Below are 72089 nucleotides of genomic sequence, written 5' to 3'. Positions count from 1 at the left end.
TCATACTTCATGATGAATATTTCCAAACAGAAAAACCCTTTAATTCCAAAAAAAATATTTCGGCCCAAATAGGCACAGACTTCTTTTAAACCTTTGACCTTCCTTAGGATATTCAACACTATGTTGGTCGTAGATGTATCTTAGAGGGTCTCAAAGTTTAAGATGCTTGTGTTTGAGGAGATAATGATCCACATTTTATAATCACCAAGGGAAGGGGTCTTGTAGAAGGGTTGGCCGACCATCAAATGGAGGGAAGATTTGAAATTTAATTTTGTTTTGGAGGGATTTTAAATTTTGAAATCACTGAGCCAAATCTCTCATTTTAACTTAGGCTACAATTAACTTTGAAAATTAAAACCCCTTAATAAATTATTTGGTTTCACCCTTTTAATGAATATCCTTTATATTCTCATGATATGAGCCATAATCTTAGCCAATTATACATTGCCACATCATCACCTTTTGGGTACTTCAACCACAAGAAAGGGAGTTTTATTATTGATTAATCATATATCCCAAACCGTTAGGACCCTCGTGACATGCCACATACCATCAGAATCAGTATGATGAGGAGAATCCAATAAAGGTGGTCTTGTGAGAAAATATGTTGACCTCCATCCTCAAAATCTTCAATAAGTGTGAGGCTTCTAGGGCTTTTTTCCAATGCTTGTAATCCATGATGTATATTAAGAGTGTTCGAGATCTAATGTTGGCATCAATGATAACACCATTCAACAACATTGCCCCAATTTTGTAGAAATATTTTATTTGGAGAGAAGTAAATATGAATCATGGTTGGTTTGATTTTCCGCTATGACTAAAAGGAAAAGTAATGAGATTGTAAAAGGTTTCCTATTAGATATAGATGGCAATGTTATTGCAAGCCTAATCATAATAGCACTTGGACCATATTAGGTTTTATTGGAATGGATTTGTTTCATGCACATCATGCTTTCCTATATTGTCATATCAGATTTTCACTTGTCTTCATGAAGGAAAGTAGATATAGTGAAATTCGTTCCCAACCCCATTTTTATAAAGATAGATTGCATTCTTATAGTTGAAGAGATGTTTGAGGAAAGGGTGCTACTTTTACGTATCCCATGTGAAAGAGCCAAGAAAATTCTCAAGCCCAAATCTCAAGGAATTTTCGGTGTTATCGAGTATGAAAATGTATTTTGGGGAATACCAAGTTTATCACGTTATTTAACTATTGATTTTATGGTTGCAGTTGCTTCAATATGTAATACTCCAATTAAAGGCATAAGTACACTTGAATTAAAGGCATTGTAAATGCAATTAGAATTGATGGTGGGGTTTTGTCACAATGGTGGAAAAAAAAACCCTTAAGTTCGATCAATGGTGAGTTGAGCCAAAAACATATGGTGATGAGATTAAACAAAACATAAGTCCTATATCCATCTACATACTTGAAACCCTAATTTAGTTAAGCAATATAGGATAAAGCAAACTATTTACTCACAATTAACAAGGGAAATGAAAGAATGTAAATAAATTCATTACCACAATGACAAGGCCATATGATAGCACTAGCTATATGAGTTTGTTGAAGTTGAATGGGCTTCAAACCACTCCTTGGGACAATTCATTAGTTTCTTTGATGTCCTCATGATTCCTTGCTTCATTGGTAAACAAGTTACATAGGTTAGAAAGGTACATCAAGAGGAATAGGTCCTCAAGGTTCTAGTGACATTTTGGTAGCATAACCTTACTTGTGAGGATGGACGTATTAAGTGACCTCGTGTACTCTATTTATAGTAGTGTAGTGGATAAACCCCCTTGTCATGGTCTTCCTTTTAATGGTTGAAGATGACTAAAACAAGGTTAAAAATAACAATTAGGATTTAAGATGGTCCACATGTAATTATCATCCCATTATACCAATTGAAATGCATTGATGGGGATTGGAAACTTATTGAAAATTTGGGCTTTTAAGTGGAAATGAAACTTTTGGAGGTAATATTTACAATGTCAAAACAAATTTTTGGTGTTATATATCTATGCTAACCAATTTTGCTCAATTTCAAGTTTTGACTAGCGTGATTTCAACATGCTTAAGTTCATATGATGGTGGAAAGAGGTTGGAAATGATGGTTATGCATGTCAATATTGAAGTATTTTTATGACTATTGAAAATGGTAGAAGTGAGCAATTTTCATGTGATAATAGATTGTTCCATGTTGTGTGAGGTTAGGAACAAATAATAGACCAAAATGCATCATAGTTTCTTTACCCAAGTATAGGAAGCATCAAAAAGTGAGTACAATGTCCAGGGAATGAGGGATGCCCATGAAAGTGTGAAAGAGAACCACTTGTCAACAACAAAACCAAAAAGGTGATGTGTGTACAAGATCTCAATAGGGACAAGGTGACATACCCATGCTCGTCGAGATATCTACAAATAATGATACAATGGTATGTCATGCATAAATAGGTTTGAATAATGAGACAAAAGTAGTGTCATCGTAGAATACAAAATGTGGTTATGGTGAATAAGCTCTATAGTACAATGCAATGATATGAGTAGTCATGTATATACACCATGAACTAAAGGGCTAAGACAAACATAGATGTATAATAAACACTACAACTAAGAGAAATATAGAGGAATTGATGCCCCCTTATGGTGGGGGGGGACAAAAAAAGGAGATTTGATAAACAAGAAAGGGGCTCCTAATATTTGAAGTGAGATATCAATAGGTAAGCTCAAATTGATGGATCTAAGAACTGCTAAATAGAGCTTGTCAAATCTAAGGAATTTCAATTGAGTAATCATTGAAATCAACATACAAATCTCAATGGTGAAAAAATGAGTTGGATTCGAGCACATGATACCATAAAAAGAGAGAAATAAGGACTCTCTTAGCTTGGTCTAAGGTAACCTTTCAATGAGGAAAATGGGACTAAGGTACATCATGGAGTAATTCTAACCCTAGAATCAAGGTGTTTCTGTCGATAGAGAAAAGTCCATAAATACTTAGGAATAATGAGAACTCTTAAAGACTGCATCCAAAGTAGGAAAAATGGAGTTATATCTTTGGAAACAACTATTATGGTTGCAATATGTGAGGATCTACTTGAAGGGGACTCCCTCTTGAGTGTTGGTACAACTCACACATGTCTAGGAATCATGTGTAATTAATTGGAATACTTAAACATATAATTTATGAATCTCAACGGTGTAATAATGAGTCAGGGTTGAGCACATGAGAAACAACCAAGTTATAGATCAATGAGGATTATCCTTGCTTGGTTTGAGGTAACTTGTTGATGAAGAAAATAGGCCCATAGTACAATATCCTCTAAACCAAACCCTTATATTACATGTGCTAAAGTTGATATGGCAAGGCCCACTAGAGTCGAGAGGCAAAGGGATCCTTGAAAACGAGCACAAGGTAGAAGTACAAGATAATTGATAGAGATTGACATCAAGGGATAATGGAAAGGCAGAGAGATATGGATTCATGAATTTTCTTGTTCATGACAAAAAGATAAGGTTGACTAGGCAGCGACTAACAACATTCCATGGGGATTAGTCAACTACTAGGAAAAAAGTTGTTTGTGACAAACCTGTGAAAAGGGGGATAATTGAAGATCAAAACATAATAACACTAGATGTAAAAAGCTCATGGGTACAATGATAAAATGTAGCATGACTCGAGAATAATTGAACAAACTCCATGGGACATAAGGGAGACTCACTATAAATTCTATGAACAATGGCCACAAAGGGTTGCTACCACAAATGAAACATGTGCCATAAAAGCACAAAACCCTCTTGGTATCTCCAAAGGGGTGTCGGGAGGTTATGAAAGATCATTGTGAAAAGACAAAATTCCAACAAAAGAGTTTTAAAATTGTGTTAAGAGACATGAAATCCAATAATAATCTTAAGGGGGAAACTAGGTGGACAAATAAGGGGGCTCCGAGAATATATATACTCCATTAAGCAACTAGATAATTGTAATGTTGGAGATGAAAATTGTGTGTTGTAATATTTTTGGGGTTTGATGAATGAAAACTTAAAAATAAAGAATTGTCACATTACTAATGAAGTGGAGGGCTTACAACATGTGATAATCCAACAAATGAGATATCAACCAATAGTGCGAGAGTTCATAGGGTAAAATTGTCAACATGTCGAATAAAGGTATTCCATGCATGCTTAACTATACAATATCCCAATTCGAAGGAGGGTGGAGCACTAGGGGTGCCAAAATGAAACAAGGGTTACTAAATGTTCATTATCAAGTAAATGGAAAATCCAAGAAATGGATGGGTTAATTCATCTACTCGAACAAGAGTGGTCCTATGGGCAAGTCCATGGGGAATTCATGGCAAATATGACATACTCAAAGGAGTTTTGCTAAGCTATATGCTAAGTGACAAAAAATTACTTAAAGAAGGATACATATTACAAACAGATGGGGGATTACATGGTGAATTCTTGCACATAATTTTACCAATACCAAAGCATGAAGGCTCTTATGAAAACAAAATTACTGCATAAAAATTCAAACTAAAAAATTACTTACCTTAATGCTTCAAGGGAGAAAAATTTTCAAATAGAGTATCAAAGTAAAAAACTCTAAGAATTCCCTTTTGGAGGCTCGGAATTATGAATCCAACAATGTAGACAAGATGTCAATTGGAGTTCATATGAGATTACATGAAAAAAAATAATAAAAAAATAGGTCTTTTTTATAAATAAGGAAGAATCCCCAAATTCAAAAGCGTTTACGCATGCTAAAGTTGGAGAGGTGTGTGAAGCCCTAAATATTTGTGTGCTCATTATGGAAAAATCAACCAATGAAATTGAATTACGTGAGTTCAAAGTTAGTGGTTTGAACCTCGTACTTTTTTGGATTATTCTAATCTAACCCTAAGGGAACCCAAACAAATTTTTATGGTTAATGCAAGAAATAGGTGTGGTTTTGTGCTAGGAGTGTAGGAATTGGCATAAGAAGCTAAATTGGTCCAATGTAGGATGTCAAGGCTTTAATTACACTACACCATTGCAAGCTTTTGGCTTAATATCTACACTGAGAGCATAGTTGTTGGGATCAAAGGTTGTAGTGGCTAAGAAAAAAGCAAGTGGGTGAAATATATCTGACAACATTTGATTTTGTGTAGGCATGGAAAGTTTTATGGTGCCCTAACATGAATGAGAATTTTAAGACATCCAAAATGCTATTAGTTGAAACCAAATTGTACAAAGTACATTAGTTATTGATATGGATTAATAAAATATATTGAGAATCCATTGATGAGAGCAAGGGAGGGGATCCTCTCTTGAATTAACAATTATTAGGATATGGAGATGGGATTATTCATGGTTTAGGGAGATTTAACAAAGTTGACACTCTAAGATATCTATTTTCTCATTGGAGTGCCTATGATGGGTGTAGTCAAAAAGACTCAAATAGTTCTTCCTTGTGTGAGGACGTTAGAAACATTGGTGGAGGTACGTGGTAGTTAGAATGCTAGGGTAAAGGTTGGCATATCATCTGGAGAAATTGGAGATACGATTTGTCACAACAATAATGGTTTGCATAGTTGAGACTAATGCTCCTCACACGATATCAAGGGATTCAAACTAGATGGATATTTTATTAATTGAAAAACATTCCACACTTATCTCCCTTTTTTATGTATTTCAACAATGGTGTAAGAGATAGGTCTATCCCTTTCGATTCCTTAGATATGACTCTAAGGTAACTGAGGGCTTCTCCTACTTGCAATAGTACATATATCTAGGTGTTGCTCTACTCTTGCATTTGTGTTTCCTTTGACAATCATATACCTCTATTCCATGTATTCTCAACTATGTATTCCTATGTGGAATCATTGTCGCTTGACTTCTCAACCCCGTGTAATATGAGCGTGATTCAAACAATCTTTTTCATTCATCCTATTCACCTACTCGGATTAGAAGAATTCAAAAGTTTTTTTCCACATGAAATTATGATTTGAAAGGAAACTCTTTGCCTCCCACCGCACGAAACCTATTGTAGGCATGGCGAAAGAGAGACTCGAGTGCTAAGGTCTCCAAAGAATCATCGCAACAATCTTTTCTCTGAGAAATTCAGATACAAAGTTCATAATATCTCATATATTGAACCCTTACGAAATGTATTATTGGCCATAAAAATAGTGGAGAAGATCTTAATTTTGCACTAAAATGTGTTTTGTGTGGGCCTTCATAGAACCTAGCCAAAAGCACTCATCTAGTCATTATTTATTCTATATTTTTAGGATGGTTGGCTTGGTAAATTAGGGTTTCTTATCTCAACCAAACAAATGTCTGAATTTGAAGGAAGGCATAATGAGCTCTCCAGAAAGCAGTAAGTGGTTATCGTACTTTAATGAACCACTATTGTAAAAATTATGTATGGGTTAACCAACCAAACCATTCTTCTAGTTTTCTCAAAGCATCAATGATCAGATTGATGTAAGTTCTTTATACGATAAGCTCTTTGGTTGAAAGGTTGCTCTCTATTTGCAACCTAGGTGATTGTTTGGCTAGATGTCTGAGTATAGTATATGGAAAAAGCATAAGCATTGTTCCTTACTCTACAAAATCCAATAGAAAATGTTTCATCAAGAAAAACCAACAAGTTGTGTTTTGTCAAAGAGATATTGAAGAATTGAGGCTCAACCCATGTTTTTTTAGTGTTGCACTAATTGTCAGGATTACAAATTTCAAAAACATTGTTGCAACTGAACATAAACATCAAACATGTTAGTTAAGTAAAGAAGAGGAACCTATGGAAGCCAAACATTACTTACAATGTGGCTATGGATATGAATCAAGTCCACCAATCCACTTTGTTGTCAAAACTGACCCATGGACCCTAGGGGTGATAGGGTAATTGTGTTTATGATTTGTTTGTAAACTGGAGTAATCTACCATTTAAATATGCAAGCTCTCAAGCATCAGTGATGAGCAAAAATATTGCTTGATTGACATGTTTCATATGAGATATATCCATTTCTTGATGTTGAACAATGCCAATAGAACCAATTCGAGTGGCATCTCACATATTATTTCAACCCTAGTATCAATAATAATCATAACTTGCAAATAGTTTTTTGTAAGTTTATGTGTACCTTTTTCAAATTGAGTTGAATCCCATTATAAAATAGTGCACTTTTGATAAAAGTTAACACTCTCCATTTGTTGAGTTTTCCAACATTGTCATCGAGTTGGTCACATGGAAGATCAATGTTTTGATCTGCATTCTCGAGTATTGGCATATCTTGTAGTGGAAATATTTTCATCTTCTCACCTTGGCTCTTCCACGAGGGAATAATATCAATGATTGATAGTCAAACTTCAAGTTTTGAAGTCACATAAATTGAGCAAGAATAAAGGGTCATGAACCACAACAAGAGATATATCCTCAAAACCATGAGTGTGATTCAATTTTTGGTCTTCCTGAAACCACCATTCAGTAGAAGGCTTACAGCTTCTACTAGATGTTAGTTTGCAATAATCTTAAAATCACCATTAGTGAGCACTTCCAATCAGTAGAAGATGTCATCTTCTAGGAAAATTTGGAAATGTTTTAGGAACTGTTGATACTTAGAGCCATGTTTCACGTTTTTTTGTCATCTTCAAATCGTCATTTACAAGCACTTCTAATTAGCAAAAGAGATCAACTTCTATCCAAATTAGGAAATGTTTTGGGAAATACTAAGCCTTAGAGTCGAGTTCCAAAGTTAGTGGTTAGCCTCAAACCACCATTTAGTAGAAAACTTCGGCTTATGTTGGCCATTGGATTTATGATCATCACAAAACCACCAAATTCAAAGAACAATTTAGTGATTGGTAGTTTTTTCAATCTCACCACTTGGACTCACAAGAACCCATTTGTATTAAGGGAAGGTTAGACACCTAATTTGTTAGGGTTATGGTGAGGAATAAGAACCATCACCGAGAATCCAAGATACCTTGGAAGATCAATCCAACAATCAAGAACGTTGTATTTATATTTTATTAATGAAAAAATTGTCCATGATTATCTCCATTTTTTGTGTATTTCAATAGATATTATTGATAGCAAATGTGGAAGCTTGATGATGCTAATATTTTATATCTTTCAAGAAGCATGAGTTACATGCGAACTTATGGATATTTATCAAAAAATGAAATATTGATTTGAGACTACAAGTTTTATAAACTTGCTTGTTAACAGTTAAATTTGTTGCAATCTTGCTAAAAATTGTTCCTAGCTAAGCTTAGATGACAAATCGAATATGTAAATGTAAAATTTGGAGGAGAATGTAATGCCCCGTAATAATAATAATAATAATAATAATAATATTAATATTAATAATATTAATATTAATATTAATATTAATATATAAGTAATATAAATTAATAAATATAATATAATAATAATAATATGCAGTGGGTGTTTTCTCTCTTGCAGATGCAAGTTCTAAAGTTGAATGGGTATGGGGGACAAATGCTTGGAAATATACTCAAGATCTTGGATTAGCGGGTCCAAGTGTTGAGGAGTGGTCAAATTTGTTAGGGTTCTAGTCATTGTAATGATCGAACTTTCAAACGAAGATGAGGACCATCTCATATGGACCAAAAGTCCCTCAACAAGGGTTTCCAAAACCAAGCTCGATTATCGAGGAGGATGAAGAGGAGTTCTGAAAACCCTCGTAACGACCAGGATTTCACCCTAGCTAGTTGATTTACGCCTAGATTGAGTGGTTTTTTGCAGATCTTCTCGGCATCTAGAATAATGGCAAAACTTGGTGACTTTGCGATGAAGGCAACTCTTATTGCTAGTAGGCAGGTTGGAAAGGAAGGTTCATCCTCTATCTCTTATAGCTCCATTTTGAAGTTAGGTTCTACCCTCTCGGCAGTTTAATAAATCCCTTCTCTTGATATGGATCCAGAAAAGGAAGATTTCAGCTCTAAAAAAAAATTCTTAGAGCAAGGATTGGTTTGTTGGTTCAATGGTTTTTGGTCGCAACTAACGGATTTGCATAAATGGATATCTTAATCTTGGAAGCCTCATATATTAGATGACTTGAATATTTACCCCATGGCTCAGGGGTTTTTTCGCAGTTGTCTTTGACAACATTGAGGATAAAGAGGTTATTTGCATAACTGGTATGTGGTTTTGGGGCAGTGCTAGTTTAATCATTCAACCACAGTCTCCCACATTCGATCCAGTTACGGTTTCTATCTCCATGACTCCAGTTTGGGTAATACTTATGAATCTACCATTGCATTTCTGGAACATTCAAACATTAACATCTATTGGGAACACTCTTGGAAAATTTTGTTGCCATTGTCCAAATACTGAGTATTATTATAAAACAACCTATGCTGCATTTGTGTGGAGATGGATTTCAGTAAGGGCTTTCCTACTGAAATAAATTTGAAGGCCCCAAACTATGTTTGGACTCATAATTTAGATTTTGAAAATGTTGCTTTTAGGTGCAAAGTGCGTTACGAAACAGGGCACGTGTTTAAAACTACCCCAAGCGGCACGACAATAAAGATTGAAGAGAATACCATAGATCAAATTGGTGGGAAGGAGCAAAGGGTGATCACTATATGGTATATAAAGAGGAAGAGCTTCAAGAATCGAAAGACTCATAAAATAAATCCGAAGAAGGCTTTGTTAAACTAAACGTAGTGGGGACTAATCAAAGGAAGAAAGAATCAAAAAACATATTTGAAGTTTGTGTTGACAAAGAAGATGCTTCAGAGACGAATCAGGGAGAAATACAAGAGAATCCTCCAGACTTGGGAAAAGAGGAAGAGAAGCTAAATTGTGTGGAAAATGGGCTCGTGCATGAAGAAATCAGGAAGAAATTTGGAGAGGTAGACCAAGCAGATGAAGAAGATCTCAAGAACCAAAACCAGAATGTTCAACCAAAATCAACAGAAAATATTGAATGGATACAAATCGAGAATAAAGGGAAAAATGTTTCACCAAGAAAAACCAAAATAACGGTAAATTTATGTTTTGTCAGTTCCATAGGAAGGAAAATAAGAAGATTTTTTTGGAAATCTTGGATAAAAGAATATGTAGATGAAGAAATTGATGTAACAAATTCTCGCTGCAAACCAGATTTTCTATAATATAAACTCCATAGCAGATCCTTTAAAAAATAATAATAAATAAATAAAAGATAATAATAGTAAATAGATAATAAATAATGAAGAAAATATAATAATAGTCAATAAATTAAATAATGAATTGAAGTTATAAATAAATATACAAATATATAGTAAGAATGAGTAAAGTTAACAAAATGTAAAAAGAAATAAAATAAGAAAAAGTTAAATTAAGAGAAATATTGAATTAAGTAAAACTTAAAATAAAGAAATAAAAGTTTGCACGGTGACACATGAATTGTGTGCATGCGGATCCATTTTCGATCCATTTCTATATATGGAACCATTTGTTCTATATAATGGACGAGAAGGGGGGTGAGAAACATTATTTATTCTTTTGGTGAAGAGTGTTGGGAGGCAAAGGAAACATTAGTACTAGTACGTTGATTAAGGGATTCGGGGGTGGTTAACCATAAAAAGCTTACGTGGAGTTGAACTTACAGTTGGGTGGAGAGTCGTTCCCAAAAATTTTGTTGCAGTTAGCGGGATTCAAATAGCGTTCAACTCCGAAATCACAAGTAAGGAATATCGTCGCTACAGGGAAGTCGTCCCCGCTCATGTTTTCTAAAATTATACATTAATTAGTTGAATAGTTGATGTGTTAATTATTAATTGATATAATTGATATAATTAGTTGTATATTTTAATTGTGAGTTGTTACATATAGTATCAAGTGGATTTCAACTTTATGTAACCTCTAAATAAAAATATGAGAAAAATAATTAATTAAATTTATCAATAATTTTATTTATAATGAAATTAAAATCGATCAATTTCAAATTGACACATATATTTTGATAAAAATATTATTGGTTAATAATTCATTTCATAATATATCATATAAAATAAAATAAAATCTTTTCACAAAAGTTATGATAAATACTTATATTAAATCTTTCTAAATTCCTTTATGAATAGTAAAATTTAGAATACACCTATTAACCTTGACTCGTATACATAATTGCTCGTATACTTGAGTTATGTTGCATTACTTTTTTATGATTTGGCAATTCATATTCCTTGCAGTGGAATTAAATCCTTAAACCCATCTCCTTGTGTTAATGATATTGAGTCATCCATGTACATGGCTAGCCTTATGCGATGTGGCCTTAACTCTTAAGAGACCCTATGCGTCAAAATAGCATTGTAGCAAATATTAATGGAAGGTTTATTTACTAACTGAATATATATATATATAATTTTGAAGTTGAGTTACTTATGGTTATTATATTTAAGAATATATTTATGTAAATTACTTTTTCAATTATTATTAGTTATCTTTCAGTGATTTTCTATTTCTTTAGCTAATATAGTTGCACTATTAAATTAGGCTTTAAACAAACTAAATTGAAATGATTTCATATTATAATGGTATTGGGGTGTGTTACTTAAATTAATTTTTATTAACAATTATTATTTACATATTTAATAAGGGTTTCAAAGATGATTAGAATGACAATTATATTTTCTCTAGGAAAAGGATAGGATTGCATAATTTGGCTTAGATAGATACCTATCATATATGGAAATTCTTAAAAAAAAAAAAGAGATCTAAAACATTTGAATCAAGGCTTATTGTTGATATACTATGGTACTATGTATGACATTATGGTTTCAATTATTTGTTATGTCAACATAGGACTGTTGAAGTATAATGTTGAGATAAGGGTTCATGATATGTTGGTATGTGATAATTGGGCATAGTTTTGATGAGAGGATAATGATGCACATGCAGTTCTTATTTATTTATTTTGTTATGATAATGAGGTTGTATGTTCATAATGGATATGATATGCATAATGTGGCATAGAGATTATGATGTTATGATATGAGGTTATATTGACATATGGTTAGTTTATTATGTGATGTCTTCATACATCTTTGATGTAAATATTTTGATGTTATAACTTATGATGGTGTTTCATAAGGTGAAGCATGTGGTAATTGCATGCATATTTTATGACATGCATAAGCATGTGGTTTTTTATTATCCAAAATGTTGTGATTAACAATGACGTTATGTTCTCATGATGATATGCAAGACTTGGCATGTGGATTATTTGCTATGACACTATGATGTTATAACTAATGCATTTGTTTCATGGAGAGATGTGGTAATTGGCATGAAATCCACGAATGGGCCGACAACGCTTGTTTATTTGATGATCTCATGGGAGCCCATACTTGCGAGGGAGAATATGTAACACCATATGGGTGGGGGACAGATTCAATCAACACTACATATGCCAGTGGTTCATTTGTCTTGTATAGCTCTTTATGGATAGCTCTTAAGGGGCTATGGGACCATCTTAAGGAGGTTGAGTGCCTGATATTGGATCAGGATGTCGAAGCCTAGTGGGGGTGTAAGGACTTCGATGTCTGGGGTTTTGCACCTTGGTCAGTGTGGAGGGAGTGGGTCGGCCTTTCGAAATGCCTAGAGTACTACTGCATGGAGTACTGGACCATGTGCCTGCCTTGGGGCAGATGAGGTTCGAGCCTTGGCGCCAACCTTAGGGCCAACCTTGGGCTATGGTATAGACCGATGCGGCTTTATGTCTGGTTCTAAAATTTGGAAAAAAGGACAGACATTCCTTGGGATTTCCCAAGTGATGTGATAACTTTTGATGCATGTTGATTATTCTAGTTCAGTAGAGGGCGTAGGGCAAACGTGAAGTAATAAATAATTAAATAAAATAAAATAAAAAGTTAAATGATTCAACTTGACTTCGGGACAAAGTTCCTTAAAGAGGGGGAGTATGTAATGCCCCGTAATAATAATAATATTAATAAATAAAATGAAATAATATTAATATATAAGTAAATAAAATAATAAATAAAAGATAATAATAGTAAATAAAGAATAAAGAAAATATAATATTAATAAATAAGTAAATAATAATGAAGAAAATATAATAACAGTAAATAATAAATTAAAGTTAGAGACAGAGAGGGGTTATCAAAAAGTAAAAAGAAAAATAATAAGAAAGAGTTAAATTAAGAGAAATATTGAATTAAGTAAAACTTAAAACAAAGAAATAAAAGTTTGCATGTTGACACATAGATTGTGTGCATGCAGATCCCTTTACAATCTCTTTCCATTTTTGGAACTATTTGTTTTATTTAATTTACGAGAAAAGGGGTGAGAAATGTTATTCATTCTTCTAGTGAAGAGTGTTGAGAGGCAAAGGAAACATTCGTAGTAGCACGTTGATTGAGGGCTTGGGGGTGACTAGCTATAGAAAGCTTATGTGTAGTTGAGTCTACGGTTGGGTGGAGAGTCATCCCCAAAAAATTTTTGCGGTTAGCGGGATTCAAATAACGTTCAACTCTGAAATCACAAGTAAGTAATATCGTCGCTATATGTAAGTCATCTTCACTCATATTTTCCAAAATTCTATGCTCATTAGTTGAATGGTTAGTGTCTTAATTATTAATCTTATAATTGATATAATTAGTTGTATATTTTAATTGTGGGTTGTTATAGAGAATGCTTGCAAGGTGGTGGGATGGGGAATAAGAGAACAACATTAGGATGATGTCATAGAGAGAGGGAAGGTGTGATAAGAATTTATGAGAGAAATTAAGTTTATTAACAAATTTCTTTGCGAGTTTGTGGATTATGTGTGCCAAGGTTGTTTTTTGGGCATTGAATCACTATTGGCGACTAAATGTGTGGCTTCTTAAGGGATCTAAAGACTATGGCTTGAAAATTTATCAAAAGTGTTCTCATATATAAAGAAGTAAACAAATCATTCTATTAAAAAAATGAAAAAAAAAAAAACAAACGAAACACCTGCATGGCAATTGGTGCCCGATGTCAACCCTTGAATAACATTGTGTGTGTGAGACTAAAAAAAGCATTCTATTAAAAAGAATGAAAAAAAAACAAACAAAACACCTACATGGCAATGATTCCAACCTTCCAATAACATTGTCAACAGGCATGGCATGCAAAAGCAACATGGCTTATTGTGTGGAGGGTGATCCAAGTGTTTTTTTTTTTTTTTTTTAGGTTTTGGTTTTTTTTTGGAGGGTAGGGGGGTGGGGGGGTTGTTTTTACATTTTAACATTATAATATGATTTTTTTTAATTTGATTGTTTCTTTTTTCTTTTTTCTTTTTTTTTCCCCACGATGGGTGTTGGATCCTACATCTTGTCACGATCATAATGAGGACGATTGGAATCAATGGCCACCTGGCCCCTAAGCGCTCTCTTCAATGCACTAGCATAGCTTGTTAAATTCTCATGTGAGGGGAAATTTAACGCATCTCAGATGGAAGTACGCCTTAGCTCGTTTGGCTCGTTGGGTAATGATTTAAGCTTATTATTATATGGGTGGGTTATGTGTGCGTATAGCAGGGGGTGGCATCATGAGGAGGTGGCGACCTTCTTTAGATGCTCCTTCATTCTTGGTAAGCAGTATTGAATTTCTCTCGTTGTTGTTAGTTATGCCTACCCCTAGCAGCCATGCTTATGGTTCTCATAGTCGTCATGCATCCCTTAGTTGGTCTGGCTCTCAGAGTTTATTGGTTCTCATAGAGATGGAAAATTTGCATTTACCATCATCTCTCGATGGGTTCACATCTTCCTCCAGTGTGGATGTGCTATCTTTGGGGTTTCATTTGGCCCGAACGGTTAACCCTAATGGTTGATCTCTCTTGTAGAGTATTCTGCTCCCTTCAATCCACAGACTACTATAATCAAGATTTCAACTCAAACTCGCCTATGGATGGCAGCCTCTAAAGGTTGGTTTGTGAGTATTCTTAGTGTTGATCAGTTTGTGTGTCAGCCTTAATGCCTTATTCAAAATCCTTCTTTTCCCAATAGTTGTTTGGTTCGCTCTATGATGGTTATAGGCACTATTTTAACTGCATATTGTGCTTGGAGGCTAGATGTTACAATTTTCAAGTGTTGGTATAAAGACTTAGGCAAGCGGGTCTATGCAAGTTGTGGCTCCAGAGTTTATGGTCAATTTTCAAAGCTTCCAGCCATAGCAAAGAATCTCAAGCACTTTGGTTGGTATTTGTATGCTTCTCAGCATTCGCAGATCCAAGTAACTCGTAGCTTGTCAAAGGGAACACCCAGAGTACCCAATTATCATTCCAAGACATAGCATGGTGGCTCTTTGAGCTAAATTTTCTAAACAATTTCTTTTTTCATAACAGCTCATGAAAGCTCCTTATTTTAGTATGTATGGCTCAATAGGAAAAGGCCTCTCAGTAGTCTTTGTAAATTTGGGCACCACTTTCTTTTTGTCAATGACTTGGTTAAGTAGGGCCTATGTAACTTAAAGATTCTAAATATGTGTTATTGGGTTGGTTTCCCTTCAGGTAAGACAGTAGCACATAGCACTCTATCTTGTAATACCTCACTCAATTAATGAAAGGTCGAACCTTTACACAAAAAAAAAAAAATGTTTTTATTTTTTCTATATATATTTTTCATTTTGTGTCTTATTTGTTTTATTATTTTATACAAATTTTTGAATTATGATTTTTTAGGATTTTTTCGTTTTTTTTAATTTAATTTACTAGATTTTTTTATTTTTTTATTTTGTTTAATTACTTAAAAATATTGTTTTTTAATAATTTTTTATTTTTTTAATGTGAAAAAAAAAAGTGTTTTTTTATATTTAATTTATTTTTTCTTTAAAAAAATAAATTTCCTGGTTTTTTAATTATTATTATTTCTAAATCTACATTACATTATCATTTTTTAAAAGGGTATTTTTTATGGTTTTTTTTACACAAGTGATTATTTTATAAACAATAATTAAAAAAACGTTGCAATTTTAATGACCCATTGAAAAGGGGGTCAAGTTATGTTAGGCTAAGATTTAGAATGAGTTATAATTTTAACCTTTAAAAAAAAAAGTAAATTGCTCTTGTTAGAATCACCCTCTACTTTAAATGCTAGTTTTTAAGGCTTTTCATAGTCATGATATTTGTTCTTTAATGCCATGGTTGAATGATGTTGGAATTTTAATCCTAAAAAAGAAAGGGTGATGCTCCATCAGTGTTTTCACATTTCAAAGTGTTTTTTAGTCATGATATTTGGTTTATAATGCCATCGCTAAAAAATGTTGGAATTTTAACCTTAAAATGAAAAAAGGGTGTTGTTACATTGCCACTTTTGCAATTTGGAGTATTTTTCATGTTTTTTACACAAAAATATAGGTTTTTGGAGCTATAATTCTTATTTTAAGGTCATATCTCTCGTTAGATTGGTAACTTTTGTTTGTCTCAGAAACTATGGTGATTTTCGCCCTATTTCACTATGCAATTTAGAATCAACAAACTCATGGAAAAAATTAACGTGATCAAAATTAAGCCTCCCCTCCAAAGGTGACCTCCGATGAGTAGTTTGGTTTTCTTAGAGGTAGATTAATCCATGAAGTTATCAAATTATCACTGTAGGGGGTTCACATGATAAAAACTACTAGTAGACTCATTGTTGTTTTGAAGTTTGACCTATCAAAAGCTTATGATAGGGTCTCATGGACTTATCCATATTACGTTTGAACTTCCTATGGTGAATTGGATTATGGGATGTGTCATGTTTTCTTCTTTCTTAGTCTTAATAAATGTTGTGTATTCCTCCTTCTTCAAGCCATCCAAGGGACTTTGTTAAGGTTTACCACTCTCTCCATATTTGTTCCTCCTTGGTACAAAGAGACTTAGTAGATTGATTATAAAATCCCAACATACATGACTTAATCAAATGATTTCGACTGGCCATAATATGCATCTCACCCACTTATTATTTATGGATGATGTTATATTATATTTTTTATGTAATTTTCTAGAATGAGAATGCTTCAAGCTTGTAATTAAAACCTTTTGTGGTGTTACAGTGAAGGTGGTTAATTTGGATAAATCTACTATATATGACTCTAATTTTGTGAAGGAAAATAGGCATCAAGTGATGGATATTTTTTGATACAGAGCCCATACACTTAATGAAGGTTTCAAATGGGGTTTAATATCAAACCAAACGACAATGGCATAGATGATTAGAAATGGTTACAGCCAAAGGTTGGAAATTGGATTAACTTGTAGTGCAATCGCTATCTCTCTTGTGGGGGACACCTTGTACTCATTATATTGGTTCTAAAGGTGATCCCAGTATGTTGGCACTTATTAGCACTTATTCCAAAATGTATATTGAAGGGAATATAAAAAAATCACCTTCAATTATCTATGGAAGGGATCGAAAGTATATTTAGGGTTCATATAGGGATGGTCTTAGATTGTTAATTGATGTTATCTCGATTTGCTTGGTGGAATGTTATTAACCTCCACTCACAAGTTCAAATACTTGGTAGCGACATAATGAACTTGGACTCCTTAATAAATATTGTTGTAATGCCTTTGAGCTTGAGAAAAGAACTCTTAAGTCAATATAAGTTTGGGTTGGCCCGGTATGAGAAACCTCACTCTTGATTTCAAATTAGAAGGAAGGTCGATTTCTTTCCTTGGTTAAGAAAAAAAAGTTGGTCTTAGATTACACTCCATAAGGAACAATGAGGATGGGGTCTTAAAAAGTTGTCGACTTTTAGAGAGCTCTCGCCAGGAAATCCTTAAAAATTTTCCTCACTCAAGATAGTTTGTGGACAAAAATCCTTATTGCCAAATATATTGCACTTGGGACAATTTGGCATTAGGTTCGTACATGTCGAAAGACTACTACAAATGCATTCAACCAATGTAGAGTTATTCATAGGGTATTTCCAGTGGTAGGGAATGATATGGCATGGTTGATTCGAACTTAAAAAAGAACGCAACAAATAACAGATATAACCATAAATACAGAGATGCAGTGGAAATAACACTTCATTTCATTAATATCAAATACTGAAATATGCTTACAAACAGAAATGGAAATAAACTAGTTCAGGCAATGGTAACTTATCTCTGAGAATATATGTGGCAGCTACATGCCTCTGAACTATGTTACAATGAGGTTCAAGGGCCTATTTATTATTTAAAAACAAGGGAAAACCATTAACAACCAAAACCTTAACCCCGAGAGATGGAACACCAAGAGTTTGTGGACCCCGTTGGGGTTAGTTGGGCAGCCAAATTCTTGGGGTCGTAACTTGGTCATATTATCTTCGTTTAGTGCGTACGATACCTTGTTGGAAAGATCTCTTTGAGTACTACAGGATTTGTAGTACGCCCATACTTATGGCTATGAGCCTACTGTGAACCTCAAATAAACATCGTTTAGGGGGTCAAAATTGCTCCAGAATTTCAAGACCCGAAAAAACTACTAAAAATAGTAAATGTTGCAATAAACAAGGAAATGGATGAAACCAATTGGAGGTCTAGGTGGAATAGGTGGGTGGCCACCAATATCCACCTAGATCAGTCATCCCTCCTTAGAAAGAAATGGACCCCATTGTGTGTAGAGCCTCCATGAGGTGAAGAAATTTCTGTTGAACCTGGTCCCTTGTGAACCACTTGCCCTAGTCAAGGAGTTGGGCTGCTTTGACAAATCGATATAGGTAGATCCTCTATTGGTGAGTGTTCTTAGGTTGCCTGAGTAGCTGCAAATGGTATGGCCACATCAATGGGACATAATGGCTCAAATCTTAGCCCTACCTAAAAGGAGTTGTGGCTCATTGAGTTGTGGAGAGCTCTGTTGCAGTTGTGTTGGACATAGGGGAGGCTTTCATCCCATGTGTGTGGATTCCTTGAGTTGTACATTCAAAAAATGTGTATGATCATCTTGTTGATGACCTGTGTATGTCCATCATTTTGGGGATGTAAATTCATGGACTTAGTAAGTTTGGTATCCAACATCAACCAAAGTTTTGACCAAAATGCACTTAGGAATATGTTTTCTCGATCTAAGACAATGTACTCTGGGGTCCCAAAGTGTACCCACACTCTCTCAAGAGCTTAGCAGTGGCCTCTCTAATGATACTCTTCTTACATGCCACCATAATGACCATCTTAGAGAATCTATCGACGACCATGAAAACACAATCATTTATGCGCTTAGAAAAGGATGGCCTGACATGTAATCCATGGAGAATGATTCCCAAGGTCGACTAGGAGTAGGAAGAGGAGTATATATGCCTTTCTTCTTGATGGTTGGTTTGTAAATGGCGTGGATATCACAGGATTTAATGTATATCATGACGAAGGTTTGGCCAATAAAAATACTTCTGCAGTACTACCACTTTTTTCTCTACTCTAAAATGTCTAGCGACCTAATTGTAGTGCGCCTCCCAAATCATCTTGGCATGCTCTCTTGAAGGAACACAGATGTGTCCTAGGTGGCATAATAATGCATCCTTAAGGTGAAAGTTTGAAACTTTCTTACCTTGTAGGAGTGTCTAGTATGTGCTGCCAAATTCTGGATCGCCCTTGTAAATATGTAGCCACCCTGAAGTCTCATTCCCACATGAGTCAAGCACAATGATCAACGCCATGACTGGTGGTCGACTAAGGCAGTTTGCAACATTATTGTGCTTCCCTTGTTGTACTTAATGTTCAAATGGAATTGTTGCATGTATGTGGAACATTTCTGATGGTGATCATTCTGCAACTTCCCTTATGTTTGTATGAACTGCAGGGGTCGGTGGTTTGTGTGGATGATTGTTTCCTTCCCCAAAATGTAATTCTTCCATTGACGAAAAGCCTACACAATGGAATACATTTCTTTTTCGTAAGGGGAATAATTTCAGACTGTGTGTGAAAGTGTCTCACTATGGTAAGCCATTGGATGCCCATGTTGAGTAAGAATTGGACCCATAGCATAGTTGGAGGCATCTATCTCAATCTCAAATGGTTGTTGCAGGTCTGGTAACGTGAGCATTGGTGCAGAGCAGAGGTGTTTCTTCAACTCAAAAAACATATTTTTTTTGCTTTAGACCAAAATAACTTTTTCTTTCGCTCTACCCTTGGTGACTTGACTTAAAGGCCAAGTGATATGAGAGAACCTTAATATGAACCTGCAGTACAAATTGGCAAGGCCCAGAAAGTTGCAGAGCTTTGTTAGAGTTGTTGGGGTTGGCCAATACTGAATGACTTATATCTTGGCTAGGTCCACATGCACACCCTTCTCGTCAATGATGTACCCTAAATATTGAACCTAGGTCATGCCAAAAGTGCATTTCTCCAAATTGGCACACAGCTTGTGTTGTCGCAGGGTTTAAAGGACCTGTCAAATATGGTGGAGGTGCTCTTCCCAACTCTGGTTGAAGATCAAGGTGTCATCTAAATACACCACCACGGATGCATTGGTGAAGGGTCACAAGATTTGTCCATCAACCTTATGAAGGTTTTGGGGGTATTCGTCAACCCGAAAGGCATGACCAACCATTCGAAAAGGCCCTCCTTGGATTTGAAGGCGGCCTTCCACAAATCGAAGGGTTCGATAGGAACCTGGTGATAATTGGACTTCAATTCAATCATGCTGAAATATTTGTCCCCCTTGAGTTGGTCCAGAAGATCATTAATTTGTGGGATTGGGTACCTATTCCAGACAGTGATCTTGTTCAGCACCCGATAGTCAATACAGAGTCTCTAGGTCTCATCCTTCTTATGTACCAATACAATTGGGCTCCATAGGGTGATGAGATTGGCATGATGTGCCCTTTCTGCAACAGCTCCTAAAGCTGCCTCTTGATCTCATCATTCTACAGAATAGAGTGTCGATAGATCTTTCCATTGGGTAGTGGCACGCCCGAGGTCGTATCAATGGAGTGCTTGACTTGACATTGTAGAGGTACCCCCGTAGGTGAGGTAAAAATGTCCTTGTACTCCTCCACGACCTTGCCCATATGTTGTTTTTGTGCGGAGGAGCCCTATTTGGAACTCGTGGCCACAATCTTCTTCTTACGATGAGCGCGAATCATAAGGAAAACAAATTTTTTGGTCTGTGAAATGATCTTACTAGATTGCTTTGTAGAGATCAAAGAGATGGCGGTAGGTGGGGCTACCTCTGGTATCCTATACAACTTGTTGCCCAAAATAATAATCATAAAGCAAAGTCTAGACGCATATACAGCATGTCGCTTGCACAAGTATGGTTGTCCTAATAATACGTCACAAACTTCAAGAGGAGCAACATCACACAGTACCTCATCCTGAAGCACTTGATGTTGTAGGGAAGACGGACCTATTGGCTAACACGGAGATATTGTCCTTGGTGAAGCAAGTTGATGGTGTACGATTGTTGATGCGTTGTAGTTGGTAGACCCAGCCACTTCATGACCTCTATTGAAATGAGGTTCTTTTGGCTTACATTGTCGATAATGAACTCTAGCAAAGAACCCTTCAGCCACATCTGTGAGTGGAAGAGGTGTTCCCCCTCCTCTCGATCTTCAAGCTCATTCTTATAGATCTTGGTGGTGGCCACGGTGGCACTGGGCTATACGTCAATGATCTACTTCGCTTTGTCATTCCCCTTATTGAGGTTCTGACTGTGGCTTGGAACATGCGTCTGATTTGGAAGCCTTCAACTCGACCACCAGTGACTGCTTGGACTGACACTCACTTGCGTTGTGAGTGGAGCTCTTATGGAACTCAAAACATTTTCACGTGTCCTTCTTTGTCTTCAGGGTGTTGTTCTTTGCTTATGGCTTCGATAGGTTGTCCTGGGTCGCTCTGCCTTGGCTTTGTCCCTTGTTATGCGGTTGGGGGCACCTTTCCCTTGCTTTGGATTCGCATATCCAAAGTCTCACTTCTTTTGTTTAAACTTTTGCTCAATCTTGACAGTATATCGGTACGTCGTGTCTAACGAGGAGATGTCCAGGAACTCCATCTCATCCTAGATATATATGTGTAGACAGCCATCGTACTTGAGTACCAAATGTTGCTCACAATCCTTGATACATAACTTCGTGTGTAGGGTATAAAAAAAATTGGTAAACTCCACCATGTCTTGGTCCCTTCCCTATCTCAACGTGTTCCACTTTATGTATTTATCCTCATAGCTCCCGATAGGGTAGTATTTCTCCTTGATGGCATCCTAAAATGAATCCTAAGTGGGTGCGGTGGAAAATATTGAGGGTGTACTTTCATCCTTCTTCTCATAGTAGGTTTCCCACCAGCCCTTGATGTGGGGGCAGCTTTGAGAAGTGCAAAAGTAATATTTTCTCGGCTCGAAAAATCATGCACTAAAAAATATCCTTCTAGTAGATTTAACCATTCTTCTACGATGTTCACATCTTTCTAACCTTCAAAAATGGGGATTTCAAAGTTAACTTGTACCTTAAAGGGTGTGGTGCTTCCAAAGTGGCTGCTGGAAGATGTGCTGCATTTGGGCAGTCGATGAAGGATCTGGGCAAAGTTGTCTATCATCACATTCCTCTGTCACTCGAGGGCTTCTTCAAGCAATATTTTTAAAGGATCGCTTGCCCCCTCGTCTTTCTTCTCTTCTGCCATGAGAGGTCGTCGGGATTTGCGAGGCTGGTCTTGCAAAAGTTCGACTAGTTCGAGCCCTAACTCCTTATATCCCGACCTCGTTGGGGACATGCAAAGATAAATAGAGAAAGAGAATACTGCTCTGATACCACTGATCTGAACTTGAATAGGAACTCAACAAATCATATATATAACCATAAATACAGAGATGTACCAGAAATAACACTTCATTTCATTAATATCAAATATGGAAATATGCTTACAAACAGAAATGGAAATAAGCTAGCTCGAGTGATGGTAGCTTACCTCTAAGAAGAGATGTAGTGGCTACATGCCTCTCAAATGTGTTACAATGAGGCTCAAGGGCCTATTTATTATTGAACAACAAGCGAAAACCCTAAACAACCAAAACCCTAACCCTATGAGATGGAACGTCAAGAGTTTGTGGGCCCCGTTGGGGTTAGTTAGGCAGCCAACTTCTCAGGGTCGTAACTTGGTCATACTATCTTTGTTTGGTGCATACGATACCTTGTTTGAAAGATCTCTCCGAGTACTACAGGATTTTCAAAAATCCTTGCCAATGGCAATGAGCCTTTTGCGTACCTCAAAAAAACATCGTTTAGGGGGTCAAAACTTCTCTAGAAGTTCAGAACCCCAAAAAAACTGCTAAAAATAGTAAATGTTGCAATAAAAAAGGAAACAGATGAAACCAACTAGAGGTCTAGGTGGAATAGGCGAGTGGCCACCAATATCCACCTAGATCAATGGTTGGTTAGATCGCATACCATGGTTTGCATAGATGTGGATGCAATTACAGGGTGCAACCTTAATATCTTTATGCCTAATGATATAGTTGGTTTTCTTCAAGAGATGGGAATTTTCACACTTCATAAATTGTTGAGGTGATACCACCATGATCTATAAATGAGGGTGCTCACCGCGGGTTATTTTGGCCTTCATATAACCTAGGATGTTGCATGGAATAGTTTCAATTCCCCAACTTAATTATGCACATATAAGGATCAACGAAGATGAAGATGAGTTGGTGTGGGCATACAACTCTATTGAGAGTTAATAGATGGCTAAGTCGGGATATGTATCTTTGCAGGAGGTTGATCAAAATGACAGTGTCTCATGATATAAAAGTTTTGGAAATTTAAATTTTCACCTAAAATATATATTACTATATTAGTTGATCCTTAAAAATCATATACTAACCTGGGATAGAATGCAAAAAAATTGATTCATAGGTATGGGTTATTATGTTCTTTGTCATGATGCAAATGAAGATACATGTCATTTATTTGTTCAATTTCCCCATACTAGATAGGTATGGCACCATGTAGAGTTCCAAACTAATTTCTACAGATTGTGGAAGAAACTATTGGTTAAAGAACCTTATAGAATTTATTTTAAGAGTCGATCTCTAAATAAATATAGATCATTGTCATTGGACATGGCTTGGGGAATATGGGTGGCACATAATAGAAGCCTATTCATAGACAAGTTCATGTTACCATATCAAGTGGCAATTCAATCTCTATCATATATTATGTCTCATTGCAACTCCTTCATTTACATTACTCATTGCATTATTGACACTCCTAACATCAACGAATCAAGACATAGGGCTATTTTGAACGGCCAACCAGGAGGACGATAAGTGTTGTGACCTAGGACTTACCTTGCTCCTCTCAGATAATCATCATTTTGTCAATAAAGCCAACATAGGAGTTGGTACAAATAATATGGTTGAACTAAAAGATTTGTATGCACTATTAAAAACCATCGTCACAAGGAACATATGATGCCTACATATTTTCTAGGATTCTGAATTGGTCATTCAATGGATGCAGGATAAATCTAAGATTTAGAATTTAGGAATCATGCCCATACCACAACAATTGAAGGAGATTGTGGGCTTGTTTCAAGAGATTTCATGTTTCCATATTTATAGAGAACATAATACTTTAGCAAACTTGATTTCAAAGGAGACACTCCTCCTTTCTCCCACACTGACAATTTGGACGAACTCAGGGATGATACTTTAGTTTGTAGGCAAAGTTTAATTTTTAGTTAGTTATAATCTCTTTTTAGGTATATGTCATATACTTCCTGATGTTGCTAATAAGGATAATTTTGGTGGATTTTGTAATAGATGTATGATTCACAATTTTTTTTGTCTAAGCATAATTATAGATCACTTTGATGGACAAAAATTGCTTAGGAAGGCTTGTCCTTTTTCTTGATGAGGTCAACTCGTCTATGGAATGTACTTTCAATTCTATATTGAAATAAAATGTATGATTTTTTTCTTACAAGACAAAGGAATTATTTGCACTAAATATTACATACTATATCAATAAGAATTATATAAGTAGAGTTTTACATCATAAATATATTATTTAATAATAATTCTAGTTATTTTGTAAGTTTTAATTTATTTTTTTAATATATAAATAAAGCAGCGATATATTTCAACAATTATGATTTTCATTTGCCAATTGGGGTTATCGTGGGTGGTTGGAAGGATGAATTGAAATCCTCCCCACCCAAGTTAAACTCTTGCAAGTGATTGTTAGAAACTATGACAATACTAAGAGGAGGGTCAATTAGTATTATGAAAATTTAGCAATTTTCTTTCACTAGTAAAGAATACTACGACACCAATAATCACTTCGGCAACAATTCATATGAGCATCACAAGAACCAATCATTAGAAGTACAATAGAAGACATAAAGTCTTCAAACTTCTTCTTCAATTACTTTCACTAAGGCAAACTTCAAGTTGTTGTTTACAAATTTCTTTGGCTATAACGAGAAGGAAGCTACTATTTTCCTAATTTATCATCTACAACTCAAATGAGCTACAACCTTTAGTTTATCAGCTACCACTTAAAGGAGCTCCAACCCCTAGTTTATTTACCAGCCACTACTGAAAGGAGCTACAACTGCTGATATGCAAGCTACCACTTGCTTGACCTGAATGATTCATCTTTCATACAATTTTCAAACTCAAATCATGAAGGCCACTTTTTTACATAAAACAAATTAGTTTCTCACCTCAACCACTCGCCCCAAATACAATAAAATTACCTTCAGAAATCTTTGATCACTTAATCAATCCACTAGCATCCACCTTTGAACTATAATTTAACAACCTTCTTGCAAATTTGATTTCTGCTTATAAATAATTATGACTGATATTTTTAGTTCTTGAAATTTAGTTAGCGTGCACTTAAATTTCACTTAACAGAGGTTTTGATATCATTAAATTCTTATTTTCCGTTTCTAGGATGTTCATTTGATGTGTAAAATAAGTCTTTAATATATGCTTGGTTTTCTTTGTGGGTAAAGTTGAGTTAATTGTCCAAATTTCCATTTCTCGAAAAAATATCAGACTTTATCTATGACTTTCTAAATTTGGTTGACTCCAAATTTAGCCATACTGCTAATTCCACCTCCAAATTGTTTATTCTGCCAATTCTACTACCAACTCGTTCATGCATTTGAACTAATGTACAAAGCAATTTGTTCTAGCCCCAAAGGGCTTTAATCATGACTATGGAATGGGTGTTGGGCTCAAGCATCACTACATAAAAATCATGCATATAACCTCCATTGGGCCTCTTTCACTTTAGCCTCGAGGGCTTAACCAACATTGTAAATATTTTCGTGTCCTCAGCCTTAACACACACAAGAAACCATGTCCTAAACCCAATCACTAACCCCTAATTCCTTATCCTGGCATGCCTTTGGGTTGATTCTTCGGGGTTACATGTCCCTTGTGGACCCACATGCCACTTGCACCATCATCATTGGTCTTTCGCTCCAACTACATATGCCACTTGTACTCTATTGTGTCCTAGAGCCTTGTCAGCCCAGAGAAATTTGCATGAGCGCCTTTGTTTTTTTCCAGGGTCGCTCTTCCGAGATTAGGTGTCCTAGTGGGACCGTTGAGTAACACATGGACCAATTACATCACTGTCGTGGTGAGTTGTCTTTCCACCTCATGCCACTGTGTCTCGAATCATTCTCCTTGGATGTTTAATCTTGTGCACTCTCATAATTTCGAGGTTGCCCTTTCGGGGTGATGTGTCACTACCAATTGTTTTCCACCTCTGCAAGGGTGCCACGTGTCACTCATTGAGTGGTGCCACATTTCACTCATTTTTGTCCCACTTAAGCACCTGAAAATTCCAAATTTACATGCCATATCTCACCCTCTCATTAGTGCCACATCATTCTATTGTCATGTTGACATCATCATGCCACTGTGTCTCTCATTACCTCGAGATAAATAAAATATTCCATGTGTCTTCTTTTAATTCATCCATGTTGTCAAGTACACATCACCAATACGACAGAGGAAGGGGTCTCTTGTTTCTTGTTTTGCAAGGAATTTCTTTATTAAAATTTTTAAGGGTCTTGGGCCAAATCACTTTGTTGTGTTCTTTGCCACATCCTCTCGACACCATGTCATCCTATGCCTACCTCTATATCTTCTGGGATGATGTGTTAAATGTGCCCGTCTCACACACTCTATTTCATTGGTCCATTTGATTGTCACTCTTCCATGAAGCATGCAACGTTCACCCGGCACCCTGTCACCTTAAAGCCTTCAAGCATCCATTGCCTTTGGCTCGTCCGGGATCGAACCTTCCAGGGTGATTTATCTAGTGGGACCTCCATGCACTAATCATAACTTGTCCCATCCTTCGCCACGTTAGCCCGATGCCCTATCACCCGAGAGATTTCAAACTATTTTTGCCTTTAGATCTTCCAGGTGGTTGTGGGAACCTCCTCTGGATAACTTGCGCAATCAATGCTTGCTCCACTATTGTGTCACTTTTCCATGTACTCTGAGGGCTTCATTATCCTTAGAGTTTCACCATTATCTCCCTTTTGGTTCTTCTTGGGAATGTCTCCTAGAGTGACATGTTATATATGGGCCCACCTTACTTATGTTGCGCTCCTCTGCAATTAGACCACCACACCACCTGTTTGTGCCACATCATCATGGCTCCCTTTGAGACTTTGGGTTTATTCCATTGGACTTGTGTGGACTCCATAAGGACCACCACTATCCCACCTGAGCTTTTTATTGGTCCATGTCATCCATAAATGTGCCTACTTGGCTGCCACATTGTACGCTAATTGTGTTGTGGGGTCCTTGAACTTTGACTTTTACCTTCATAATTTTGATCGTCAATAAATTTTGATCCAAGAGGTCTTTTTTGGACTTTAATATATTGTTGGAAAGATTTTTCTAAGCTCTATCCATATGAGCATATTCCTAGAGCCACTGAGATGATATTTTGAACTACAATCGGTTCCAAATTATATGCACCTTGACCATTCTTCTTGCAACCACTTGTGCCTTCGCCATCATCTTCTTTGTCTTTACCATCAATGACAACATATTTCTAACAATGACGTGACAAATATTGACAATATTGAAAATATATGTATATTCCTCATATGTAATATACAACGTTGTACCTTTGAGAAAAGTATATATATATATTATGAATTATTCTTAATAAATATGATATAGTTTAAATGTTTTGGCACTAAAACATTCATTTTGTGTGCACAAGAATCTAAACTTTTCGTTATTATTTTTAGCCTTTGTGTTTTAACTCTACACTAACCCAACTTCTTTCACAACTATCATTAATGAGACAAAATGAATTAACCTTCACTAGGTAACACCTTTAACTAATTGTAACTCGGTGTATGACTAGTGTGACATGGTATACATCTATTTGTTTAATGCATTCCGTTATGTTCCTATACCAATAGGTGTCATAATTTATGATTGACTTAATTTACCTCGGTAATATGTACATACCTTTGCTTTCTGCAAATGTTTTCCATATTTATAAACTAGCATTTGCACCAAATGTTGCAAAGGAAACGTCGTAAGGCATAAATAGAGAAACAATCAGGACATGGGAATGGGCAAATCTAAATGAAATGTAGAGATGTAGCAGAAATGAAATTGATTTAGGGTGCCTCAAACTATTTTTTATTAATTATTGAATTAATATTGCATATAAATCGTTGTTCATGACTATGAAGCTACCAAGTTGCTCAATGGGAAAGCTATAGCCAAAGGAGAGGAGAGGTAGGAAGAACACTATAAATTGTACGTGTGAGTTAATTTGAATTTACTTTAAAATCATAATAATTTAGTTTCAATTTGAATTTATTTATTTCTAAAGTCACTTTTATTCATAACAATTAATTAATGGTTGTGTAAGACTGAAGTATGCTTTAAAATCATAGTAAACAATCTAATAAGATAAAGATGATTATTAGAACTAAATCATAATTTTAATTTGTTTTATTATTTAATTAATAAAAATAATTAGTCTCTCTCCAATAAGATGAAGATGATTATTAGAACTAAATCATAATTTTAATTTTTTTATTATTTAATTAATAAAAATAATTAATCTCTCTTGTATCATACCCGTGGTTGGGAATCTTCTGCATCTCATAATTTATCCCAAAAAAATTCTACTCATAATTTGAATTTATTTATTTGTGAAGTCAAATTTATTCATAAAATTTTAATGCTTGCTTAACACTAAAAGTATGCTTTAAAATCATAATAATTTTAATTTTTTTATTATTTAACTAATAAAAATAATTAGTCTCTCTTGTATCATACCCGTGGTTGGGAATCTTTTGCATCTCATAACTTATCCCAAAAAAAATTCTACTCATAATTTGAATTTATTTATTTGTGAAGTCAAATTTATTCATAAAATTTTAATGGTTGCTTAACGCTGAAAGTATGCTTTAAAATCATAATAAATGAGTTTTAATTTGAATTTGTTTATTTCTAAATCACATATATTCATAAAAAATTAATAGTTGTAACACTGAAAGTATGTTTTAAAATCATTGTAAATAATCTAGTAAAATAAAGGTGATTTAATTTACTTTTTATTATTATTTAGTTAATTAAAATAATTAGTCTCTTATTTGGAATTCTATTTTTCTCCTCCTTATTCAGGTAAGAGAATTTATATTGCACATAATTCTGGGCCTTGCTAATTAAGACACAAGATAGGTATTGTCATTGGAGTTTATTCAGCTCGGAAGTCCAGGGATATTTGTTAAGGTTGACTCTTATTTTTCATCTTGGTAACCTGAACTCTTTATTTTTGACAATTTCTAAACCCAAACCCATAATTATATTATGTTTTATTAATGAAAATACAAAAACACAGTGTGCGTGAGGGTGAAAATGCATATCAAATGCATGATTCTTCCATGTGGTTGAAGGATTTCTGGAAAATTGACGATTGTTTTGAAAAGTTTTTGTTTTATTTTTTACTAGGGTTTCGATGGCTTGTTGGGTTTACAATTTATAAGGCTATGTCATGTTGTGTTTCACTGTCTCTCTTCTTTTGTAGGTGGATCAAACTTCTCATATGAATTATGTTTGTGGATCAAACTTCTCAAGTTAATTACATCTACAAATTTCCTAGGACACATGTGCTAGCCGCTGCCTAGATCCCCTTTTTGGAATCTTCGGCCCTCATCAATGACACATGCTCTGATATGTTTGTTGAGGGTTCTTGTGGAAGAGTATTGAAATTACTTACGGTTATATGAATCTTTTGGTAGATCTGACGAGAAGACAAGGGTTTCTGGTATTTTTTATTTCTTCATAAAGGGTGTCGTTGGGTTTCAATTTGCAAGATTATTTTCCCTGGAAAAATGCTGGTAGCATGGATCTGTAGTTGTTCTCCATATTACTCAATTATCACGATGATTTTCCTCTGAAATACTCTTTGGTGAATTTGAATTTTCAGTGTTAGATTTTGCTGGTGATAAATCTAACAACACTGATGGTTACAGGTGTTTGATTTGTCATTTCTGAAATCTAAATCATCTTTGCCAAAATCTGAGGAATGAGGTTTTTTTCAAGGTCCTTCTACCACGAATCCTTCATCAGAGAATGAATTATATAGAGGCATAATAATTGAAATCGATTCCTGATTTCGTGAGCTGAAATTGTTTGAAGCAGATTGTCCATTGAAACTCCCATCTCCATCTTTGTCTATTGAATATATCCAGCTCTTGTTTCTCAATAAGTCTGAGCATTATATTGACCTTAGAGCTCACTGTTTTAATATCACAAGTGGCTACTCAGAGTGTAAATTTCCCCTTAGAAAATAGAAAGGAAGCAATGTACAATTTTGTGTTGTCATGCCTCAATAGCAAACTTAGAAGCACCATTACTTGAGAAGACCGAGCTTTTCTTTGGGTATCAGTGATATTTATCTTCAGATTAGGAGGCTCTACCAATTTCCTCTCTTCAAGTTGTGTTCTTAGGTCTGAAGCTTCACCAATAGCACTAATAGCTAAAGACCTTGACACAGGACAGAAACCTTGTGTGAAAGATCCTTGACGATTTGTTGATGTTGTAAGAGTAACATGGATTGCATGACATTGACTTATGCGTGACTGTAACAATGATAGCAATGAGCATCCTATTGATTGGTTGTATATTGCATATTCATCACCCTCATTTCTATCTAATTCTATCTTTGTAAGCGTGGCTATTTGCATACACAGTTCATTTCTAAGATTGTGAAAGATGGATTATTGGAAACAGTGAGCCAAAGCAATAAGTCATCTCTGAAGAGATTTCTCACCTTTGGACTGTTGAAGACTAATATGTTTGCTGAGGATTCTTGTGGAAGAGTATTGAAATTACTTACCGTTATATGAATCTTTTGGTAGAGCTGACGAGAAGACAAGGGTTTCTGGTATTTTTGGTTTCTTCATAGAGGGTGTCGTTGGGTTTCAATTTGCAAGGTTATTTTCCCTGGAAAAATGCTAGTAGCACGGATCTGTAGTTGTTCTCCATATTACTCAATTATCACAATGATTTTCCTCTGAAATACTCTTTGGTGAATTTGAATTTCAGTGTTAGATTTTGCTGGTGATAAATCTAACAACAGTGATGGTTACAGGTGTTTGATTTGTCATTTCTGAAATCTAATCATCTTTGCCAAAATCTGAGGAACGAGGTTTTTTTGAAGGTCCTTCTACCAGAAATCCTTCATCAGAGAATGAATTATATAGAGGCATAATAATTGAAATCGATTTCTGATTCCGTGAGCTGAAATTGTTTGAAGCAGAATGTCCATTGAAACTCCCATCTCCATCTTTTTCTATTGAATATCTCCAGCTCTTGTTTCTCAATAAGTCTGAGCATTATATTGACCTCAGAGCTCACTGTTTTAATATCACAAGTGGCTACTCAGAGTGTACATTGCCCCTCAAAAAATAGAAAGGAAGCAGTGTACAATTTTGTGTTGAATATTTCGTAGTTAATATTTTTCCATAGATTTTGGATCTGAAACATACGTAATATCTCTATAAAACAGATGAAAAAAACATATGTAATATCTCTATAAAATAGATGAAAAAAGGACAAAGGGTTCAGTTTCAGAGAGAAAAAATTACTGTGTAAATTTGAGATTAATTGAATCTGATTGGACCAAAAATTCTTGATTTTATGGTCCAAAGATTCTTGAGATGCTACTTTCCTATCTGCTTCTTTATGTTGAATTTTTTTCTTTCTAGGTGATTTTATTGTATATGTAATCTTCAATCTTTTATTGAAAGTAAATATTTTGAAATTTATCATTGATGTCTTATTTTCTTACAATCAAATACTTTCATTTTTGGAAAGCAAATATTTTAGAATTTCTCATTTTTGGAAAGCAAATATTTTAGAATTTCTCATTGATGCTTTATTTTCTTACAATCAAATACTTTCATTTCCTTCTAAAGCTACTTCAGAATTCATCCTCATTGGATGCTCTACTGTAGTGGACTATCATCCCCATTCAACTTTCAACGACACCGATAATCTAAGAAAGTTTCATCTATCCTGCTTTTAATATCTATAGCCAAGTAATGGAGGATCTATCAGATTTCTTGCTAATTATCATGACTCCATGCTCAATGGATATTTCACTCTGTCCTACAACATTTTAACCCTTAATATCCCTAATATCCATACCCAGGTAATGGAGGATCCATCAGATTTCGGGCTAATTATCATGACTCCATGCCTAATGGATATTTCACTCTGTCCTACAACATTTTAAATGGATCCATCAGATTTCTTGCTAATTATCATAACTCCATGCCCAATGGATATTTCATTGTCTTACAACATTTTAAATCTTATCGTACATAATATCTAGCCATTATACTGATTAAATAACGAGTTATTGAGGTGACACAGGGTGACTGAGTTATGAGAGATAACTCTCTCTAATCTGGAAAGGTCCACTTCCAATCTAAAAACTAATTCAATTTTGCCTTGGGATTTTCCTTTACACAGCCCGGTAAAATTCCCAGTGATAACATGTACTTTAAACCATTAATAATAAATTCTATTAATTACCACAATTAAAATGATGTACTTTAAACCATTAATGTAAATGTAAGTACAAATTCTATTAATTACCACCATTAAAATGACCTAATAACAGATAGTGGGAATATTGGGTGGAACCCACTTGTTATAATTCTATTAACTCCACCCATTTAAAAATTCAATCACCATTATTGATATTCATTGTTAGATTCACTGGAATGTAACTTATGGTTAAAAACTCTGCAAGTTACAACCTAATATGAATATTCACCATCAATCTCAACTCACTCTGACCCTTCAATATATCAAAAGTGTAAGTTGACTTTAAGTTCTATGTATGTTACGATATGGTATGAATATAGACCTTCAATCATGGTTTTCTGGTGAGTACAAAATTCATTTTGTTGCCCCTATTCATAGGGATTTTCTGGGGAAATGGATAGTTCAATTGGGAGGAAGAAATATATAACGTGTGGGAAAACAAATAAAAGGTTACGAGAAAGCTCACCTTCCATTGAAGAGTATAATATGGGCAAGTGTTGCAACAATAGCAAATAAATTTCACAAATACATTAAAAAAACATAAATTGTGTTTTAAGTTCAGAGTTGTGCTTTCAAAGTACAAGCCAAGATGTATGGTTATTAAGTACTCGTTGCTTTCTGCAGTTAAACCAGGTATATAAGAAAAGATTTTGGGGAACATTACCACTACCTGAGTTTCACCTCAGATCAAAGGGTACCAAAAATAATCAACTTGGCCAAATTACCAATATAGCTTGTGCTGGACTCAATTTATAATAAAAACATCACACAATGCCAAACTATAGAAAATAATTATCATGATGTATTTTGAGGAGCATAAAGGCAGGGGGGTGCACCATACATATCATAAGGGCTGCAATCCAAAAGTAACATCAAGGAAAAGATACAAGATATATAACCCTACCTGTTCCAGCCATAGCAAGAACTCGAATCATTAAATAAAAACACTTGAATTTAAAAATAAAAATAAAAAGTACTTTGCTTTTGTCCAAAGCTGCAAAAAATGCTTTTGAATTACAGTTGCTAACATATATTCAAAATCCTGCAGTCTGAGCCTTCATCAAAATATACCAAGACTATATATTCTCAAACAATACTCAATAAGCAAATCATTGCTTGCCGATTTTAAAATTGCACTCAGTACAACGCCATGCAAAGCAAGGGAGTTCACCTCACATAAATAGATAAAAGCACATAATACTAAGCAACTGATGGTTTTGATCCAGTTGAAACACGGGATGCTCTCTTTTTTGCCAAACTCTCACTCCTGTGATCATGCTGCTCCTTCAACCTTGAAGCAAGGAGCTTTTGATATTCAGCTGCCTCGCTCTTGGCCTTAGCAATTCTTTTTTTCTTTTCTGCAATTCTAGCACGCTTCCTTTGCAGAGTCAATGGTGTTACAAGCCTCTGAATCTTTGGAGCTTTGCTCCGTGTCTTACCTGAAAATAGAAAAATAAGAGAAAATGAATTCTTAGATGACATCATACTTACTGCTATTAAGATGCACTTATTCAATATAGGTGATGTTCCCAAAAGAAAAAAATTGTACAAAACAAATCAAATTAGGAGAAATTAACGCTAACATAAGGTACGATTGTAGACCTGATTTAGATTGAAAATTTCGATGGTATGTGTTGACATATTTCCTAACATCATCCTCTTTGGAAAGATTGAACAATTTTCTGATTTTGGATGCCCTTTTAGGTCCCAGCATCCTTGGTTTTTTAGTGTCCGTCAGACCTGGAAGATCATTTTCTCCTACAGACAGAAGGTCCACAAATTCATGCAAGCAATATAGGGGATCAAGAATTGCAACATATCCACATCAATGAAATAAACAGATTCAGTAGTTACCCTTCTTAACAATGACCAGGTTCCAGACAAAAAGATCAGGGCTAACAATGCATCCCCTAACAGACTTTCGTCTCCTCTCACCATTACGCCTTCCATACCCACTAAAGCAGGGGGTGCCCGGAGAAAGAGAATAAATATTGATCTGAATAATCTACTAAATTGCTGGTATGAAACTATACGATAACATATCATACAAGAATAAAATTCTGAAGATTAATATTTTACCTCTGTGCAATAACAGGCGTACACGACCTGGAGTAAGAACTCCTTGTTTCATGGGAAAACCCTGCTTATCACATCCTCCCATAATTTTGAAGACATATCCCTTGAACTCCTGGAAGGTGACAGCACAACATATTACAACTAGTTACAAACTTTCCCAAACATGAGACAGTTACAGAAGGATAAAGATATATTAATCACAATAATAACAAAATGATAAATCAACCCATACCTCTCCAAGGGCAACACCATTAACCTCCTGTGCAAGCCTCTTATCATAAAATGCACGAGTCTAGTTCACTTCAAATAACCAGCTCTATTACAACCCAATGGGGCATCAAAAAAAGCATAAGCTCACACTTGCTTTACTGGCATGGGTAGGCATGGGTCTGATCTGATTTCTACAACTCTGATCCATAGGTTCTCTCTCAGATATTTACAGCAATAAAGATCAGCTCTGGAAAACCCCCTGAAGCACAGATCATAGACACAAAAATCAGAGCGTGTAGATGAAACAGAAAGCCAAGGCACAAAACCTGCAACAGGACACGTGAGATCAGCTCCCAATCACCTCCAAACTACGATAGACCCGCATTTTTGATGGTCAAGACAAAAATAATAAGCAAACCTCCCCGCTGCTGCAACAGAAAAATCATGACAGGGTTACTGCTTGAAAGATGGAGGAAAGGAAAGAAGTTAAGTCTCAGAATCATGAGCTGAGGTATTACCGGGCTTGGTGACCTTAGAAAACCATCTGGGAACCTGCATCTCAAATAAACTGAACTGGTTGCACAACCTATATAATTTTGCCAAATTCAGAAACCCAGCAAAGCAAAATTTATTATGCCAATATCAAAAAAGAGAAAACAACAGAACAAAGCTAAGTAAAAACGTATTTCATGTATATGAATACCATAATTGGGATGGAGATTGAATAAGGATTCTTTGGGGTTTTGTGGGCTTCTTTTATCAACTTTTTGTTAGCCATTATAATCAGTAATATTATAATTGCAAATTGATTTTAATCACTACTATTGTAACTTCAAAACTTACTAATGCAACCTCTTGTATTACATAAAACCTAATCAAAATTTTGAATTAGCCCCATGTGACTGATGCATCAAAGGCTACTCTGTCCTTTAGACATGTCCAAGGGTTGTCAGGAGGCAGAGAGTCCACATCACAAATATTCTCTATACCTGTCAGCATCCACCATGTAATGCAGAGATTGATTGTACCTGCAACTATTGTGCCCACAAGCTGTGTACATCCACAAGTTAGCCCCTGGACTCAAATATAATTAATAAAAAACTGAACCCCATGAAAAAATGATACTTATGGTTTATAAATTATTTTATAAGATTGAACACTATAGAAGAAGTGAAAACTGAAAACTATAAGAGCCACACCTAAGCAACATACATGCAACATGGAGGAATCTTCATGTAGTGCCCAAGCTTCAAGTCTACAAGAAAAGAAAGAGCATGTACTATACTAATCCTTCCATAAGTCTTGAAAAGGATATTGGCAATTGGTTTTCCAGGCAATAAGTACCCAATAATAAATTCCGCAACAACATTGTAACCTGGTTGCTGTTTTCACAACAATAGCAAATAAATTTCAGCACAGGCCTAGTTCACTTCAAATAACCAGCTCTATTACAACCCAATGGGGCATCAAAAAAAGCATAAGTTTACACTTGCTTTACTAGCATGGGTAGGCATGGGAAAGGTTTTGATGTACTGATTTCCTTTTATGTACTCTTGTAAGGCAAGATAACTGCATCTCTTCCAGTATCAGTTTTGTTCAGAAACGAAAAAGGAAACAACATAAGCTCATTTTCTTTCAGTTTTAGAAAATTTTATTGATCTCTGGAAGTAGCATGGTTTTCTGGTGAGTACAAAATTCATTTTGTTGCCCCTATTCATAGGGATTTTCTGGGGAAATGGATAGTTCAATTGGGAGGAAGAAATATATAATGTGTGGGAAAACAAATAAAAGGTTACGAGAAAGCTCACCTTCCATTGAAGAGTATAATATGGGCAAGTGTTGCAACAATAGCAAATAAATTTCACAAATACATTAAAAAAACATAAATTGTGTTTTAAGTTCAGAGTTGTGCTTTCAAAGTACAAGCCAAGATGTATTGTTATTAAGTACTCCTTGCTTTCTGCAGTTAAACCAGGTATATAAGAAAAGATTTTGGGGAACATTACCACTACCTGAGTTTCACCTCAGATCAAAGGGTACCAAAAATAATCAACTTGGCCAAATTACCAATATAGCTTGTGCTGGACTCAATTTATAATAAAAAAACACACAATGCCAAACTATAGAAAATAATTATCATGATGTATTTTGAGGAGCATAAAGGCAGGGGGTGTGCACCATACATATCATAAGGGCTGCAATCCAAAAGTAACATCAAGGAAAAGATACAAGATATATAACCCTACCTGTTCCAGCCATAGCAAGAACTAGAATCATTAAATAAAAACACTTGAATTTAAAAATAAAAATAAAAAGTACTTTTCTTTTGTCCAAAGCTGCAAAAAATGCTTTTGAATTACAGTTGCTAACATATATTCAAAATCCTGCAGTCTGAGCCTTCATCAAAGTATACCAAGACTATATATTCTCAAACAATACTCAATAAGCAAATCATTGCTTGCCGATTTTAAAATTTCACTCAGTACAATGCCATGCAAAGCAAGGGAGTTCACCTCACATAAATAGATAAAAGCACATAATACTAAGCAACTAATGGTTTTGATCCAGTTGAAACACGGGATGCTCTCTTTTTTGCCAAACTCTCACTCCTGCAATCACGCTGCTCCTTCAACCTTGAAGCAAGGAGCTTTTGATATTCAGCAGCCTCGCTCTTGGCCTTAGCAATTCTCTTTTTCTTTTCTGCAATTCTAGCACGCTTCCTTTGCAGAGTCAATGGTGTTACAAGCCTCTGAATCTTTGGAGCTTTGCTCCGTGTCTTACCTGAAAATAGAAAAATAAGAGGAAATGAATTCTTAGATGACATCATACTTATTGCTATTAAGATGCACCTATTCAATATAGGTGATGTTCCCAAAAAAAATTGTACAAAACAAATCAAATTAGGAGAAATTAACGCTAACATAAGGTACGATTGTAGACCTGATTTAGATTGAAAAGTTCGACGGTATGTGTTGACATATTTCCTAACATCATCCTCTTTGGAAAGATTGAACAATTTTCTGATTTTGGATGCCCTTTTAGGTCCCTGCATCCTTGGTTTTTCAGTGTCTGTCAAACCCGGAAGATCATTTTCTCCTACAAACAGAAGGTCCACAAATTCATGCAAGTAATATAGGGGATCAAGAATTGCAACATATCCACATCAATGAAATAAACAGATTCAGTAGTTACCCTTCTTAACAATGACCAGGTTCAAGACAGAAAGATCAGGGCTAACAATGCATCCCCTAACAGACTTTTGTCTCCTCTCACCATTACGCCTTCCATACCCACTAAAGCAGGGGGTGCCCGGAGAAAGATAATAAATATTGATCCGAATAATCTACTAAATTGTTGGTATGAAACTATACGATAACATATCATACAAGAATAAAATTCTGAAGATTAATATTTTACCTCTGTGCAATAACAGGCGTACACGACCTGGAGTAAGAATTCCTTGTTTCAAGGGAAAACCCTGCTTATCACATCCTCCCATAATTTTGAAGACATATCCCTTGAACTCCTGGAAGGTGACGGCACAACATATTACAACTAGTTACAAACTTTCCCAAACATGAGACAATTACAGAAGGATAAAGATATATTAATCACAATAATAACAAAATGATAAGTCAACCCATACCTCTCCAAGGGCATCACCATTAACCTCCTGTGCAAGCCTCTCATCATAAAATGCACGAGTCTAGTTCACTTCAAATAACTAGCTCTATTACAACCCAATGGGGCATCAAAAAAAGCATAAGTTCACACTTGCTTTACTGGCATGGGTAGGCATGAATCTGATATTATTTCTACAACTCTGATCCATAGGTTCTCGCTCAGATATTTACAGCAATAAAGATCAGCTCTGGAAAACCCCTTGAAGCACAGATCATAGACACAAAAATCAGAGCATGTAGACGAAACAGAAAGCCAAGGCACAAAACCTGCAACAGGACACGTGAGATCGGCTCCCAATCACCTCCAGACTACGATAGACCCGCATTTCTAATGGTGAAGACAAAAATAATAAGCAAACCTCCCTGCTGCTGCAACAGAAAAATCATGACAGGGTTACTGCTTGAAAGATGGAGGAAAGGAAAGAAGTTAAGTCTCAGAATCATGAGCTGAGGTATTACCAGGCTTGGTGACCTTAGAAAACCATCCGGGAACCTGCATCTCAAATAAACTGAACTGGTTTCACAGCCTATATAATTTTGCCAAATTCAGAAACCCAGCAAAGCAAAATTTATTATGCCAATATCAAAAAAGAGAAAACAACAGAACAAAGCTAACAGACACCCAAAATATAGCCATGCAATAGCCTGGAAAATACTGGACAATTTAATCTGGTCTAGAACTGTGCTTAAGACCATACATGCATAAGATCTCAAATCTGTCAGCAGCCAGTCTAGACCTTAGGCCATGGTGAGAATGCGGATGCGTAATAAATATGGAGTCAATTTGATCCCTGAGCTTCTTCACAAAAGAAAAAACAAAAAAACATCTTAAGAGAGCTCATTGCCAGAGATCCATGGAAAACAAACCAGTGAAGACATTCTAATCCTATATGGATCTGATTGATGTCTTGTGACCGAAACCCAGATGCAAATCTACGCCTAAAACACCTAAAGTGATGCTAGAAAAACAAGAAAACGTCCAGGAACAAAATTGGATCGGGATATCACAGAAGAACCGCTTCAGAATCTCTGTGGGGGAAAAGTCATTTGCTTCAAGGGTCAAATAAGCTGGTCTTGGGATTTTATCAAAATCTCTATAGGATTCCTTGCAATGGTTTTTGCCTGCTCTCTGAGGCAGCAGTATAGTACTATCTACACATGGGTCTGATTTGATTTCTACAACTCTGATCCATAGGTTCTCGCTCAGATATTTACAGCAATAAAGATCAGCTCTAGAAAACCCCCTGAAGCACAGATCATAGACACAAAAATCAGAGCGTGTAGATGAAACAGAAAGCCAAGGCACAAAACCGGCAACAGGACACGTGAGATCAGCTCCCAATAGGCATGTTATGTGGGTATTTCACCGTTAGGCATAAATTCCATGGCAGCCATGAAACAGAAGCACCCAGATAGAAAATCAACCAAAAACACCACTGAGCAAACAAGATAGCAGGCATCCGCAAGGCAACAACCCATGAAAATCAACACATAAGCACTAAAAGTTCATAGAAACGTAGAAAATCACGAGGCAATCAATATGAAACCTGGCCAAACATTCACGATAACAGAAACCCATAAGGCAAATCGCTAAATAACCAACACCCACCTAGATCCCCAGGCCTGAAACCTTAAAAAAACAATTGCAAAAGACACACCAAATCCAAAGCAGAATCACCAAATCACCATTTACAGCCCGGAATCATTGAAGGCATGAAGTAATCACCATGCTATAAGCAGCCTTAGCTCCCAGCGATGGCGATGGGTGTGATGAAGCCCAAAATCTGTGCCTTGTCGCTGATTTTCGAGAGTAGATTAGCAATGCTAACTCTCGTGTGTCGGGGGGCACTAGAAGCCCAATAATCTTCAGATCTGAAACACCCACAAATATGCCTCAATTTCAACACAAACACGGGCAAAACAGGCACTACCTGCAATGGCAAAATCTCATAGAACTTACGCGTGAGAACCGGAGGAGGCGATGGCGCAGAAGAATTGGAGACCGCGGTTGTTGAGTCCTTCATCTCGACATCTTGAGTAGCCATCCTGGGCTTGCTCGTTAAACCTGAAATGGACCATTTTCGACTGTAAATATGTCGGGATTAATGGAGGCGAAACGGTGTTAACCCCGCACCCACCCTTACCTGAACGATTCTTTCCTTCGCAGCGAGGGAAACACAGAGCATCACAAGGATCGACGGTTCAAGTCTTTGTAATCGTCTAACATCTAATCGTACGGTGTCCAAGGATGACAGGTAGGCAAAAAGGGGGATGGATTTCAGAGGGAAACGCCTTACGGCGTAATTACCGAAAGTATTATGTACAGGTGGGCTAACCGCTATATAGCATCGTTCTCCATAATCGAAATTGATCCAACAAACTATTTTCATGGATTTGTTCTGAAACCTAAAAAGGATTATTGGCACCATGCAGGCGGGCAATGGGTATTGTGGGTCTCCTCTATGGCATTTGGGTTTCTGAGATTAACAGTCCATACTTGAGGTGGGGTGTGAAAATCCCATAACTTCAAGTCATAGAGTTGTTGGCTCTGAGCACCATGGATCCCTTAATTATGAAAAGTATGGAGGCAAAGTTAGACAAACTACCCAGCAAAGAAAATTTTCAGGCTCCTGATCTGCGCAAAGCATTGCAAGTAAGTATGCTTTTCTACCCTTGGTAGAGACTCCAGAGTAGAACATTGGAGATCCTCAATTTCAAATTTCAATCCCAATGATTTAAGTATTATTTACTGAACTGAGTAGAGAGAATTTCATACTAAACCCACCGCAGTAAATTTTACTTGAAGAAAATGCTGACCCTCCGACTGTTGTCTCTTTATATTGATATGGGAATCCCAATTTCTCTCACCTATTAATCTTGATATGCATGCAGACTTTATTCAAAGGCAGATCATTTAGAGAGTTTACCAGTGGAGCTTTGTCCAGGCCATGGCTAAAACTGCAGTGGGTCCTTTGGAAACTATCCGGTAACTTTTCTTCATTCTTCTTTTAGAGAGAAAGATGAAATGTTTTTAATCTTTTTATTGGAAATTTCAAGTTGCATTATGCAGACAGCATGGTGCTTACTCTATAAAGTCCAAGATCCTACTGGAAGTTACTGCTTAGTAATGGGCAAAATGGAAAGAAAAACTCTTTTCTTTTTTTTTCAATATCTATTATTCTTAGTATCCATTTGGACATTGGGGGTGATGGGAGGAGGGTTCGGTTCAAAAAATTTTTTTTCTTCCTGTTCTTACTGTTTTTTAGGTCTTAGGCTTCCTGAAATTTATAAAGCCTTTTGTCTCTTATTCATTCCAATTGGTATGAAAGCCCATAGGCTTTGCGTCTCCCCAGGATGCAGAATGGTTAAGTTGGCTCACCAGTGAAAGCAATCAGTTTTTGCTACTTGAGTCAGTTCTGGAACATATATGTTATTCGAGAGCGCAGTATCCTGCTTTAGTGCCTTTGTTCAGTTGATTAGGGTTGTTCAGTATGTTTTGAATATGCATGTGTAGGATCGATTGCCAATCTATTCAGCCTATTCTTTTGTGGGCTTTTCTACAGATTCTCAACCTTGATATTCAATCTCACTGACACTTGCTATGTTAATGGAGTTTGTCTCTGAACCTTTTGTTTGACTAGTTGGCTTAGTGGTTGGGACAGGATGCTGCCATGTAAACATCCCAGATTATAAATCCCAGCAGGTATAAAGTTTTTCTGTGTCTATGTGTGAGGGATGGTGTTTGACTACCTGGAATTGGTTTCCATCCATCAACAAAGGGGTTTAACACATGTCCAACAGGCCAAATTGGTCTAAGTGGGTGTTTAATAGGATACTTTATCCTTACTATAGTGACATATCCCTGTGATGAGATTTGGCTCCACATAAATATTTCCTCCTCTTTCAGTTAAATGATTATGTCTGCGAACATTCAACCCATTCACAAGAAAATAATCAATCATGCTGAAGAACTAGATGCTTATGTCCTCCGAATTCTTGATGCATTCTGTCTAGAGAAATGCTTTTATATTGATTTTTCAGGAGTGTTATGCTTCAAAAGGGTACTACACTCAAATGTAAGAGAATGACTTTACAATTCTTCTTTCAGACTTTAATCTGTTGAGTATCTACCACCTATCAAAAGGTGGAACACATGATGGCTTCTGTTATTTGAATGCCCTCTTTGTGGAGGTGCATTGGCCCACAAGAGGCAAAGTTTCAAACATGTTACTTAAGAGAATAAAACCCTAACATGTCACTTAAAGAGAATAAAACCCTGATTGTGACCCTACTTTCACTGGCCTGATAAAGCCCAATCTGACCTTAACATTAGACAAAGAAAATGAGAATAATTAAATTCTCAAGTGTTGGGGTTCTTTAATGGATAGAGGAGGACTGGGTCCAGGGACGATACTAAGTGAGGATTTTTTTAGTGTATTCATCATTTGCAGGACTGAAAGCTCAGCTGTCCCCTCGAAGAATTCTAAGGGTTATATAAGTACCACCTTTCTTATGGAATACAACATGGATGTGCAATAGCTTTTTTTCTTTTTATAAATACAGCCAATTAGGTCTTTCAAAATTTGTCTTATGTGTTCAATTACTTATCTCTGAATTACCTTTCTAAACCATCTGGTTGTTTCTTACCGAATAATTCAGAGGTATGCATGTTTCATTATCTGAAGAAGAGATAGATGAGCTAGAGAAAGCTATTGTCCTGTCTCTGAAGTATGAACTGGAAATTTCAGTATCATATGAACTTGGTTTCAGTTATGTTTTTTATGCTGCTGGCTTAAGCCATTATGCTTGATGGAAAAGGAATCCAATGTATTTTGCAAATGTCTCCTCCAGGACAAGGATGATTGTAGGTGTTGGTTCAAAGAACATTGTTGGGAGTTTTAAAGAGGTGATGAAAGAACAAGGCTGGAAAGGGTTGTGGGCTGGCAATGGCATTAATCTACTTCGGATAGTTCCTACCCAAGCAATTGAGCTTTGCACATTTGAATCTACAAAACGATTTTTAACATCTCCACATAAATATTTCCTCCTCTTTCAGTTAAATGATTATGTCTGTGAACATTCAACCCATTCACAAGAAAATAATCAATCATGCTGAAAAACTAGATGCTTATGTCCTCTGAATTCTTGATGCATTCTGTCCAGAGAAATGCTTTTACATTGATTTTTCAGGAGTGTTATGCTTCAAAAGGGTACTACACTCAAATGTAAGAGAATGACTTTACAATTCTTCTTTCAGACTTTAATCTGCTGAGTATCTACCACCTATCAAAAGGTGGAACACATGATGGCTTCTGTTATTTGAATGCCCTCTTTGTGGAGGTGCATTGGCCCACAAGGGGCAAAGTTGCAAACATGTTACTTAAGAGAATAAAACCCTAACATGTCACTTAAAGAGAATAAAACCCTGAAAACCCTGATTGTGACCCTACTTTCACTGGCCTGATAAAGCCCAATCTGACCTTAACATTAGACAAAGAAAATGAGAATAATTAAATTCTCAAGTGTTGGGGTTCTTTAATGGATAGAGCGGGACTGGGTCCAGGGACAATACTAAGTGAGGATTTTTTTGGTGTATTCATCATTTGCAGGACTGAAAGCTCAGTTGTCCCCTTGAAGAATTATAAGGGTTATATAAGTACCACCTTTCTTATGGAATACAACATGGATGTGCAATAGATTTTTTTCTTTTTATAAATACAGCCAATTAGGTCTTTCAAAATTTGTCTTATGTGTTCAATTACTTATCTCTGAATTACCTTTCTAAACCATCGGGTTGTTTCTTACCGAATAATTCAGAGGTATGCATGTTTCATTATCTGAAGAAGAGATAGATGAGCTAGAGAAAGCTATTGTCATGTCTCTGAAGTATGAACTAGAAATTTCAATATCATATGAACTTGGTTTCAGTTATGTTTTTTATGTTGCTTCTTAAGCCATTATGCTTGATGGAAAGGGAATCCAATGTATTTTGCAAATGTCTCCTCCAGGACAAGGATGATTGTAGGTGTTGGTTCAAAGAACATTGTTGGGAGTTTTAAAGAGGTGATGAAAGAACAAGGCTGGAAAGGGTTGTGGGCTGGCAATGGCATTAATCTACTTCGGATAGTTCCTACCCAAGAAATTGAGCTTTGCACATTTGAATCTACAAAACGATTTTTAACATCTGTCCAAGACCACTGGGAGAAGAATGGATGTCCCCGAGTTCAAATTGTTGGGCGGACTCTAGATTTGCCAGTATCCTGGATTTCCCCAGTTGCTATAAGTGGTGTTGTTGCAGGTGTCGCTGGCACATTGTCTTGCTATCCTTTGGAGGTCTTGAAGGTAGTTTTTTTGCTTCTGTAACTAGTAATGTTTTTATACAACTTTCTAGAAAGGTGCTTGAAATAGATATTCTACTAAGGATCCAAGTCACATTTCTAGATATATTGCATACTCAAGCAGGAATTTCTTTGGCAATCTGTGAGTCAACTCAGTAAAGGTAATTTCTTTCTTATCTTGCAAATCAGGACCGTTTCACTGTGCATCCTGGAGTGTATCATAGCATCAGGCACGCTCTAAGGAAAATATCACAGGAAGAAGGTCCAGGAGCTTTATATGCAGGCCTTGTACCCACTATAATTGGTATGGTTCCCTACAGTACATCTTATTATTTTGTATATGAGTCAACAAAGAGAGCATATTGCAGATCATGCAACAAGAAGTCTCTGGACCGGGTAGAAGCGCTTCTTATTGGAGCCTTTGGAGGTGGGTTCGCTTTCTAGCTTATGCCTACTTTAAACTGAATAAAACAAAGTAGTTAATTATTAATCCACATAAGATTTCCTCAGTTATTATTATGAAGTTCATTAATTTATTGTAAACCACTTAGTCCTGACTTCTTGTTTCTATATGGGCAGGGCTTACATCCAGTGCATTAAGCTTTCCACTGGAAGTAGCTCGCAAAAGACTCATGGTTGGCATGCTAAAAGGCAAGCAGCCAACAAACATGATTAACATTATTAAAACAATCATTGAGGAGGAAGGATTGAAAGGACTTTACAGGGGTTGGAGTGCAAGTTGCCTCAAAGTTGTGCCGGCATCTGGCCTTTCTTGGATGTTTTATGAAGCATGGAAAGATGTTCTCCTAATCGAAGGGAGTCACATATAGATTGCAGAATATATCAGTACCTTTTTTTTGGTTCGACCCTATGGTGACGTGCAGCATAGTTTTGATCCAAGACCCATTGAAGCTCGATGAGAAATGTGCTAGGTTCTGATTTCATAGTTTTTAAGATCATGCTTTTTTGTTAGACCTTTTCATTAGGGATACACCTGGGAAGAGGAAATTCAAGTTTTGCTGAAAGGGAGATTCTGATCAAACTATGCTAAGGGATGTATGCCAGAGTTCTTATCTTGCATTGGCCATGAATATCCATTGAAAGAATCTGCGGTGGCTGGATGGATTTTAGTGGTGTTAACAATGAACATGTGCATACTGTGTCAGCGGCTGGTGTGCTAACTCTCGTGTGCCGGGGGGCACTAGAAGCCCAGTAATCTTCAGATCTGCAACACCCACAAATATGCCTCAATTTCAACACAAACACGGGCAAAACAGGCACTACCTGCAATGGAAAAATCTCATAGAACTTACGCGTGAGAACCAGAGGAGGCGATGGCGCAGAAGAATTGGAGACCGCGGCTGTTGAGTCCTTCATCTCGACATCCTGATTAGCCATCCTGGGCTTGCTCGTTAAACCTGAAATGGACCATTTTCGACTGTAAATATGTCGAGATTAATGGAGGCGAAATGGTGTTAACCCCGCACCCACCCTTACTTGAATGATTCTTTCCTTCCAGTGAGGGAAACACAGAGCATCACAAGGATTGACAGTTTGAGTCTTTGTAATTGTCTAACATCTAATTGTACGGTGTCCAAGGATGACAAGTAGGCAAAAGGGGGATGGATTTCAGAGGGAAACGCCTTACGGCGTAAAAATCAAAAAAATAAAAAAAATGTAAAGAAGGTATGTCCTAAAAGAAAAATCAAAGGACAAAAAGAGTTAAAAGGTCAAAAAAGATGAAAAATGAACCCCAAGAAAAAGAAAAAGACCATGAAAGTGTGCAAGTCAAAATGCCACTACTATTTTATTCTTTGTACAATAATGATTGTGTGCAACTTGTTATTTATGCCACAATCCATGGTAACCAAATAGTTTAATCTTGGTTATTCCATACTTTCAATTTCATGCTTAGAAATAGAGAATAAAATCTGACCAAACTGTTTCATCTTGGTAGATAAGTAGATAAGTAGAGCTAATAAAAAGGAGCTCAACAGTTTAATATGAGCCCTGGATGTAATAAGGATAGATTTAGATAGATTTCTATTGTAAAAGAAAAGAAAGGTTTGATAAGGGTTTTCCAGCCTAAGTGCACCCTAATAAAGAGTAGAAAAAATGGTAGGATGTGTAGGTGGGTAAGTAGAGGAATGGTTGTAGAATTGTGCATGATGAATTATTAGTTAAAACTCATATCATTTAATTTCATCATCATATTGCTTTGAAAGTATGGATAACAAAGAGACATTTACAAAGTCAAGTCATTAATTCCCTCATTCATGTTACCCCTATTTCACTAATTTCCCTCAAATAACAATCAAAGTACCTAAAGCATTAAGTTAAAGGGGCTCAGAGCATTTCTCTGACTTTTGGAGGGACCGAACCCTCAGCCCAATAACTCATAAGGTCTAAAGTGCCAAAACCCCCTCATCAACATTCACCCCCCCATAATTCATTCATTTTCCCTAAAAACCCCCTTTTCCCAAGGTAAAATCACTATTTTCCTAGGAAAGGTAATTACCCCATATAAAAACCCACAAATGCACCTAAGCCTAAGTTATAATGTTTAAATGCGATAATATGAATATATTTCAAAAAACATTTTACTTAGCGCATTTTTCATCTCCATTTCCATTTCATATTAAAATTAATTTATTATATTTAACTCCCTGAAAATACACCCCTTTCCCGTATATATTATTAAAGTTCCTTACGTTAATATCTCGCCCCGATGTTTGAAATATAAACCGTAATAATAAACTAATTAGATGGGTTAATTAGTCGATCAACGGTTAATTAAAACCATAACCCTCCGCCACGTTAAAAAGGATTAATTAATCAAACAATGATTAATTAAGAGCCTTCTTCCAATCACATTGCCCCCACTGTCATTAATCTCCCTAATCTGCAGTTATTATCCTGTCGGGCCCCTCCATTAATTCTCGATCAAATCCCTACCCTGACCACTGTATGATCTGATCCCTTCAGATCTAATGGTCGACGCTCATATCGAGTGGCCTCCGATGTCGACCTTTACCCACCTGATGTGAGCGGTTTTACTGTTCACCCCACCGCTACGTGTCGCTCGATGAATGGCATCAGGCGGACCTCTCCTAATACCACCAAGTGCCCAAAAGTAGTGCGATAAACTCCACTTACCGCCTCCGCTTGCCACCCTCACTAAACGACAAAGCATCACCTCCGTTAGTTGGAGCCAACTGTCGCTTTCCATTATACCTGCCAAAAGCATTGACTTTGCCAATAAAACCAAAACTAGTCATTAATTTTGTTTTACCAAGAAAATAACCTTATATTCTCAATGCACACTCAGAGTACGTTCGAAATTGTCACCCTGCTTGCAACTGTCAACCTCCAAAAGCCGCTGAACTCCAAATTACCACTGCAGACCTGTGCACTCCCTGCAAACAGTGCACCGGTGCAATTTTATCCCTTCATACAACCAAAACTAGGTATTTACCCGTTTTCTACTGAGAAACTCTGTCTTTCATACTGAACTTGAACTAAATTGTTGTAGAAATTAAGTAATTTAGTGAAATTAAGTTGTCTGACAGTCTTGAGACTCCCTGAGACGACCCAGTTTTCCATAATTTCCTATAATTCTCTGCCCTCGTCCTTGAATCCACAAGAACCAAGGATGGACGCCCCAGTCACCTTAAATGTCATGCCAATTACCACTCCCCACAGAGATTTAGACTATCTTCCCCTAGCTGATAAATATTTTCAAATAAAGGACCTCACCTTTGATGAAACCCCCTTGAAATTGCATTGCAAATACTAAGATAACTACTTGAACCATGCAGATAAGATAGGCCTCTTGGAATCAAACCTTCCCAAGTATCAATTCCCCAGTGTTCATGTCTTCCCAGAAATTATTCACTACTGTCATGCAAACTATGACCCTATTATGAGAGCTGTAATGTCCCCAGACCAAAAAATCCTATTCACCATTATAGCTGAGTCCATAAATGAGATGTTACAGTTGCAGCCTGGTCAAGACCTCACCCCCCTTTCCATTGCTGATTTTCTTGAAAGATTCTCCAAGCTATCTAGTTCAAGAATTACTCAAATCCTCCAGACTTTCATTTTTGAAGAAAAACACATGCCAAAGGACCCCCCTCCTTACATGTCATGCTTCTTTTCTGATCTGGGCAGAGATATCACAACAATGCTATCATGCATTTTAGGTTCTACCACTAATGAATATGTAGATGAGACTATTTTTGTTGGCATGTCTATTTTTACCCCTGGTCAACCTCCTGCATTCAAGTTTGATTATGCAAAATTCATCGTAGATAAAATGCATTATCGATTTATGAGATTAGAAAATGAAATAGTGTTCAAATATTCATCAGTCTTGTACCATTTGTTTCTCTATTACCAAACTGATAAGTTTCCCTTCTCTGTCCAAAAACTTGATACTAAAGGGAATCCTAGATCTGTCATCTTCTGGACCTCTCTATTCCACAGGTCTTGCTCTTCTCCCTATCCATACACAGATTTTATTGACCTATTTGTACATCTAGTGACTACAATGTTATTAGGAAGTCCCCCTCCTAGAATCAGTGCAGACATTAAGAGGGTTCTCCAACTGTCCAAACAATACAAAGTAGGGGATTGGTACTTGTACCAAAACCATACTGAAATCAGAATTTATGGGTGTGAGCTGCCTCCTTACAAATTACCTAGATATCTCCCCATGCGATTATTTGCTCTGGAGTACTACAGGAAAATGATCAATTCTGATGAGATTCACTTTGTCAAAACCAAGAAGAAGGCCCAGCTAAGAATAAAATATCATCTAGGCCCATTTATTTGCAATAATAGAGAAGCAAGAAAGGAGGCAGATGAAATCCTCCAAAGATTGAAATTAAAACAGAGTTTCATCTGGGCCTATGACCCTCATGGCTTCATTTGTAACAGAAGGCAGAAACATAAGTTATCTCCTTATATCCACCATAGGATCCCAGAAATTGAACAATATGCCAATCAATCAGAATGGGTGGAAGGCACTCTGATAGATCAAGATAGCACACAAGTTGAAGTTGACAATGTATTGGTGGATTTAGAAAGAAGGCTTGATGAAGATTCGTTTGTACAGGTGTTTGGAAAAAATTCATCACAAAAGCAGTCACAGGAACACAGTACATAGCCTTTAGAGTAGCAAGGAACATTAGAACAGGCAGAAGATTCAGAGCAACAAAAGTCCTCAGAACAGGCAAAGCCATCAAAACAACAAGAGCATTCAGGACAACAAGAAGAATCCGAGCAGCCTGAAATCTCAGAGGAGCTTTCTCAACCTGGACAAATCATGAGCAACCCTCCTGTTTTGCAGACTCCTCTCAATGAGGAAAGAAATCTTAAAAGAGACAGGGAAGAGGCCACTCCTTCTAGCAGGCCTATTGATCAAAATTTTGCTAAAAGGAAAAGGTTAAACCCCTATGTAGAAGAAGAGTATACTGAGGAGACCATAGGCAACATAGTGGCAGAAAAGACAGATAGTATGCAGACTATCCCAACAAGTGGGACAACATCTACTTCACATATTCAAGCATTGGAAAGACAACAAAGCACAGAGGCGTCTTCTTTCAGGGCCCCTTCTGAACAGAGCCTAGACATTAAATGAAAATATAAAGAGATTAAAGCAAGGAATGAGAAACTCAAAGCTCAAACCTATGCTCACTACCTCAAAATGGCTCCAACCAATCAGACAATGCTGATGTTGGCCTTTGACATAAAGGAATGAAAAATGCATATGAGCTTCCTCAAGCCAACTGCGCAATAGCCAAGATCCATGGCTGATTATTTAAAGAATGATTTTGAAGTTTTGGCAAAGGATATCCATCCTATTGACCAAATAGAACTGCATAAGCAAACTGGTGAGATGGTCTATTGTACATTGACTAATAAAGCCATCACAGCACATCAATTATAGAACTCATTGAACAATACCATTGCACAGCTGTAACTAGAAAAGGCCTCCTCTCAGGCTAAAGACACCAGGATAAATCTTTAGAAGACTTGGTGATAGAATTGGGACATGATCCCAAGGATGTCAAAGCAGCAGAACAAATGATTAAAAAGAAAAATGATGATATAGTTGCACTGAAGAAGCAGCTCAAGATCCCTCCTCCACCATCCTCAAACTGTAGAATTTATAGAGAGGCAAAAGGAGGAAGAACTTATGGACCTAGTCCTTAATTTAAATGATCAGTTAAAATAAACTGAGAAGGAATTGGAGAATTCTATACAATCTAAGCAAAGTGACCTGGCCACCGCTCCTCAGACTGTCATACCCACAGTTTCAACAGCAGTACCCTCCACTCTGGCAACTGCCTTGGCACCAACACTTCCACTAGTGACAGCATTGCCAGTAGCAGAGACTACTTCAACTACAGGTACATCAACCAATTCAGGGACAATAGCAGAAAGAACAGATGAAGTGATCAAAGTGGAACAAATGAGTATCCAGGCTACAAAACTAAAAAAGCTCAAGGGACAAATGTCAAGTTTGGAAACAAACTATGAGCTTGCACAAATTCAAAATAAAGAAGAAGAATAGAAAAACAGAAGGATGGAGGAAAGAATCAGAGTCCTAGAGAAGGACTTGACATTAGATAGACCATTGAGAGACATGAAAGATATTTTATGGGCCAATATCATTGATTCCACCAACGATATTTGGCCTTCTATCCAGGTAATTTTTTAACAAACTGAACTAGTTAAAGTAGTTGTGGAAGCTATATAGAAGACCAAAGAGGAACTTGGAGATAAGCCTGAAGAGGCAAATCAATTGATTGATTTTTTGAACAGCAGGAACAAGCACCAGCTAGAGCAGTTAGAGATTGAGGATAGAACAACTACCATTATTGAGATAAAGAAAGTTCTTACTAAGAGGAACTTAATGCTTAATCTAGAGAAAAGGTGTCAGAGTATTCAGACAGACATAGATAACTTCATGTTGAAATATGGCATTCTGAGAGAGAAAGGCCTTCCTAGCCCACTGGTTATACATGACAAGTTGATGACACAGGAAGACTATATCGAAAGGCTAAACAAACAGGCAAGGAGCCAAGCAAGTTCTTCAGGTGTGAAAGCATTACCTACAGGAAAGGTGCTTTATGATGGCCTAGAAAATTTATTTTACATAGAACATGAAGTAAAACACATATTCACCAGCAAACCCAATTTTGCTAAGTACACAAATGTTGATGAAGTTTATAGGAAGAAGATCAGGAGAAAATACCAGATAACGAATGGTGGACCAGTTTGACTGATTTACTATGAAGTTACTATAGTAAATCTGTGGAGTAAAAAAATGTTTACTATGGTAAAGTCTGGTAATACAGGATGAAAGGATGAAACAGCACAGGTAAAGAGTATCAATAGGTGAAGATAAGAGTGAAATCCAACACATAAATACCAAGGCAACTGCAAGAGCCAAATCTGAGTTCCAGTATCCAGTACATTCACAAATAAAGGGACAACAAACAATCTGTTTTCCATTTGTCTCTATCTTCGTGTGGAAGATAAATTTTGTTTCCTAGAATAAATCTCATATAGTTATGAGATGTTTTGTATCAATTTTTGTATAAATACTTCACAAATTGAAGTAGTTAGGGTGGATTAAAAAGCATTTCTGTAGACTTTTTATTTTGAGCTAAAGGAGCTACTGTAATCAAGGCTGGATTGTTTTACTGGATTAAATAAAGCTGAGGACATTTCACTCGATTCATGTGCACTATGGGAAACAAATAAGTATTACTTCTCTGAGTTTGATTATTTTTTTCATTTAGTTATGAAATATCATATGTGTTTTCTTATAATTCTTAAAAGCAAACGAGGAATAATACTATCAGAATTAGCTTAAGTGCTCTCTGTTTTAATTATTTGCTTATTTAATGTTTTCTACTAAATTCCTTAAGTCTGGGAATTCTTAGTTGCTCCTTTACTTTTGTAATTCATTCCCTCTATTGGCCCTTAGTACAAGATTCTTAATTTCCCTTGCTATTTTCCAAACCTCAATTCTTCACCTTAATCCCTGTTAAGGATTCTTCATTGCCCTTGGCCCTGGTTAAGATTTTCATCCATCGAGACCTTCAGATTTGTCCTTGTTGTGCTAGCTTGCCCTGTGAACTCTTACCTCGGTGATTAATCAAATCCTGATAAACCTTTCCTACTTGATTCCATAGCCCAATGGCCTGAATACCTGCTCTGCCCATCTATTTCCTTAATTTCACCAAACAAATGAAAACAAATTCCTTAAGCATTAAGAACTAGCCTGAAATCCTAATTCAACAAAGTTAAATTATAAAGAGAGAGCCATCTCTGGACTTAGGTTGGCTAGAACCTGAGTCTGAAAGATTGGTTTGTGGTTACCTCAGGCCATTCCTTCTTTAATAACTTCTAAGGAAAAAAACCTGAGAGATAACACATTCCTTGGGAAGTTCATTTTAGACCCTAAATCTACTATAATGGATATTTGGAATAAGGGATTTCCAAAGTGAGTCATAATACCAACCACCACCAATAGCATCAGGCTAACATAGAATTTAATGATCCAAATGTGGGGTTCCTTTTAAGACTAATATGGTCCCTTTTCCATTACAAAAATATTCATTAATTATGGTAAACCCTTTAAGTGATGGGTTGTGAGTATTCATGATTCCTTATCCTTGCTCTTATATTCACACTACCATTATAACTAAACAGAAAACTAGTGCCTTGACCAGTGGGTCACAGAGTTGTGAAAAAAAAATGTCTACAAAGCATACTTTGTGAAATATAACACTTTTAAACTGAAACCTCAATCTATTATTACAGCATTGTTCCTCGATTAGAACTTTAAGTGAGAGAGAGAGTAGGAGAGGAAAATAAAAGGGAAGAGGGGGAAGAGGGATGGAGAGAAGGAAAGGAAGAGGAGGCTAGAAGAAAAAGAGGAAGAGGGAAATGAAGAGGAGAAGGGAAAGGAAGAAGAGAAGAGGGGGGGGAGAGGTAGAGGGAGAGGAGGTGGAAAGTAAAATAGGAGTAGAAGAGGAAGAGGGTGGATGGTGAAGAGGATCAGGATAAGAGAGGAGTGAGATGAGGGATAAGATAAATATGACAAGGAAAAGGGGGAGAACAAAGAGGAAAAAGAAGAAGAGGAAGGGAGAAGAAAAAATAGTAAGAGGCAGAGGGGGGAGGGGGACAAGAAGAAGATGAGAGGGGAAGGAAAACAAGTGAGTGGGATAGGAATGGAATGAGAAATAAGAGAAAGTGAAGAAGGAAGAGGGGTAAGAGGCAGAAGAGAAGTGGGGAAGAAAACCCAATTCTCATCTTGTTAAAAATCTCCAAATTAAAATATATATATATATATATATAACCCAAATCCCATTTCTAAAACCTAATTTCCACCTAATATATCCAAAACTCATATCCCATTTTGTTTTAAATCTACAAAAGTTAAGAGGGTAGATAACTAAACACTTACCTATGAATCCAGCATACCCATTGATGCCCCACAAATCTCCCTTGCTTACTCCTGTTGAATTTCCCTATAAATCCCATTCAACTACAAGAAGCTTTGCCTCATAGCTTCATGTGAAAATAAATGAGGGATCCCTCCACCCATTTCATCTGATTTGAGAAATGTATAGTGAGAATAATGCAAAGGTTAAATTTGCAGTTTTTTTTTGTTGCAATTGAATCATTCACATGTTGACTATCCTGACACAAATATACAACTCACGTTGAGCTATCGTATTGCCATGTCTCCACTATATCATATCTAGGTTGCAATAGCATTGTATTTTCTAAATCTATGGTTATATTCACATCATGTTAGCATCATGTAATACTATTTTAAAATAAATATCCTATCATTTATTGTTGTTGTAATATCGTAATAACATTATGGTAAGAACCAAATTTGCCAACAATAATTACAGTGCAAATTTAATTAATGCTTTTATATTTATTAATTGAAGTGATCTAACCAATAAATCAAATAGTCTTTGTTATAATCTGGCAATATAATTTCGGATGAGATTGTGATTTCTTATTGGTTAAAATCTATTTTTAAATGCATAAATGGATTCAACACCCTAAAAAACCCTTGGGTCACTCAAACTCTAAAGATTAAATAACTTAAACTTATGAAATTTCTTAAAAATCTATACAGAATTTTGGACAAAATTGATTAGAGAACATACCTTGAAAAAAGCCATTCATATATTAGTTAGTCTACGGTTTTATTATAATAATAACAATTCTAAAAGCCATTTCATATATTAGTTAGTCTACGGTTTTATTATAATAATAACAATTAATAGTGATTAAAATTTAAAAATTAGAATTATTATTATTAATAAAAATTATTATTATTTCTTGTATAGTCTATAAAAAACATTATTCTCACAATTATTATAGTTTATAATAATTAGTATTATTATTCCTATAATTATAATTTAGGGGTGGTAGGTGTTAGGAAAATCATCATTGACTTTGAGGGAAAAATCAAGAAGTAAAATATGCTTAGTTAGGACTACCACAAATAATTTGATTAATGCATTAGCCCTCCGCAAATGCATCTTCTTCCTTAAAAGGATTTGTGTGATGATAGCGGCGGGAGAATTTATGGTCATTGTAAGAGAAATTATAAATAAATAGATCAAACCATTTACACTCCAACTATGTGGGAGATACTTCAAGTATGAAATGACCACTAGTTATGAACTAACAATATTTCATTATTATGCTCCTTTGATAATTTATACAAATTATAATTACATGCATGGTGTTCCAATGTGATGATAAGTGTCGTTTAATAGAAAAGGATATTTTTTTTTTTGTGGCTCTCAAAGTCGTTATTCTTCCTTGTTTGGTTATAGAAGCTTTGACCATGTATTTGAAAGCTCAACTATGTCCTCTCTAATGGCATGTAATTGGAAATGCCTTGAGGTAAGATACAGTCAATAAAATCTTAAAAAAAAAAAAAAAATTGTTCATAACAACACTTTTTAAACTCTAAACTTCTACCACCAAATTGTTACCCTATTCTAGTCCTAATATTGTGAAAGTTCATTCTCAATAATTGAGGCACGAGAGTAGGCATATGATATACTACTGGAAAGGCCTCAAACAACCTTACTTCATTACCAAGCCTAATTTTCTCCTTGTGTTTATTCATAATAGAATTTGATTAATGAAGTCATGAGTATAAAATTTCACCCCTTATGAGATGTTCAACTTGTGCACTTTGTAAACTAGGCATATAAACTAAAACTTAGGGAAATAAGGAATATTAGATAGTTGTTATAAGAACTACAAGTATTTTATTAAAATATAAAATAATTGTTTGTATATTCTGTGCAAGACCTGGCTCAACTGAAGCATGTTTAATAACTATTGAAAGAGGTCAACACTGATTAAAAAAAAAACTTAATCAACTTAGACATGTACTTTGCTAATATGGGAAGGTTTCATAACTTAAAACTAAATTAAGTATGGCCTCCCCAATGACAAAACATTTGGAGCATAAAAGAAACCAAACAAGGTTGAATTTCTCAAAGATTGTCCATGACTTGGAACTAGCCAAGGAACTCTTATAGCAATCCATCAAGTAATACAATGGAGTCAAAAGTAAGAGAGAAGCAAGCTAGGAAAAACTACATGATTCCAATAATAACAAAGCACACAATAATCATCCTCTAGGTTTAATGGATATAAACGACAAAATCAAGTTAGGTGAGCATAACTATAACAATGGAAAGCTTTCTAGTGTTGATAGTTGTCAAGTTGATCTCGTAGTTTTAAGGATATTAAAATCGCTTATGTAGGATAGGAAATATTTCAATATAAAAATAATGGCCCTAATAACCTAAACAGGTGAGAGAGGCCTAACCAATATAAGATCCAAACACTAAATTCGTCTTTAACTAATCCCAAGTGAACTAGCAGTGATGATTGATGCTCTTCTAGAAAACATTTACTTGTAGACTCCAAAATGATTTATAGGTGATGGGAAGGATAATCACAAAATTATAGAATGACATAGTATCAAGCATGCGTATAACTCCTAAATTAGGTTGTTATTGCATTAATGAGAATATACTTATATAACATAGAAGAGTGACCCTCAGAATTCATCTTCCAAAGTCGATCCCTATTCTAATTGTTCATATTTCCCTTTATTTACATATTTAGAGTTATTCACCCACTCCCAAGGATTAAGTGTCTAAAATTCCCCCTAATAACTTGAAGGGTGGTTTGTGAGTCCAAGCATCATTTTGAATTTTTTGAACTTTTCTCTTCTAAGTGCTTTGGTGAATATGTTTGAAATTTTCTCATTTGTGGAACAATGTCTTCAATGAATAGTTTTGGCCTCTACATGATATTGAATCAAATGATACTTTTTGTTGATATGTTTGGTTCAATCATGGAATTTGGGATTCTTGGCCAAAATAATTGCAGAAATATTGTCAACTAGAAGGGTAGTAGAGTTCACTTGTTTCTCTTGCAAGTCTTCGACAATTTTCCTAAGCCATACAATCTCTTGTGTTGATTCTACCACTACCACGTATATTGAATTTTTCATAGATCTTCTAGCTGATAATAACTTCTAATTATTTTCACTTTAAATCCTCTTGTATTCACATTCATCATTAAGCAATTACACAAAAGATCTTAAACTGTAAAACAAAATTGACAATAGGATCATAAAGAGATAGCCAAACAAGAAACTCAAACATTTTACTCTGGAAAAACTGACATGGGGGAATAACCCAAAAACCTTTTACTTAGAGAAATTATTCAGTTCAACAAGAGATGCATATAAGTCAAATACAAATTCAAATTGTCCAGCAATACAATTTTGTCAAACCTGGTTAAGATGCCCTTTTGAAAAGTTGTAGTGATGCCCAATAAAATTTCCCTAATCTAATCTGCTATGGTTGAATTTCAGCCTCCTATTGTGCCCAGAGAGGCTCAGTCTTGTTACCCAGAAGTGCCTATAAACATTACCTCAGATTTGTCCTTCCTCTGTCTTAAATTCGTCCTTTACTCTGCCTCATATTCGTCCTATGCTTTGCCTCATATCTACCCTTTTCTCTCTGCCGCAAATGATCTAGATTTCTTTCTTGAGGAGGAGGATGAAATGACTTTATATAGTCATCCAAGTAGCCTAAATTGGTGTCACTAAAGGGGTTAGAATGACTTCATGTTTCGGAGGGTTGACTTGTCATTTTGAGCCAAAAAATCAAATTTAGAAATTCAAAATTCTTCTTTTGAAAATGGCATGGAGAACATGTCTTGCATTTTTCATTACATCTATTTTTCAAGGGCTAAAATATGAATTACGAAGACTGGCCATAGCTACAAAATTCAACGCTCCCTCTTAGATAAGGAGTTATTCATAGTGGCTATCTATATGTTCTCTTGTTGACAAGTTTCTTTAAAAAAGGTAATAACAATTTGTTATCAGTATCAACATCATTCGATTAACATAATCCTAATCAGCAACTTTGACCCATGGTAAATCAATAGCAGCAACTAGTCACCATGACTATGGCCACTATCTCCACCCATAATTATGGTCCGTACCGTTGACCTATGGTGCATCATTAGCATCAACTAGCCACCATGATTTTGGTCAGCGCCTATTACCCATGGTAAATAGACTAGTCTTGGTTCACCATCATCCTAGTCAATCTCTTTGACTCATGGTGAAGCCCTAAATCCATCACTCAGGACTCTAGGATGATTCTTCTGGTTAACATCTTGACCCAAGAAGAATGATTGTACTCTGCTAGACCATTATTCCTAAAACTAACAAGAATGGTTGTCCCTGATGCTAAATGTGCTCACTCAACCTATTTGGAGAGTCTAAGCCTAATGTTGAAAGGCACCTACTCAACTTAGTAATTTAGGGCCTCTAGGACCATTGTTTTGGCCAACATCTTAGCACAAGAAGAACGTGTGTCCTCTACCAAACCATTCTCCCTAATCCTGGTTAACATACTTGACCTAGGGAAAATATTTGTCCCTAATTTTATCACATCAACACTCCCTCTCATTGAGGAAGGCATCCTCAACTAGTTTAAGCTTGTCCCTGAAGTATACATACTTCATCTTGGGACAGAGGCTTTTGTCAACAATCTTCGTGATTGTAGAATAGAACTTAAGCCACACTACTTCCTTTTATACCATGTCTTGGTACTAGATCTCATTATGCTTTGACCTATCGTCATGGTCATCACCTGCACTTGATCAAACAATCCTACAAGTAGTTTCTAAACACATATTGCTTCTCAACTTACCAACCAAGTTGTAATATACTCGGCCTCTACAATATTGAGTATGACAAATCTCTACTTCTTGCTCATCCAAGAAATCATACCGGACCCCAAACTGAAGCAATATCCTAATGCACTCTTTATGTCTTTCGCACTCTCTGCCCAGTCTGAATCTGTATGTCCCTATAGTTGTACTTGATTGTTTGAGATATATCTCACACCATAACTAGTTGTGCCATAAAAAATTGTGCCATGATGGTACTTCAACACATGTTGAGCCACATGCCTTGGCATAACCATAAGTTGATTGACTACTTCCCAGTTACCCCAATTAGGAGCTCTTTCTAAAACAAATCTTGTTGTGGCAATCTTGGGTACTCCCTCAACCACTGCAATATTCTTTTTATTGTAGCATATCAACTATCTAGCCTAACAATCTCACTGATAATACATCATCCAAAAATCTCCAAGGGATCTCAATAGTATGCTTCAAGGAGGTAACATGCCAAATCTAGGACTTTCATCTCAAACCCGGCTATCAACTCCCTCTGAAGCTAAAGCAAGGCTCCTTGATTGCTCCCTCTTTTACAGAAGCAAATCTTTCTGCCACAACTACTCCCTCTGACACATTAATCCTTCTACTCATGTCATAAATGAATCATATAGGATCAACCTTGATTTATCAATCTAATTTTGAGGTACAATCTTCTATTACCAAGTAGAATACTCCTTCATGATCTTGAAATCCTTGAGGTGATTTCATTTGCACTTCTTTCTTAATTTGTTCATGGATAAAAATGACTTCTATATCCATATAACGTAATTCCTTAATTTAAGCAACAACAATTATAATATAAGTATACTTGGAAATTAGATAAAATGTATTTTCATGATCCTCTTCCTCTTACTAGGAGAACCTTCTCGTCTTAAGTCTCCCTTTGTACTTGTCTATGTTTCCATGTGTTGTACACTAGATCTTGTAGATCCATTTGGAACTCACCACTAACTTATCTTTGGCACAATCAAGGTATACTTCAAACTTGTTGATCTACCCACTCCCTCTGAGTTTAGATCTCATATAGTACAATATCTCTCAACACAAATCAGTGATTCTGGGAGAGTCCTCTTGTCACAAGCTTTACTTCGTTCTACCACTACTTCCACTTGTTGGCAGATCCTTGGCATATTTCACTATGTACTCACAATCCTCACTAAGAGGCCATGGATGAATGATTACAACCTAGGAAAAGAAACAAGGGCAAGAGGCTAACTAATAGTAAAACAATAACAACAATAATATTCAAGTAAGAGAGATATAAAGTGCTTACCTATTGAGGATTATAGTGAAATTTCAACTCCCTCTTGATCTTGGCATTCTTGTGTCCATCTTGTAAATTTATTAACCTCGTCCTCATCGTCAGCATGATGCCATTCCTTCCTTGCATGAGGTAGGGTTTCTTCTTTCAGTGAAAACATTAATCTAGCTCTAGCTCTAGGGTTTTATTTACATAGCCTAGGTTTTCACATCCAATATTTCCAGTCTTCTAGCTCTTAAAACCCCTCATTTTACAATACTCATTTTACACCTTTTGTAAGTTAAATAGACTTTCTCATATGAAAATTCTCTTTTCCATATCCAAATGTCCAAAAATATATATGAGACCTCATGCTTCAAAATATGAGATTCATCATTCCATCAAACAATCAAAGATGTTCCATCTTGATGTCAGTCTAAGTAAATGTGTCAAGCTCAGGGATCTTCCAATGAGTTTTCTTCATCGAGAAAAAATATGACATACCCACAGCGTACTTGGTTACCGCTTTAGCAATGATATTCTAGAAACCATGTATTCTTAGCTAAACATTGATTTTGATCCCCAAGTAGCCTATACTTCATCATAGTAAGAACACTTCTAGTTCTACAAGTGACTCAATTTTCTCAATATGACTTCAATCTCCAATATTGAAGAGGAACTTGACCTCTTCTTCATTGTACGCTTTCCATGTTAATAGTGGAGGTAATCTCAAATTAACATGCTCCATCAAAGAGTGTTTTCTTCAAATGCATATTAGTGATAGTGATCCTTTTCGTTATTGCCTTGATGTGCAAAGAATAAACTCCAGGACTAAGCATCCATATTTCATAAAATAGATGCCATACTTAGATACCTTATCAGCAATCAATATTAGCAGCATAAGTAATGCATTTTTCAGTGCAGGGTTCATGACAAAAAATGGCATCAATACTTCAATAACTTGTAGCTTGAACACATTCTGAAATGCAACATCTTCATAGGTTCGTTATATCACACTTCAAACGTTCATCACATGTATATATATCACACATTTCCCTTAAGTGGCCTTGTCTTGATCACAATCTAAATTTTAATGCTATCATGCTATAGAATAGTAAGTGTATCTAACAATATTTCCTTGCACGAGTATCATTGAAGATCATTTCTTAATCATATTCCTGAAATTGTATTGTCGAAGGCTTGAGGAATCTAATAGAACTTGCTCGATTAGGAAAACTTCAATTTGCACGAGTCTATTAATTCACGCTTATCAATATAATTTGATCCCAAATAAGATACAAACTTGTCAAGAACCATGCTTTAAGATTTGAAATAATGTTCAAATTTGGTTTCTGTAAGATAACCTACTTTATAGATAAAAAGCCCTCACATAGTCCTTTGTTCCAGCAATTCAGGGATTAGACTTTTCTTAAACCATTTTGAAAATATTATAAACATCAATTTCCTAATGAGAGGTGGATAACAAACTCATTGATAGACCCTTCCTCGACCTTTAGAATCATTGTAGCTCCTGTTTTTTCCACGACTGGTTTCTTTAAGATTTTGGATCCTTCTTTTCACAAGGCTATGACTCTTGCCCTTTTCTAGGGCTTTGGTCATAACCTTCCTCTAGTTCAGCGACCTTAATCAATTTGTCCAATTTGTAACTAATAATAAATTTACAACCAAGTCTTGATCTTCAATAACTTTGAAATAAGTCTTGACCACTATCTTTTTTTGGTCCTAGAAGTGTGGCCAGATTTACTTTGGTTCCCAAATTCATTACTCCTTTTAAAATTTGAAATAGCATTGGCTCATGAGATGAAAGCTTGAATTTTAGGAATTCTTCAAATATTATGAAATTTTTATTGATCATAGCCATTCTTCCAACACAAATTAAACTTGTAAGGGGTCTTACATAAATATTGAGCTTCATCCAGTTTTTCTTGCTAGCCTTTTATAAGGCCTAAGGAAAATTTCACAAACCTAAGCTTTTTCGGCTTCTATGGTGGCCTTCTTCGCCTTCTTGAGATCAACCTTGAGGCCTACAACTAAGGCCTATCAGCCTCCTTCTACCTAAGGCTTCTTCATGCAATTATGCGGTCTAGACTAAGGCCTTTTGGTTTTGAACCTAGGGCTTGAACCCTCTTCCACATATAAACAAAATTTTACCTAACATTCAACAGATCTTGACCTCTTTGGCATGTAACTCGTCTTCCATTTAGCTATAATAGGGTTCAAATGAGATCCTTATATCAATCACAAATAGAGTTTGGTTAGGGCTACAAAATTTTGTCTAGTTTTTACATCTAATCTATGATACCATGTTGAATTTTTCATAGATATTCTAGTTGATAATTGCTTCTAATGATTTTCACTTTAAATCCTCTTACATTCACATTTATCATTAAGAAATTACACAAAAGATGTTCAATGGTAGAACAAAATTGATAATAGGATCTTAAAGAGACATTCAGACAAGAAACATAGACATTTTACCATAGGAAAACCCACATGGGGGGAAACCCAACAACCTTTTTCTTAGAGAAATTCTTCAGTTCAACAAGAGATACATCTAACTCAAATACAACGTCAAACTGACCAGCAAGACAATTCTAGTCGAACCTGGTCAAGATGCCATTTTGACAAGTCATAGTGTTTCCCAGCAAACTTGGCTTGGTATGATCTGCTAGGGATGAATTTCCGCCTCCTACTGTGGCCAGAGAAGCTCAGTCCTACTGCCCATAAGTGCCCAGAAACATTGCCTTAGATTTTTCCTTACTTTGTCACAAATTCATCCTTTACTCTTCCACATATTCGTCTTATGCTCTGCCCCAGATCCACCCTTTTTTCTTTGCCTCAGATGATAACAAAGTTACAAATTGAATGACAACTATAACCTCAAAGTGAGAACTCTAGCCCCAAAAACCCCTATTTTTGCACAAAAAACATGAAAAAACACCATGAAAATGAAAATTGACGATGTTGCAACAAACACTTTTTTCCTAGGTTAAAATTCCAAAAAAAATAGAAATCACATTAAAAACCAAAATTTTTGTGCAATAAACATGAAAAAACACCCCGAAACAAAGAGTGTTGATGCCGCATCAACACTTTTTTATTTTTCATGTTGAAATTCCACTTTCTTTCAACAATGGCGTTAAAAACTAAATTTTTTGTGCAATAAACATGAAAAAACCTCAAAATCAAAAAGTGTTTATGTTGCATCAACGTTTTTTTGTTAAAAATTTAACATCTTTTAGCAATGGCATTAAAATTAAAATATCATTAATCCAAAATTTCTAAAAATTCCAATAGTTTTCGATGATAGTGTTAAATGTAAAATATCACAACTTCAAAAATCCTGAAAATTCCAACAATTTTCAACATAGTGTTAAAGATAAATATCATAACTCTGAAAATCCTTAAAATTTTGATTTTTTTTTCAACCATGGCATTAAATATAAAGCATTATGACTCCGAAAAACTTTAAAATTTTGACATTTTTTCAACCACGAAGTTAAAACCAAATATCTTGATGCTTAAAAACCTTAAATTTTCAACATATTTCATGACCAATTATTATTAACAAAAAAAACCTTAAAAATGAATACCTAAATAAAAGAGCAAGTATACCAAATGTTAAAAGCATAGTTCTTTTAAAATCTTAGCCCAAGACAACTTAACTCAATTGAATGAAAACTTAAAAATCAATTATCAAATTGACACATAGTCGGGGCAGAATTGACTCATTGCAATGAAAATTTAAAAATCAACCATCAAATTAGCAGGCAGACTTGACAAATTGTAACAAAAACTTAAAAATCAACTATCAATTAACACATAATCGACTCAAGTTTCTAGTTGAACATCGACACAACCCTGCAAAAAAAGAAATTTAAAAATTTAAATTAAAATAAATAAATAAATAATAATTATATATATGTGTGTGTGTGTGTGTGTGTGTGAATAAAATAAAAAATAACAAATTAAAAACAACAAAAATTAAAATTAAAACATTTAAAAAAAAAAAAAAAAAAATTAAAAAGATAACCCTAAATAACACATGTAACCAACAAAATCTCACATAAAAAAAAAAATAAAAAAAACAAGAAATATATATATTTCTTTAAAAATATTTTAAAAAAGAAAAATAGAAAAATAAATAAAACATAAATTTAAAAAAGTAAATAAATTATATATATATATATATATAATTTGCAAAAAAAAATAAAAAATAAAGTTTTAAAATGTAAATTATAAAAATAAAACATAAATTAATAAAACAAATAAAAATATTAAAAAGAAACTATTAAAATATAATTAAAAAGAAGTGTGTTCCTTAGATGTTGGGGTTGAGGCCGAGTCGATTCTCAGAATCGACCAACGCTCATAGAACCATTGTGGGGCATTGGTGGTTGGAGTCGGGGCGGGCTGCTACAACCAACCCATAGACGGCCCTTTGGCATCGTAGCTGGAGCTAGGTGGATTCACAAAATTGACCATCGTCTGCACAACAGCTATCACACCCACGAGCCGAGCATGTGCGATAAGTGACGGAGAGTTGGCAAACTTCGATTAAAGCCGATGAGCGATGGAGGGGTGGCAAACTTCGGTTACAAGCGACGAGCGAAGTTGCAACGACGAGCGAGTGTGTTCAGTTAAACACGACCCAGCAAGCGTGCGACAACGAGTTGCGATGAGCTAGTTGCAGGGTCTAAAAACCGAAAATCAAAAAATCGACTAAGTATGGAAAGACGCGTGCGACAATTTTATAAGGTGTCGAAAAACCGACGAATCGGTGGACCGACGTGAGGAGTGGCGAGTTGGGTGAACCGACGCAACTCTTGGTAATTTACTTGGCAATTTGTATGGTCAGCCTAGGTAGGTCGGCCCACCTTATCTCTTAGAGGACACGTCTATATGGATGACCAGTTGGAGGAGTAAGGAATCAAGCAATCCAAGCAAGTTCAACAAGCATTGAGCAAGCGAAGGAGGAAAGTGAATAAGGATAGGCGAAAGTGCAAGCGGACCGAGGGTCGAAGCACTAAGCCGAGACAAAAGGGTGAAAAAACCGAGTTGCATGTTTTGGCGGAATTCGAGTGCGGACGAGCCGCATGTGCGTGACGCTGCCTGTGAGCGAGTTGGCCTAGGCACATCTACCTAGTGAGTTGCAGTGGTGAACTATGGGGCGAGTTGCGGATAGGGCGAGTTGGGTGCACTACAGATGGGTGGACTGCGATAAGCGAGTCAAGTAGTTGAGTTGTGGACAGGCGGACAGGCGGTTGGATGAGTTGCAGGTTAGGCAAACTAGCGAGGGAGCTCTGACCCACGTACGATTTGGGTGACACGAAGGTGGGTGCTCTGCCCACGGACGAGCTGCCAATAGCGCGGCGCTCCTGCATGGTGAACTGTGACCCGCGTGAGCGCTCCTACCCAATAGGATGCGACGGTGACAAGGTTTGAATGATAGGTGAACAGGCATGGAGGTTGGCGACACAAAGGGTGGGCGCTCCTGCACAGTGACGAGATGTGGCAGGCGACCCGCAAGTGGGTGCATCAGCCCAAATGCACTGCATGATTGAACAAGCAAGGGCGCTACTGAATTGAAGGGCGACCCGGGGTGGGCGACCCTGAACGAACAGGCCGAATTGTTGTTTTTAACAATTTGTCAAGATGAACTTGGGGTTCTTTGCAAAGATTGGATTTGTAAAGATACTTGTAAAATTGTATTATTATTCTCATTTGGGCAAACTCTAATCTGGGAGTTTCCCCTCCCATTAAAAGAAGTTTTATTCATTGTGCATATTTATAAATGATGATGATTAATGTTATTTCCATTGTGTATAAATGATGAATGCTTAGTAGCTTGCAGAAAAATAACTAAGTGTTGAATGTTAGGCGTAGCCCATACTCATTAGTATTGGTGAAAATAAATTGAGTAGCGGTGCCGCACCTACCTATGTGCGGTTGAAAGATCACCGCCAGGATAGGGCGTGACAAATGGGATCAGAGGCTATTTAGAAGAAGCGATACAACTGCACTTCATGACAATTGGTATCAAGAGGCCTTGCAGATTGAAGTGAAGACTTCGTGACAGTTGGTATTGGGTTTTGAAGCTAATGACCACTGAGGGTAAAGTAGGTATTGAAAACTTGTTGAATGGATGAAGATGGTCAAAAGGGAATTTCAAAAGCTTGAAGAGATGATAGATTATTGGAAAGATGAAACGCAGAAACACTACGAAGCTCTTCTGCAATATTGGGAAATCTTGATACACATGGGAGATAAGATAGAGGCATGTGGAAGGACTTGAGTAATCTTCATGGAAGTACTGTTGAACTCGATGAACTTGATGAGAAGATACGACATGGTGATCAAAGACTCAAAGAACTCATGGATGAGTGAGTTCAACTAAGGGAGAAAAGCACCATGGCGTAGGAAAAATTCAAGGGACTTGAGGACGAAATTAAGAGGGACTTTATTGGTAGAAAGCCCGTTGTGATAGAGAAAGATGAGCTCGATTACATTGAAAAAATTGGGGACTATCACCGAAACATGAAGGAAGATGTTCATAAGATTGGGTCACTTCGGATGGAAGAAGTTAATGTGTGCCAAGTAGGTGCACTTAAACAGAATGTGATGGAGGAGAATCTTGATGGAGCTCAAGCTAAACCAGGATCGAGTTGCTTAGATGAACCAAACAGGGAGCTAAAGTACCTTAAGAAGGAAGTCAGGTCAAAACATAAGTCTAAAGACTCTTCTAAGGTCGAGTTATTGAAGAAGGTTGCAAAGATAAGATGCAATATCAAACCTAGAGAGGATGGTGATTCCCTGAAGCTAAGTTTTTTGAAAGGTAACCATACATGGAAAGAATTTTGTTGCATTGGTGGACACGGGGGCTACTCATAGCTTCCTTAGTAGGAAAGCAACAACATCTTTTGGGAAGAAAGCTAAAGTGGGAAGAGATTCGAGTGCTTTCAAAGCAGTGAACTCTACCATGAAAGTTGTGACAGGTGTTTTGAAGGACACTTAGGTGAGAGTGGGTTCATGGTTTGGGAAGTTGGACTTGAGAGTTGTTGACTTGGATGATCATACTATGGTGTTAGGGTAGGATTTTCTGAAAGCTGCACAAGCCATACCAATGGTGGACCAAGACATTCTCTTGATTACAGTTGGAGGAAGAACTATGTTGGTTCTGATGAATAGAAGGAGTTTCTTGGGATATAGACCAAGGATGGCTTCTATGAATTTGTATCCAAAGGATCCGAATGTAAAGCATGATTATGTGGAGCAAAGAGGAATTGGATGTATGACTCAAAAAACAAAGGAAAGGAAGTTAGTGGACTTTGTTGCAAGAGCTAGAAGGAAAGATGAAAGTAAGAAGACAGTTTCACACATCTTGAGACACTTGACAGGTCTACAAAGGATCTTCACCCTGGAATTGCAAATGAAGGGAGTTCGAATACCTCTTCAAAGACAATGGTTGGGGAAGATTATGCAGGTAGAGATCCAGCTGGCATAGTGGAATTTTGTATGTATTCCATGGGTATATATGACTTTCAGTTGACGAAATACAAGCTTGAGAACCTTGGTTGTACACATGAGTAGGTTGAAGTTGTGCACAAATATTTGACAACGCAGTATCAATTGAATACATGGGTGGATGAGAGTTGGGGAGGAAACTTCCTAGCCCTTCTTTCTAGATAGACAAACCTTGGAAATGGGTGTGTGCAGGTCCTTGATATCTAAAAGGATTGTGTCACCTTTGCAACGGGCCTTGGGGATGAGGCTTCTTTTCGACATGTTGGATGATTCTTAGATGTATGCAATTGTATGACAGCGCATTGACATGAGCATCATGGGCAGCATATTGCAGATGAGATGATGGATTATGTCACGGACCTGAGCATGGTTTATTTTTACACTTGGATGGATTCTTGGTCGAGTTGAGATTATGACAGGATCCTAGGAAACAACCAACAGTGACCTGAGGAGGTACATTCTCATGGGTTGAGCGTTATAGTAGGATTAGCTACCCAACTAGTTCGATGACATGGGGGCATGCAGTGCACCGAGTTTGTGTCAGATAGATGTCTGGGTTATGGCTGAGATGTTATATTAGATGGAGTATTATGCAGTGATTCACATGATTATGATACATGATGAGTTTAGACACAATATATGTTGTCGTGATGGCATGTAGTCGAGATTGGAGGGACTAACCTTCCATGATGGGGCAGCAATTGGGTTTGTGACAGATGTGGATTGATGATCATGGATTGAGGAGACTTCATGTTTATGGAGACATAAAACTTGGTGGTTTATGCGATGATGGAGCAAAGATGGGCAGCATGAACATTTTAGAAATGTTGGAACTAGCAACACTTTGCGTCGATGGGTGATGGTGTTGTTGAGGATGACAATTGTTTGAAGTGGGGGAGCATGTCACGCCCACGAGCTGAGCATGTGCGATGAGCGATGGAGGGGTGGAAAACTTCGGTTAAAGGTGACAAGCTGAGTTGCGACGACAAGTGGGTGAATTCGGTTAAACATGCCTGACGAGTGTGTGACAACGAGTTGTGATGACGAGTTGCAACGAGCTACTTGGAGGGTCGAAAAATTGGAAATCAAAAAATTGACTAAGTATAGAAAGGTGCCTGTGACTATTTTATAAGGTGTCGAAAAACTGACGAGTCAGTGGACTGACGTGAGGAGTGGCGAGTTGGGTGAACCGATGCGACTCTTGGTAATTTACATAGCGATTTTTATGGTCGACCTGGGTAGGCCGACCCACCTTATCTCTTGGAGGACACGTATATATGGATGACGAGTTGGAGGAGTAAGGCATCAAGCAATCCAAGCAAGTTCAACAAGCATTGAGCGAGCAAAGGAGGAAAGTGAATAAGGATAGGCAAAAGTCCAGGAAAACTAAGGGCCAAAGCATTAAGCCGAGACAGAAGGGTGAAAAAATCGAGTTGCAGGTTTCGGCAAAATTCAGGTGTGGACGAGCCACAAGTGGGTGACCCTGCCTGCGAGCAAGTTGGCCTGGGCACGTCTGCCCGGCGAGCTGTAGTGGTGAACTGCAGGGCAAGCTGCGGATAGGGCGAGTCAGGTGCACTACAGATGGGCGCACTGTGACAAGCAAGTCGAGTAGTCAAACTATGGACAGGCGGTTGGACAAGTAGCAGGTTGGGTAGACCAGTGAGGGAACTCTAACCCGCAGACAAGTTAGGTGACACAGAGGTGGGCGCTCTACCCGCGGACAAGCTGCCAGCAGCGTGGGTGCTCCTACATAGTGAACTGTGACCTGCGTGGGCACTCCTACCTGATATGCTGTAACGGTGACACAGTTTTAACGATAGGTGAACAGGCGCGGAGGTTGGCGACATGAAGGGTAAGCGCTCCTTCCTAACGACGAGCTTCGGTGGGCGACCCACAGGTGGGCGCCTCTGCCTGAATGCACCGCATGATTGAACGAGCAAGGGCGTTGTTGAACGGAAGGGCGACCCAGGGTGGGCGAACCTGAATGGATAAACTGAATTGTTGTTTTTGACAGTTTGTCAAGGTGAACTTGGGGTTCTTGGCAAAGACTGGATTTGTAAAGATACTTGTAAAATTGTATTATTATTATCATTTGGGCAGACTCTAATTGGGAGTTTTCCCTCCCATTAAAAGAAGTTTTATCCGTTGTGCATATTTATAAATGATGATGATGAATGTTATTTTTGTTGTGTATAAATGACGAATGCTTAGTAGATTGCAGAAAAATAATTGTCTTGAATGTTAGGCGTAGCCCGTACTACTTAGTATTCGTGAAAAGAAATTGAGTAGTCGTGTCGCACCTGCCTATGTGCGGATGAAAGATCACCGCCAGGCTATGTGCATGATAATAGCTAACTGTGGGCAGACCTTAGGCATCACAATCGGGGTCGGGTTGATTCTCAGAATCGACCAATGCCCAGGCCTGGAATTTCAAATCCTCTCTGCCTGTCAAATGGAAATTTCTTGACGTTTTTGTATTTTTCATGCCCTTCATTTTACGTTCTATGTGAATTTGTGAATGTCAACCTTCCCTTATCTCGAAACTCTCTTTCAACTACTTTTGCATCTTAATTTTCATTAATCTTCCTCTAAAAGTGCCTTGTTTTTCCTAAGTTCGCATAAACATGTTAATTGTTGCAATTTTATTCCATAGTAATATATTTTGTTTAATTCTCTCTCTTTTTAATCATATAGTATCTTATTTTCAAAATTAAAGGAATAAGTTATTTTATTCTCAATTTTATTTTATGTTATAAAACATTTGACATTAAAAATTATTTCAATTTGCAGAGTGGATTTAAGGATATAGATTTTGTTATTGATATGATTACTTTCTATTTATATAATGAAAAATAATTAGACCTTAATTCCATTAATTTTTATATCTTTAAATTTTATATTATTTTAATTTAGTGTATATGTGTGTGTGTGAGAGAGAGAGAGAGAATTGATAAAGCAAAAAACTACTAAGGCTCATACTTAATGCTTTTGACTAAAAGATTTATAATAATGAGATATCCATAATTTATTTTTATTCTATTCATGATTTATTTTTATTCTAACTCGTACAAAGCATTATAAATTCTTCAAACTTTTGAAAATATAAGCAAAACAACTAATCCTTACTTCTTATTTAAGAGTTATGTGTTATAATTATATTAAATTGAACTTCAATTTCATTTAATCATTAAAACAATTAATTTATAAAACAACCAAAAATATATTATAACTACTTAAATCAACATTAAACCTAAAAAAACAATTAAATTATTTTTAAAAGTCCACCAAAAAATACAATTAAATTATTTTAAAAAATACACAATAGCATTTTGATTTTTTTTAAATAAGAAAAGCCTCCAACCTCAAGTGCATACCACTCGCTGAAACAACTAAATTTTTATTAACCTCAAACCATATACATTCATAAAACTAGCCGCCTAAATCAAACGTAGAACCTCAACAATCACATTGGGAGTAAGTCCTAGCATTTCTTTAACAAGTCAAAAACACCTAAAAAAAACTTCAGTGCTTTACTACATTGTTAGCAAAAATGTGAACTATAGACAATTTAAACCCGTTGAGCAGGCGAGTGGGATCAGGATGGCCTCTCAACTCTTGAGGAAGTGTGAAGTGCATAGATACGCTTA

The 72089-nt window shown here is 36.3% G+C and overlaps 2 protein-coding genes and 1 pseudogene across 3 annotated transcripts; 1 reads left to right on the top strand and 2 right to left on the bottom strand.

Moving 5' to 3' along the window:
* Nucleotides 1-33974: 33974 nt before the first annotated feature.
* On the bottom strand, nt 33975-35649 carry LOC149205492 (small ribosomal subunit protein eS6-like). Its single transcript, XM_089393483.1, has 5 exons — nt 35319-35649; nt 35092-35198; nt 34865-34983; nt 34613-34768; nt 33975-34449 (listed from the first exon to the last, which is right to left on the bottom strand). Exons 2-5 carry the CDS (start codon nt 35169-35171, stop codon nt 34211-34213), a joined length of 594 nt encoding a protein of 197 aa, XP_089249609.1. The 5' UTR covers nt 35172-35198; nt 35319-35649; the 3' UTR covers nt 33975-34210.
* Nucleotides 35650-37609: 1960 nt separating this feature from the next.
* Nucleotides 37610-38993, bottom strand: LOC149205491 (small ribosomal subunit protein eS6-like). The gene is made up of 5 exons (XM_089393482.1): nt 38943-38993; nt 38716-38822; nt 38489-38607; nt 38237-38392; nt 37610-38077 (listed from the first exon to the last, which is right to left on the bottom strand). Exons 2-5 carry the CDS (start codon nt 38793-38795, stop codon nt 37839-37841), a joined length of 594 nt encoding a protein of 197 aa, XP_089249608.1. The 5' UTR covers nt 38796-38822; nt 38943-38993; the 3' UTR covers nt 37610-37838.
* A 6001-nt stretch (nt 38994-44994) lies between these two features.
* On the top strand, nt 44995-46488 carry LOC149205490 (putative mitochondrial adenine nucleotide transporter BTL1 pseudogene; annotated as a pseudogene). Its single transcript, XR_016253029.1, has 3 exons — nt 44995-45321; nt 45507-45744; nt 45897-46488. The product of XR_016253029.1 is annotated as a putative mitochondrial adenine nucleotide transporter BTL1 pseudogene (transcript).
* Nucleotides 46489-72089: the final 25601 nt, after the last annotated feature.

The sequence above is a fragment of the Pinus tabuliformis genome, chromosome 1_2 (genome assembly GCF_031772625.1).
Source record: "Pinus tabuliformis cultivar Carrire ecotype Pingquan chromosome 1_2, CPIR1, whole genome shotgun sequence".
Lineage (NCBI taxonomy): Eukaryota > Viridiplantae > Streptophyta > Pinopsida > Pinales > Pinaceae > Pinus > Pinus tabuliformis.
Note: the sequence above shows the minus strand (reverse complement) of the source record. Positions and strands in the feature narration are given on the sequence as shown.

Coding starts and splice junctions, on each gene's coding strand:
- LOC149205491 (XM_089393482.1), bottom strand. CDS start 38,795: ATGGGAGGATGTGATAAGCAGGGTTTTCCCTTGAAACAAGGAATTCTT. Junction 38,608..38,715: donor GTACGCCTGTTATTGCACAG/AGGTAAAATATT, acceptor TTATCTTTCTCC/GGGCACCCCCTGCTTTAGTG. Junction 38,078..38,236: donor AACTTTTCAATCTAAATCAG/GTCTACAATCGT, acceptor TTCTATTTTCAG/GTAAGACACGGAGCAAAGCT.
- LOC149205492 (XM_089393483.1), bottom strand. CDS start 35,171: ATGGGAGGATGTGATAAGCAGGGTTTTCCCATGAAACAAGGAGTTCTT. Junction 34,984..35,091: donor GTACGCCTGTTATTGCACAG/AGGTAAAATATT, acceptor TTCTCTTTCTCC/GGGCACCCCCTGCTTTAGTG. Junction 34,450..34,612: donor AAATTTTCAATCTAAATCAG/GTCTACAATCGT, acceptor TTCTATTTTCAG/GTAAGACACGGAGCAAAGCT.